A 72089-nucleotide genomic window follows, 5' to 3' on the forward strand; every position below is an offset into this window, starting at 1 on the left:
AAATTGTAATTGGGTTATCCAGAATATATTGATACTTCATTCAAAAACTTGACGCATGTAGAGAAATATTTATGAATGACATTGGGGACTTTGGGTAAGTTTAGAAGTCAATATTGTGTTAGAAATAAATAGGTAAAACCTTCATAATATTGGTTCTAGAATAAGCTGATATAAGGACTGTCCAAACATGATATATAGTAATAATAATATACCACATATGCCTGTCTTGCAGCTCCTCTAAGTCAGGATCTACAATGAAACCAATAAAAACCACCGAAACACTTAAACTCGGTGTGTGTAAGCAATAAACTGATTTGGAACCCGCAATCAAAGTAATCGATCAGTAATAATAATTATCAACAACCTTCACACAACGTCTACGCACCTCACCACATACTAAAACTATATCTGTTATGGTTACCCATGAGTCCTAAAGCACCCAGGTGATGGGTCCCAAAGCTGGGCTTAGGCCTCTTCCCATACAGGGAGGGTTTGAGTATTGATCGCCACGCTCGGTCATTCGCTAATTTCAGATACCTACCAATATTTAGAGTTAAGGTTTCCTCACGGTGTTATCCTTCAAAGTTTATCAATGTTGTCTTATAATAATTAATTAAAAAATAACTTTGAAAAAGTCATTAGTACTTTGCCTGATTTGGACGTCGAACCTGTACCTCGTACATACAAATCCATACTTAGCAAGGTAATAAAAAACTATTATTTTATTCCAGAAAAAAATTTAAACAGTCTATTTTAACAAGAATTCATGGTTTATTCATATTTTTAACCCAATATAGTACAATAAAATTACAAGGATTAAGTTTTAATGTGACATTCATTAACTTGCTTCTGTGTCTGGGTCACACGCGATGTGACATCACGTGAATTCAAAGGACACGAAAATTCTGTTGTAACATACATACTTACATTATAATTTAAATTTCTATATCAATTTTGTTTGTATGAAATTTCATTCATATTTATGTGAATGCTTGTTTTATGTCTCTGGGTGTGTGCATGTGACTTGAATATTTGTGAAACTGTGGAGGGCTTCAAGACACAAGATACAGGGATAACATTGGTTGTTGCGGAAGTCGTTGCAAAAAGTAGCATAAACCGACCGAATAGACCGCCTTCAGATCAGCGCTCAAACGCGAAATTAAACTGAATGGCAAATGATATTATCATCTTCAGCTAATTTTAAAGCCTTTTTTGAAACCATTTTCTTATAAGAATCGATTCGGTTACTCTTACAAGACACGTTGAAATTATATCATTCGTCCACTACCAAATGAAAAAAAAAGATATTTTTTCTGTCATTGGCTGTGCTGTGCAAACATACTTATGTCATGTCCTGCAAGGCGCAAGCGTATTCATATTATTAATTGATCTTATAATAAAGCTTTACGATTTATACAATATGTCTTCAAGGTTCAAATATAATTGAAACAATATACATGTTAAAACTAATCCCAAGATTCGCCATCACCCCGATTAGCCGCCGTCCGTTTCCTTAAAAACTTAAATACACACACACACACACATATACACACAGATCCACTAATTTAGCCACTCCGAGCCATACTTGAAAGCATTCAGCGCGCTAAGCTCTTATTAGCATTGGCCGGTAAGCGCCTGGAATACCAAAACGGTTCACGCCGCGGTCAGTTCGGCTAATACACGTAAATTATGACATTATTCACTTAACAATCATTGGTTGTGTAATAAGGTATTTGTTTGTAATTTGGATTTTTCTTTGAGATTTTAAAGATGTGTTCTTATTTGTAAAAACTTGTGTAAGATCCTAGTTAAGTTACGCACATCTTTTCTGAGATATTTTTTATGAGAAAAAGAAATTCAGGAAAATTGGCAAATCCAGCTAGATTTCCCGATTTTCCTATTGTTTTTGTTGAGTAAACAATAACGTAAACGAAAGTTAGGTAAGGTACTGTTTTTGGTTAAGATCTTAAAAACAATCTAGAAGCTTAAAGACTTTAAACATATAACTAATAAGAAGAATAAGCTAAAAATTACCTATAGTTAATTTATTTTTATTAGTTTTTCTTTTTGTTTATCGAATATAATATAATCAAATAAAAAAAAAAACAAATGAAATCAATTTCGAACGAAACTCATTTCTCAAAAATCATTCCTTTATCTCGACATATTTTAGACAATTATAATATTATCTCATCTCTTTCGCACCAGTTAACATAGCACCACGTGAGAACGGGAGGCAATTAAAAAATTCCGTCACGTAATGTACGAGAGCTAGCCAAAAGTGTGGATGCGCTTGCGCAGGGTCAACGACCTTACTGCAAACATCGATATTTAAAAAGTGGGGTGGGTTGAGGAAAATATCTACAGTACCTTACAGTACTTTATATTCAAGTTGGAAAGCTTTCAGATTTTCTAGGACATGGGACCAATTTATCCCGAAATCGGAGATAGTTTAAAGTGAGCTTTTTTTACTTAACATTCTCTGAATTATATGAAACTAGATACAACACGTCCACGTGGAATTTTCCAAAAAAATAGAGACTTTATTTTTGTAATCTATACTCTATACTACTATAAATATATAAAGCTGAAGAGTTTGTTTGTTTGTTTGAACGCGCTAATCTCAGGAACTAATGGTTCAAATTGAAAAAAAATATTGTGTTCAATAGACATCGAGGAAGGTTTTAGGCTATATAACATCACGCTGCAACTAATAGGAGCCAAGATACAATGGAAAATGTGGCAAAAACGGGGAAAAATATTAATCTTCGTTCAAAAATTCCTAACTTATATCTTCTAGCCACGCGGACGAAGTCGCAAACAACGCAAGCAACAGCTAGTACTAAATATTTTTTGAAACAACTGAAATATTTTAACCAACTTAAGCTAACAAAGCAAAACCGCAAGAAAGTTCATCACTGGTGGAATCGTAAATAGATGATTTAAAAAAGCATCCCTAAAGTCTTGGAAATCGAGTAGCTAGTAGTAGACATTGAGTTCATTCTTTTCTCAATATTCTAACATTTCCCTACATTTTTAAAATGTAAGGAAATTTTATAATATTATATTTAATATACTATTTTCCCGAAAATAGCTGGTTTATAACTAATAAATCTCTCCAAACTGTTAAAATCCTAAATATTGATCAATATCCGAATCGTGTAGCATTTGTTTGGACCGCCGCTGCGCCCGCGCCGGACGCGCGAATATCATGAATAGTAATGTTGGGAACGCGTCAATTCGAACATTTCAGGCAAATTAAAACGTATCTATTTTTGTTTTTCGATGAAAGGAAAATTACAGGTCAAAAATAAATGTGCATTCGAAGTCTTGGGTGACGGAATATTGCATCCATTGATGAAAATTGTTCAACTACCCTCTTTGTGAGACTTTGTCTTTTACGTTTTGCGTGTCAGCTGCTATCGGGTTTAGATCAGACCTGCCCATAGCCGAATTATCTATTTTATTGTTATTTAGTTTCTAGAAAAGAAGGGTATCTAGGCAGGCATTACTTGGTACGGTAGCCAAACGCCCAAGGGGTAGCCATTAGAAGGAGGTTCGTATCACCAGTTTCCGTAGAGTTTTCAACTGGAACAAATGGTTAATTGTTTATATCAGCGAAATATATTTAATTTACATAAAATGAATTCTTATCAGTGGTATTGGATTTCCTTGTGTCAATTTGGTATAGTTATAATCTCCATAAAAAACTAATTACAATGTCACGTGTTTAATGAACAATCATACCAAGTCACCTAATTATAAAGCAGTTTTTATTTATACAAGTGTCGATAGATATTGAATTTCCTGAAAAACTTGAAATTCTACTCCATAGTAACTTAACGGTTTAAAATAATGATGTTATTATAATCATGATTGTTTCCTTTGATTGCGCGGGTAGCCAAATAGTTTAGGTCGCTGGGTTCGATCCTTGCCTTTTGTTTTCGCAACGCTAATGTCTTCAGCCCACGTCGATGGCACTTCGTTTGGATATGTCAGACTTCCACCTACTAAAAACACCCCGGGCCCCTTCTACTGCTTTAGCCAGAGTCACGGGATCGCTCGCGCATACTCTGCGCGACGCTGGGTTCGATCCTTGTCTAAGAAAAGCGGTGTGTGATCGAGAAATGCTTGTTTGCAGTTTTTTGTGCATGTTCACCCTCGACAACCCAGTTATGGCAATGTTAGGCTAGTTTTATATAAGTCTAATTGTTTAAAAAAGCCAGTATCATGTTAGTCGTTTTCCTCTAAATATTCAGTCTCAATTTATAACAAGGCAAAATTTTAAAACAACTGTTCCTTTTTTTATATTTGAAGTAACATTCTAAACTATGTTCTTGTAAATACATGTGCCTTTCCATTATTTAATAAAGAGAACTCATTAATTAGTCGTTTAATTTAGAAATTCAGTCACATAACTTCGAATTCCAGATTACACATTAGTACACCAATTAGTAAAAAAACTTACATTATTTGTCCATCCTTAAAATAAAACTGAAGACATTACCCAATTAATTTCCAATCAAGGAGTGATGGGTATAAAATATTGTCTGTCAATAGTAAAACCAAATCGATAGATTGAAGATTCGTAGCCCGGCGTCATGATTCACGCAACTTCCGATACATACGGGGGTCATTACCACTAGAAGTCGTACGATTTGCCGCGGTGTCAGCAATCAAAAGTAAAATCACTAGGATCCTTCGCTATTAAGCGTGACTCCGCTTGTTTTCAGTCTAGCCGGCCGAGCCCCTAAAATGCTCTGGGAATATCGAAGACATTTATTGGACTATATTCAGCTGTGGAGGGCGTAGGTGTTGTAGAGTGGCGTTCCTCTTCTTTCTTTTAGCAGATTAGCGTTAAGGGTGGTCGGTATGATCTGGAAACATATAGCATTATAATTATTAAAGTGTAGGGTACGATTTGCGAGGACCTTTACTTATCAATATAATCTAACTACAGTTACTGCTTCTTGGATTTTAACAGTTTTCCTTATTTTGAAGTCGGTTTTTGGACTCCCTGTACTGCAAGCATGTGTCTCTTTAATGAACAAGATCGTTCAGGAAGGAAGCGGTGGCGCCGGGATGGTCTAAATGTGGTGCCGAATCGAGAATTGACGGAGGATTTGAGGGAGGCATTTGCCCAGCTGTGGGAAAAAGAGGGCAAAAAAAAACAAGATCGATTTTTCAATTTATTAATTCTATTTTTTATTCATTTAACAAATAATCTCCGTAAAACGTAAAACTGAAGATTTCAGGTGAACTATTCTTATATTAATACTTTTTACTGAAATAAAGAGTTCAATCATAAAACGAAAAGTTTTTCCCTTCCGCATAATAATATTGAATATTCTTTTAGTCTCTATCTGCAAAGCTCTTTATATTTTATTTCTCGACGCTTCGTATATAATCCGGCAGAAAATAGGAAGCGGTAGGTTGATAACCTACGTCTGCAGCTAAAGAGTCATATACCTTCGATATTCTGTGCCGAGTTCGTCAAGGTAGCAGTCATTTATTTATATTTGTGTTTAGACAATAGGTTTAGACAGGGTGATTCCTAATGTTGAATTGTTGTGATCAAATTGTGCTAAGTGATTAGTCGGGATGATTAAATTTTGGACGTCATTTTCTCTTCATTTGAGGTTATCAAAGAGTATTTTTTTGGTATTTTATTGTCAATATATATATATATATATTTACTTAATGGCGTAGACAGTTTCAATTTAGGTCTTTAAGTTAAAGTTTTTTAGACGAAACAAAATGCAATACTCAATTTCCTACGGCCATAAAAAATATGCGTTGCTTATCAATGCGTGTGATTATTGAGCATATCATGCGTTAAGGTCATTCACCCCTGATATTCCGCTGACCACTCGCGAACAGTCCATAGACAATGCAGAAACGTTAACCACTCGTATTGGCGGGGGTCGATGACCGGTGGTGGCAACCGAAAATGTGCATCTAACGAAATTTTGATGCAGACTGTTGCTAAGCAGTGCTGTTTACAGGAACATTAAATGAAGAATATTTTTTGTTTTATTTTTAATCGTGAGTATTTAATTATTGGTCAACCAGCCTGTTCTAATGTTGGATTCAGAAGCCATGAGATAGTTTAGGGGCTAAGAGACTTGTTTTCCGCAAGCTTCGGTAACGTGTTCCTATTATTACTTGATTTTTGGGGGATTTTCGTCTGGTCTCCGTAAAACGTAAGAGAGAAGACCTCGTAGAGGTTTTGGTGTTTAGGAGTGTGGCAAGTCGACTTTTCAATCTCTAGGTAAAGGGATTAAGAAAATAAAGTCGAAGAAACTAACTACGACGAATTTAATTGTTTAATGCAAAAAACAAAACATCTATGGTCAGTTCACATATTCGTGTTTATTGATATCACCCGACTAGTTCCGGACTGTTCCGGACTGTGACCCGACTGTTACCGTGAGTTGATGAGGTGACGAATACATCTGCCAATAAGTTGTCAATAGTCTGGTGTTCAATTCTCATACTAACATGACGGCCTTGATGGTTATCTGAGTCTACTGAAAGTCTGGTTAAAATTGAATTATTGTTATAATAAACTCGTTACAATAAAAGCAATAGGAAAGATCAATACTGCTTCGTACATGTATAATATAACTGATTGTCCCAGAAAACGTTATTTTGTCATCCGATGAGGTCTAGGGAATAAAAAATGAGGGTATATAAAATAGACAGGGTCCAAGTCCAGACTTATGCAATATTCACACAAAATTGTGAGTCGGTCAAGCCGTTTCGGAAGAGTTCAATTACCAAATCTCATCAACATATCTTGACTATAAAATTAGTACTAATTACAAGAGGGTAAAGCGCCAGGCATCGCTGAATGCATCCTTAAACCTTAAAAACACCTTCCGCCTTCCAAAAATACTTACAACCTTAAGCAACGTATATTATTCATACAAAAAAAATGTCAAACCTTCCAACAATAGAAATTTCAAGGCCTTTTTGTAGGTCAATCGTGTACTATAACGTCGATTCGTCAATGGAGTAGAATATTCGAGGAAACCCACTGACTCATACACAGCTTCCTCTCGTAACACTAACTTTCGCAATCCGTAACTTTCGCAAACACTAGCTGAAGTTAAAAATGAATCATATTTGACTTAGACGAACAGATCGTAACATATTTCTATCATCGAACACGGGTAAAAAAATAATAAAGTTATATAGAGTAGTTAATCTTTAAACCAATTTGTAAAAAATAAAAAGGTGTATCCTCGGTGCAAAAGTTGTATGGTGTAACCTTTGCAAGAAAATCGGTTCAATTCCATCAGAAAATATACGCAATTTTCCTTTAAGTTGGCTGTATGCAATCTTACAATTGCAAAAAAAAAAAACTAAAGCTCTTCTCTTAAGAGTACGTAAGCGGTCATTTATTTAAACTCTATTCTATATTAGTTCCATTTTCAAAATCAATCGAACGTTTATCAGTTTGCCGGTTACGGCTAACTTCATAGGCCGGCTTTCCCGCCGTTTACGATGCTAACACCGTCAAACACTGCATTTTATGGCTGCACCGAGCTTCTTTCGTCCACTTCTGCGTGTAATGTCATTAAATTATTCTTTTCATCTCAATACGGATTTCCTTTTTCCTTATGTGACATATACATAGATTTGGATTTCAAAAATTGAAATGGTAACACAGATTTTCTTTTGAAAACAGAAACAGCCTGAAATACTTTTTGCTCGAGCATTGACATTTACGCTATTAATCAAAATGACTGTTTTGATGTCACAAGCATTTACAAACCAATAAATTGTCAGTTTGGAGTTCCCTTTAGATGGGCCTACGTGATTTTCGCTCAATTGCGGTTTAGTTTGGTTAAATAATTTTAACTACGGCATTATATACTGCAAAAGGAAATAAATAATAATTAAAGAACTTCAATTAAATAAACATTGTTTGTGGTCACTACGTCACCTGTTACGTTTCAGAAATTACGTGAAAAAGTATAATAGGTGTTTTTATTTGCTGTGACGTGTGTGACCGACACCACAATAACCTATTTTCCTTATAATTTAAAACACAATAGCAAATAGGTTATGAAATGAGGACATAAATATAAATTGGAGTTAAATTATTCTACAATTTCATAGAATTATGATAAATCTATTGCTTTAAACGATACTGGGTGCTAGTGGACCTACCACTACTTCTAAAAGTAACATAATTGCACTTTTGAACTAAGCATCGGTCGGTCTACGTCCAAATGCGCTATTTCCACAGCTAGAGAATGATAAGTCATTTATTAGTACATTATAAGTCCTAGATAACACCACATTCACAGAACTACAAATGACCTCACAGTGCATAGCATAAAAAAACGTTCAAAGGAAAAAAACAAAATAGCACGGTTGAAAAAAGTTATCAAGTTTTTTTGGGCATGCTATGTTTAAGCCGGGCGATGTTACATTGTTATTATAAATTTAATCTTTAAGAAGAAAATAAAATTTGCTTGCAAATGCAACAGATATTAGGTCAAATTGTATATCTCAATAAAGAGTCCGCATAAGTGCATACATTATCAAAATTCGCGTACATTTTGAATCTTTGACTCAACGGCATTTATACAGCCAAGACCTACAAGTGCTTAAGCTTAATTTAAAAACCTTCGAGAAGTTTCCATGGCAGAACCAGCCCGCCATCGCCAATCTGGTCGTTGACCAGTCATATGACCCAGATTTGAACACAGTTTGAATTTCGAATCTTTCTACGTAGCGAGACAATGAATTTTGTTTATGGACTTAATAAGCCAGAGCTATCTTAATATGCCAGAGCTATGCTCTAAAATCCAAACCAAAAAACAGACCATAGACAAATATATTACTTTAAAAGTGTTCTTTCAGATGTTTTGCCATATTTTCAGATCATTTGAATGCGAATATGTAGCAGTTTCTACTACACATACATACAAGCATTTAAAATGATGTCAAAGATCAATACACTCGGTATGTTGACGACACAAATTATTTAGCTGTTGCCTTTTCTGCTGTGTATAAGAAAGTTTTATGCATGTGTGAACTTGTTAGCTTGACTACTTCCTTCTGTGAAATAGAAATGTTATAAGAAAACCCTGAAAAATCACTTAACTTCACAAGCTAGGTAAAAGTAAAATGTTAGGCGGCCATTTAACCAGACGAAAATGGACGCTAAATCTATGTACCAACGTCGGTGTACATCAAATACTCTGTGTAATTATGAAGTACATACATATTATGGAGTGAATTAGCACATAATTTGTACATCATCACGAAGACAAGCTTTCGCCGCGTCAAATAGTCGATTCCCTAACTTTCTACGAGTTCCGAAGTTTCGATGAAAGTAGTCTCACACTTGTCCGCCATTACTGGCCATCGCGGAAAAAGTAACGATTCCAAGTTTGAAATGTTGTTCTTATTTCAGTTTTCCGACCTTTTGGTGTTGGCGCGAAATAAGGTTACCTGATGCTGGCAGTTTTTATTTATCGTTTGTATTTAGAATGTTTTTCGTTTTTCGAAAGTTGATGTTTTAGGCCTACCTTTTTTAGATTTCACTTGTTTAGTATTGACACACTTTTCTGCTAGTGTATAAAATCAAGTTTTTCGCTCTTTAGCTCTGTATAATTTTACCATTTTTTAGATAAATTCAATGTTTATAGTTAACAGAATATATCCGATTGAATAGGAAGGAAAAAATAATTCCGACTCTTGCATAAAAAGTTTAATCGATGACGATTATCAACGTAACAAGGTATGAATCACGAATACCTTTGTAATATGAACGATTCTAGATATTACGTCAAAAATTATTACAACTGGTATGAAAACAAATGAATTATTTATTTGCACAATTTTATCCTTCTGTTGCGAGTTGCGGCGGCGACGCGACTACGTGGTCCTATAACATCAAGAAGAAAATCACTTATTTATCTTTTGTAATACATTTTTTTTTATTCTGTACTCTTTACTATTTTTAAAGTTACTAAGTTCTCTTACCGTAAAGAAATATAAAAATATATTTTTTATAAATAATCAATGTTAATCAATTTTACTTTTGGGCTATTCATACTTTCTTCCAAAGCCTTAATACACATATATTTTTTATATTTATAAATGGAACCACATTTCGAACGTTTAATTTTGAATGTCGAGCGCAAATTCGGCCAGTAATGATAGCGCTGTAATCGCACGGCGATGAGTCAACGCCCGGTGAAATGACTACCAAAGTTTATTAACCTTTCACCCAATTTGCGTAAATATATGCGACCGAGAAATGTTGGTACGATATCGCGACCAATATGATATACAAAAGTGTTTATTATAACTTGTCGGGTAATACCTGTAGTACGATACATACTTATCGGTTGTAGCACTTATATTTTTTTCGGAGGAAGAAATTTTCCATAGTTTTTTGTGCTTTATGTGTGTCAGAGTGACATAGAGGTGTTGTCTATGGTAACAAACGCTGAAAAGGTGTGACCTGACCTTTGTTGAATGGGTTCGTTATTATTGTATGGGTATTTTATTGTGAGAAGACATGTATAGTTTTAAGTGGGGTTCTGGTAATCAGGATAATAATATACCATTGTGATTGAACAAGAAGATAACAAAAATTTCTCAGAATATATTTTTCTAAAATAATGCGAAGAAAAATCCTTTTTTCTCACTTGTTTTTTTCGCTGTCACTGATCTTATTTTCTTTAACAATAACTGTCATCTCAGTACGTCTATAACGCCACGTGTGCCACGTACAGAAGATTGACGTGCCATTTTCCGCGAGCCGTAACGAGGGTATACCCCAAAGCATAGCGCATTATCTCCTTACGCCGTCACCGCAATGTTTTCGTCATATTGGGAAATATTACGTTTGTGAAGTATGAATGGACGCGCGCCACGCGATCGTACAGCCCGAAGCCCACGTCACGTCGCCACCGATCAATAAACGCCTTTATCGTAACGGCGATCTCATCTTGCACAGCATTTTAATGCCGCATAAAACCTAACTGTCCAAAATAAATACCAGCGAAATGTGAAGGTAGGTCAGAAAACGGTATCCGACAGTGAACTCTGAAACTGGGACAACGACCGACGAATTTGGCATTTGGACTCGTGGTGAAAAAAAAAATACCGCCAGTGACGGTACCAGGGGAAAATGAACTAGAGAAAGGTTGAATTTCGACTATTTGTCTGTGTGCGTGTGTGTCTACAGGGCGGTGCGCCTGTGTGCGGCATTGTAGTCGCGCCGGTAGAAAGCTCAGTGAATGTTTGTTTACGTTCGTTTAAAAAAGAGTGAAATAGTGAAACTGTAGCTATCTAATTACTGGTTGAATTTGGGCCAGTGGAAAGATTCATTCATAGTTTTATGACGAATGGAATCTGTGAATAAAACGAAAAGTAAACATATTACCGGTACTTAAGATGGCAATGATTTGAAAAAGTGCCAAGAATGTGTTAAATGTACACAGTCTGCGTATAATTTATGTGTTAAGCTTTAAATTACTTCAGACCATAAGAATAAGTCAATCCTTGTAAAATGTACCTTCAAACCAACCTAACTCTAAGTCTTATACGGTGTTATTTACACAAATGAAATAAAAATCCAAAATAATTTAATTTTTAAAATCCAAATTAACTCAATGAATGAAAATTTACAACGGTAACTAAATTGTTTCATATTAAATAGATAATTAAAACCATATGTGTCATACAATTCATATCATATCATACTTTATTTAGTAAAATCATATATAGGTGTTTAATTTATCCTGTTAGTAAAATTTTATACGAGTCCTATTGCCATTACATAGGTACTTGGTATATTATATTAAATAAAAATAATATTATTATAATAACTATCGTGAACTGTAGCCCATGGTCTAACCCACTACAAATTGAAAATAATCCCAAGAAAACAAAAATTCAGGATAAACCTGGTTATAAACTGTCTGAGTACCTAGTTTCGCCTAAATCCATTCAGTGGTGTTTGAGTGAAAGAGGAACAAACATCCATGCATACAAACTTTCGCGTTTATAATATTCGTATGACATTTTACTCACGCGTATTTATTAGGATAGCCCGACTTGTTTCAGACCCAACAGGAGTCCTTAATCAGGTCCGAAATGAGTCGGGATATTAGATCTAGATAAATACGCGTGGGTAACGTTATTAAATACTTAAATATTTTTTAAGCGAAATGCCACACATGCAGACTACGTCAAACGTTCAAAATATACCAATGCATTAAAACATCATAAAATTTAGCTTTAGATCCATTGGATATAATAAAGTTAAAGCTGGAAAGTTATTGAAAAAATCCTGAAAACCAAAATCGTAAAGGTCGCTGAATAATTACGTCAGTTTATCATTTGCGTATAGTTTGCCGTTCTTAGAAGAACCTTTTGACAGGTTAAATACGTTGGTGATTTGTATTTAGTTGGTGGCAATAATTTAGTCGTTTAATACATTATTTGTATAAGTTTTATAATATTGTGAGTTAAGAAACTGCTTATAAAATATTTCTTCGACAACGAAATTCGATCTTTCGCTTTTCGCGTGCGGAGAGCATTTAAACGAAACAAACAAGGAAGCCCTAACGCACTTTAGAATCTAGTATGCCCTTTAAGCTATACTGCATGCCTAAGAATACACACATAAACTTAAAAACATCACCTTAAGTTAACGTATAGGGGAAAAATACCCAACTTTCACAACACTAAGAAAATTTAAGGAAAATGTATTTTGCGTCATTTTAGATCCGTGAGGAAGTGACCGCGTAATCCTTAGATTGACGTAATAAGGAACTTATAATATCTGCATTTCGAAATTAGTATGAATGACGTACTTTTAATCACAAATCAAGATACATGCAAACATACCTACGAAGTTATAAAATATTGTAAGAATAATAGAAAGAAGTATCAAGAAGTTATTTGTAATGTTAGCAATGTAATACGGTACGGTACGAATACTTCTTCAACAGCCCATGCTTGGGCTCAGTACATAATATTCAAATACATAAAAACTAACACTCGTCAACGAAGTACTAGGTCCGCATAAACGCGAGGAGGTTAACCGAAATATACACATAGACACACACATACACACGCATTTTATTTGAATGCGTACCACGCGTCCACATGCGTACCAAATACTGCGTATGTAGAATGAAAGTCGCTGATGTGTCCACAATGGCCAGTGATGGCTAGTGATGGCTTATGATGGCCACGCTTTTTCATTGTGCCAAGCCATCCATCAATGTAGTAATGTTCCCGCCGTTGACGTGGAAAATGCGGACATTATTATTCTATACATACTTAAATTGCAGGACTTTATGTTAAGGTGGCATAGAGTCAAAACCTAAACCTTTTTTTTAAATAAGTTAAAAAGTGCGCCATTTTATAAAATCTTTTTAAATTCATTCTAACACTAAAGCAAGTCACATTCATGTAATGTTCAAAGTTTTTGTTAAATAATTCATATTTAATTTATTCATGGGGAAAAGAGAAAATCTTATATTAACGTGAGTACGCATAAAAGTAGTTTTATGAAGATTTAATTTCGTTTATTAGCAGTAAATTTCTCTTGGGAATAACTTAGTAACCGCAGGCCCAGAGCGCATGCGCGCAGGTGGGAGAAAAACTTGCTCGCTTAGGAAAACCAAGATGGCGGATGTTTTTACTTTGTAGTCTATGTAGGAACTAATAATGTGGAAAAAGCTGTTGACAATACTTTTGATAGTATTGCTTTACTGTTTAATGCAAATATATGTTTTTTTTTTAGGTTATCATTTAAATATTAAGAAAATGACACTTATTAATTTAAACATCAAAATTTGAGTATGTACTTCAAAAGGAAAAACCTGCTATCTTTTTCTCTTTTAGGTTATCAAAAATATATCATTAAGACCACTCAGGACCGCAATGGCGGACTGATTAAAATTTATACAGAAATAATACTTATCTAGATGAATAAAATTCAGGAACACTTTAGTTTTTATCACTTCCGTAAATAGTAATTAGGCGATAAATGTACATGATGGGAGGTTGAGAATATACATTTATCGAGCATCGAGCTAAAAACAAATACTTTGTAAACTGAAACCCTATTAACCCCAAAAGGGTACATATCAAAGTTACCTTCACAGGATTCACACCTGATCTGAGACACCAAAACAGTTTAATTTAACAACATCTTAAAACGTGACTGCTTGTAACTTTTCTTTTTACAGATTGATGACATGACTAGTAAACCTATAATTCAGAAATAAAGAATTTGACGTCACAAGATATAATGCTTATTTATATACTAATGAAAAGTTTGTGATTGTTGGTAATTATTTCAGGATCTATTGAACTGATTTTGGAAATTCTTTCACGAATGGAAAGCCACGATTTCATCATCGTCGGCCTAGCCTTTTCCCAACTATGTTGGGGTCGCCTTGCAGTCTAACCAGATTCAGGTAAGTGCCAGTGTTTTACAAGGACCGACTGCCTATCTGACCTCCTCAACCCAGTTACCTATGCAACACGATACCCCGTGGTTAGACTGGTTGTCAAAATTTTCATCCTTCTGACTACCTGTAACGACTGTCAAAGATGTAGTAATATCTGGCTAAACGTATCCTAACAATACTGCCCAGGAAAAAGTAAGCTAGATTTAAATGATGTCATGAAATACTTTACATACATCAGATCGCCAACTGGAATGGAAAGCATTCGTACATAGTTTTCTTGAGTGAAATACCCATAATAATAGCATGTATGTCTGTTCGTCTGTTTTTATGTTTGCTTTTGTTTTCTATGCTATTCAGATGATGCTTGCTGCGCATCGCTTGAGGACGATCGCGATGCATGCATTACTTGGGTAAGGAAAGCAGTCCATGCTAAGATGTGCTATGCTGTGCTGAGTAGTGATTTTGAGCCACGATGAATTACTATTGATTTTCCTGCCACGTATTTTGTAAAGTACAATTTCTGGAAGTTAAAGACGTCTGATAAACAATAATTAAATAATGTTAAAACTTGATAATGTTGACTTGCTATTGATTTAGACTTTTTTTAATTAAAGAAAATGACATCGACAACGCTATTCACGTGATTTTCACAAAAGCATGTTCATCGATTCTCATAACTGCAATTTTAGTTCGAAAAACCCAGTTATTAAATCAATACACACCGCCATTTTCGACTCTACCTTCATAAAATAGAATGACAATCATTAACACTCCGTTCACTCAAGTTCTACTCCAAACAGTCCGTACTTCACCAGCCTTATCAATTACTTACTGATAGCGATCGGCATATGATAATGACAGCTAGGAAAAACTGACCCATCTACTTACAAGCCGGAATGAATACCATCTAGTCATTAAACAAATTACTTGCTTTCTAGTTATGAAGGAGAATATTTAAATTTTGTACCCTTTTCTTGTTTAGATGACTTAGTATGATAAGTTGAGACGGACCTTGATTTTTTAATATTTCATGATATTTGTGTCAAATAGTTTTGCTAGCGAAGTTTCATATGTGTTAAAGACGGAATGTGTCTTTTACAATGTCATATTTAAAATTCAGATTATAGTACGATAGATTAGTGTTATGAGGCTTTTGTGCAGTTTGATGAAAAGTAGGTATGCTAAAAGAAAATGTTTGTACATTTTCAAATTGAATGTTTGAAAAGAGGCCGTGTGTCGTCTTTAAATTGAATAACGGCGACTAAGTGTGTGTCAATTATTCGATAAAATACTTAGAATTGCAGCTTTAGAATCAAATAAATATATTTGAAATGGAACTACTTTTACGAATTTTATCGCGGTTTAATTTTTGATTTTAGTTCCCGACGTTTCGACACCTTTGCGTGTGCCGTGTCTAACATTCGCGTTAACCTAAGAAACTACTAAATATATTTGAGTTGTAAATACCTACCCAATTTTATTAAAACTGAAAAATCATTTAAGATTTCTTTTTAGGTCTACACCTACATACATATATTGTAGATGAATTTTACGAAAATGAATTAATATCATGGCATGACGGCACTCGCTTCCCAATAATTTTCCCCTATATACTTCAGGTCAATCAAACACATTCTTACATTTATACCATCCTAGTATAACTATTTAGTTACTACACAATGTAATTAGTATCTAAACAAACATTATCTTATCGATACGAAACTAATCGACTTTCAAAAGTTATCAATAATTGATAACAATGTTTTGTATCTACGTCATTCTTCCAATAGTGTTAACCTCCTGAACTTTATGCGCTCCTGGTACAATAAATAAATTATGTAAATGTAATTAATTGTTTAATTAATATTTGTTGTTAATTATTTGTATCTATGCATCAATCAAGGCGAGGGAATCATAATTTAAATTTTTATTGTTAATATTGGTCAATTAAAAATTATATTAAGACTACAAGTCTGTTTGACAAGGATGGAGCTATGCAAACAACTATACCTATCCCATTCTAAAAATGCACTGTGAACAATTAATATTTAACATTTCAGCCTAAACTGCTCAATATTTACGATAAACATACTTAAAACAATTATCAAATTGATAAGAAAACAACAGCATTAGATCGTTTATGTTCCTCTAGTAATTTATTAATTATATATTAATCACGGTAATTAATTAGCTGACGTATTGATTTTGATAATTTTAAGTGCTTGATATTATCAAGATCAAGAACGCAATACGTACTTACATTTTGTAGTTCTATAAAATGGTTGTGATTTGAATTGAAGAAAGTTTAGTAGATAGCCGAATACTTTTCCAAAGATTTTGAATTGATCTCTGTAATGACATGACTCATTAATGACCTGCTGATTGAACAAGTTAGATACTCTATAATTATTCGTAAACAAATGCCTATTATGTTTTAAATGAAGGGAATGCTCCTTAGGTTAATTTTTGTTCAATGAAATTGAATATTTTCATTAATTATGTCTCAAAATTTACGGTACAATGTGACAGAGTAGTGTGTTGATATATTTAGTTAAACATTTTATGTAACCTTTTAATAAACAAAGTGGACTGAGTGTCCAAGTAGCTAGGCTTGGTACCGCCTTCAACGTAGCCCATTATTTAACCGGCAAGCACAACCCATGTCCCCCATTACTTTAATATTAAAACTCCTCCGTAATGCACTTTCTTGGTATAATATTATATAGTCCCACGAACCACGAAACACGTGTCTCTCACAGTTATATAACCTCATTCGAACAACCTTCTTAAGTAACATACCAGCCACCTTGACCTTAGCATTGCATACAGCACTCCCAACGCGACTTAGTACCAAGGGGTCAATTTAAAATGGGCGCTATACTAATGTAGTATGATCTTGGTAGTAACGGTACACCGTTGCGATGATATTAGCAAAGCCTTGTGACCCAGATAAATGTGTACCGTTAGTGGCCATCGAACCTGCACCCCGTGTCACACATACCGTAGGAATTAAGGCAGGTCGGTGTTCAGCAAAAACTAGTGGAAACCGTTACCTACGTAACAGACATGTTCGTTTGTTATGATGCGTTTTTGTTTGAATTGAGTATTTTTTTCCTTGGTGACTAAATAAAGGCTATTGAAGTCATTTTCAAAAGTGGGTCAACATTCATGTTGCTTGTACATCCTACAGTATTCTTCTTCATGATCAAAACTTAACAAGAAGTCCCTCAGATTTTGAACACAGAATCAGATGTCTGAAATCAATGAAAAAGGAACAAAATTTGAAAGGGTATCTCATGAAAGGGTCTCCTCATTCGAGCTGACCTACCGGATGGACGGGATGCCATAACCAAAATGATGCAACATGATCATATTCTGAATCGGCTGACAATTCAGTTTGACATAATAACAGCCGTCGGTAACCTGGTATAGTTGGAAAATAATCCTCCTCTCTGGAAATACACAGATTTAAGACAAAGATTTTTAATGAAATATAGTGGTGGTACAGGTGTGCTTAGATAATATTTTTGTCTTAAAATCAATCTTCGCATGATGTGTTTTTTACATTGTAGCCGCAACTTTCATTATCACAATGTAATTAGCACAAAAAGATTTCAATAACCCTATATAGCATTACATATCTCATAATATGTAATACACGAAAACATTGGAATATTCAATTCAAAACTAATTTGTAAACCACCAAAATCTGAATCATAAAGGAAATACCAAACATCCTTAGCCGTTATTCGACCCGAAATCAACATTATTAACTGCCAAAACAAAAAAAGGCTTTATGCAATTTTAAGTTTTATCAAATTCGGGTCAGCGAAACGGGATGCTTTAAATTGTTGTCCCGTTAAACGATTGACACACTGTCTTAATGATATAACTGTTCGTTCGTTTGTAATAAATTATATTATTTCGCACTAAGCCAACAGGAAATAAAAAGGTATTCAAATGTATTCTCGCTGCGTTTTTATTGTGTAATAAATTATTTGATGTGTGTCTGTGTGTGTGTACTTAACAAATGTCTTATTGATCCGTATGATTTAGGTCAGTTTTGAGTTGAATGCCCGCCTTTTGTTTTTCTGTTTTCGTGTCTAATGTTCTTTCAAGTCTAGCCTTTGGAATGGACACATCTAACCAACAGTCGGCACAAATAAGAAGTCATGCATGAATCATGCATCATATTAGATTCGTTTAGGTCGTGAAACAAGGTAAACAATCTATGTAAAATTAAATAGCGATTAAAAACAATGTAACAATAAAGATTACCCAATAAAATATACCACTAAAATGCATCTGTCACTTATTTATTTAATATGTACTGTACGAGAGGAAACACCGAGATTGTTTACCTTTTTTACCTAAACCAATTAAATATAATCTGTAGACAGACCAGACTTTTGGATTCTGTATAGAAAATGTGCGGAAATTCAAATGTAGAGTGTACGTGAAGTAAACACAAGGATACAGCGCCATCTTTGATTCGCTTCTCGCTTAATTGTCCAGAGAAGTAAAAATAGTATTAAATTTTTTAAAATACTATTTTACTTAAACAAGACTTACATAAGTTAAACTTTAGTCTCTCACGCTGCAATCAAGAAAATCAGACTAATGCAGTTTTATTGAAACTCCCCATACATGACCATAATAAAAATACTCTCAGGGAGTTATAGTTTCAATAATTACAGATAAAACTGACGGTCTACCGCATGTCTTCAAGTAATATTATGGCGAGTGTGGGAGAGAGATGGCGCTCTACAAAGTATAGTGCGCTGTCACGTTTCCACGATTGCAATAATATCCCTTTAAGAGGTAGTCCTTAGTTCCTCGTGCATTCTTCGCGCAAGCTCTGTTTGAGGCCTCATATAGTTGTGACGTATTAGGCGCCTTCACAATCGCTACGTAATGGCCGGCTATATAGAGTCCTCAGGACGAGAGTCCGTAATTAGCTTACAAATAAAGAAAATATATCGCCATGTTAGTGTAAGATCCGCAAACACTTCTAGTAAACCGATAATGTTGGGTTCCGCTTTTGTAGAGTTGCTGGATGTGGCAAGTAAGGTGAAGTAACAAAATAGTTGCATTTTTTTTTGTTTTGTTGTGAACGGAACTAATGGATTGAGTCACTGTAATGTAGGTTTTTCAAGAACATAACAATTATTTTTTATTTCAAAATGGGTGTTCTTGGTATGTGACACAAATATAACCGAGATTTGGAACAAAGATATGTGAATCACACAAACATTGGAATTTAAGCAGCAACTCGTATTTTTTTATACACGAATTGCACGCAGTCATTGTTTTAAACCATCTTATTACTAGCCTTTTATAAACTCGAATGGTAGTACAATACTCGTAGTACATAGTCTCTTCTAGTCCATTAATCTCTTGGACTCTACAAAAGAGCAGTTATTCGTCACCGATCGATGCCGCATCTAGCGCACCAGGATCTACATAATAAGCCTCGCAGTTACACCAGCATCCCATTTCTAAGTGCCTCCATATCAGGATGTAACTGTTAGTTCTCTCGTTAACCGGCTAACTGGGTCAACCGTTACAGAAGTTATGGCACTGCGGTTAGGGCGGGCCGGGTAATGTAAGCTCGAATTAATTGCAGCTGATAAAATGATCGCGTTGTAGCGGCCAAGTTATTTGTAATCTTATTTTGTTGTGCCTGGTTAAGTTTACTTTGTTTGTGATTTTTGGTGGGCTTTGTGATATTTATGATGTTTAAATTAGTTGATAATTATAGTTTGTTTTGCGTCAGCTCAACTACTGACATTTCATAACCAAATGGAGCAAAAAATCCCTTTTTTAATATACTATTATCAATCTTTATTTTAAATTTTTAATGCACTTGTGTATGTCACAAAACTTCTGCTAAACGGCTGGACCACACTGGATTCACCAATCCGGCCGGTAGAAAAAAAGATCACAAGTTCAATTAGGTTGTAATATAGTCCTCTTTCGTCTGACCACCTGAGAAAGGTTTTAATTTTATTTCCATCAACTTTTTATCAATGTAACCTATTCAAATCACCAATTTTAAATAACATATCCCAGGACCGACAACTTCCGTCTCATTTTCACCACTTCACGACAAAGCCTTCATACTATACTTTGAACTAAATACAAGTCACCGGCAGACAGACCTCGTATCTCGATACCTGATAGACAGTTACGTATAGTTGAGGATCAAAGGCCGCATGTGGGTCAACCGTTACCGATGTCTGTTATGGCGTTATGTTCCGTGGGAGGTACTTATAGTGCCGTGTTTTGTTTGCAAACGGAGGCTTCGGTAAAGAGCGAGGTTTTTAGGTAAAGGAATGTAGAGTTAGAGACATCTTATTCCGGGTTGCGTGGATATTGAAAAGAGGTAAACTCTAGATAGATTTTAATTTGAAGATATATGTCTTACGTACAACGTATGCATTTCATTATAGTATCTTGGTTTACGATGTTTTTTTTATAAATTGATAAATAAAGCAGCACTCTTATCTCTTCATTTTATATGAAGATTTAAATAATAAGAACACGTCAAACAAAACCAAAGGTTTGTAACATACGTTGTTTGGGTGGAAACAGTTTGTCTGTCCGCGAGTTTGAATGTAACAGATTAAGTTAAAGATAGCGATAAAAATAAGTTACTTAACCCTAAATAGTAGCTTGTAAGAGAATGGGATCAAATGGGTATTATCATAACCTTAATATCCTTCATTTTTTTTTTATAATCAGAACAAAGTGTCAAGATACTTTTTTGTGTTTGATTCATTTATTTTAATAATATATATACTATTCAATTCACCATGCAATTGTTTCTATGACGTAACAGTAAGATCAAATTATCCACAAGTACATACGTCACGAATACTACTTCCTTAAGACATCCTTGGACTAGTTTTTGCAGACATTTTGTCACTCATTGATACACACGGACTTGGTGACTCAGCTGTATTCAGTACTGCGGATCTAATGACGGTAACAACTTGCTTAGAGGTTGTGTAAGGTACTGCTGAGGTAAAATAGATTGGTAAACATTTTAAAATGGAATTACTTTTGCAGGGTTTTGCATATGGGTTGGTATACCAGCTGCGATAACATAAATTGGTAAATGTTTTAAAAGCAATTTCTTTTGGGAGGTTATTGCAGGCATAGTAGTCTTTAATTTTCAAGTTCCATAATAACCAATCAACCAAACCAATAGAAAAAGTATAATCTAACTTTGTCAATTTTTTAATTTCTAATAAACAATATTTTGTGTCATTTATAAATTAAATATTTATGTTAACAAGCCACAATTCTATGTTCTGATTCTTTTATGAAATTTAATTAAACAGCGGTGTGTTTTCTTAATCACTTTTCAATATATTGGTTGGGTCACGTCAAGTATGTAACATAAAATTCGAAGTAAACAAATATTACAACATCTTCATTATAAAACCCGAAGACTACTCAACTGCAAGCTACAATTAAAAAGCAACATCTAAATCGAGTATCAATACCTGAATAGTTAAGAATATGTTTAGTTGCAGTTACGTTAAGTATATGGTGTAAGATTGGCAATAAACTTGAGAGGTCGAACCGGCCGGTATGTAGGCCGACCGTTGGTGCGAGCGACGCTCATCGCTGCGCGGGCGCAGGGCGCCTATTCTGATGCGGATGTCGCATTTGTTTGTTTTGTTTTAGATTGTATTTTTATTTTTTTCTTACCTCTAATTATAGATAGTAGAAGTCAAAGGATATCCAGACAATAGGATAAGGTTTAATACATTTTAATTATTATTTCCTGATCAATTATTTTTTGCTAGCTTCAGCATCTTTTTACGTAATAAAAAAGGAGTATAGTTGAGATCACATAAGTCCTTGTTCATTTATTTCAATTCTTTCTGTATATAACGGGTCAAAATATTTAGATAGTCATTTCGTTTCGGTAATATTTAAAGTAATTAACATTTTCAAGGCTGTGTTAAAATTTGTCACGCTCCCTGGTCTGATATACTTAGCCGACAAGGCCATCTCATCATACTTTAAGAAGGTAAAATTCAAATATATGTTTGAATCTTTTTCAACAAGCTTAGTTGGTAGGCCATTTTACCTAAGGAACATTTTGAAAGGGTTACCGCAACTCCAGTACGCCATTAGGAAAATATGGAACATGGCTGAATTTAATTCAGCCAAAGTCTAACTCTCTCTTCTGCTCAACCCAAGGCAATGGAGTTAATTTCCAGTACATAAAATTAACTGGCATTTTAGAAAAAATATTTCTCAGTAAGGTTATAAAAAAAAGAAAAATAACTCAAGTTAAATACATTTTTTTAATCTAACAAATCTCTATCTCCATTAATTTAACAGAGTCTTCATATGTTCTTGGATAGCTTCCACAATTTCTCTGAAACTATTTACTATTAACGTTTCCTTTGAAAAATCGATCATGCATGGTTACGTAATGCCTGATCATCGCATATTTATTAGCTAGCTATAAAATAAGAAATGATGCTTATCTTGGGACACGGACATGCTGAATGCTTAAACCAAAAAGGTTTTAACGTTGGTGTTAAATTACTGAAGTCATATTGTTCTTTTTTCTTATTCTTCTTGAAGGAGATCTGTAACCAGCAAAGAATGGAAGTGGGTCAATGGATGAGAATGATGACTAATGAAGCTTACTTCATATTGGAAGACTCGTTGCCCAACAATGGGATACCTACAGGGAGGTGGTTAGGTGGCAGGGTGGTGTTATTATTATAATTTATTTAATAAGTGAACAAACATTTGGGCAACTAAAGTGACTCCAGTTACCTCTACTTTTATTATTTACTAACTGACCCAGCAAACGTTGTTTGCCGATTTTTTTTTTCTAGTTTTATGTATTTTTAGTGCCACATTATAAAAAAAAAACAAACAATTTCGTCCAAAAAATAAAATATTTTTTTTAGTGTGAGCAACCCTGTCACTTACGGGTATGAAAAATGGATGTTGGTCGATTCTCAGCCCTACTATACGCATATAAAATTTGGTAAAAATCGGTTAAGCCGTTTCGGAGGAGTACGGTAACTAACATCGTGACACGGGAATTTTATATATTAGATATCGAGATTAACAAAAACCGAATAATACATAATATAATACTTATGATCATAACTACGCGTGCATTAAGGTAGTACTTGTGAAGGTCCTTACGTCATATCAGCATGTTTACCAATAACTAAAGGACATGCCTAATACTGGCAAATAGAAAACAAATGACGTCAGAAAAACCCTAGACAAATGACGTCAAGAATTATCAATTGCAGGCAAACGTAAGCAAAACGTAGGGATTTATAAAATGAGAAATAATATGGCCAACGTCAATGAATTTAATTCCCATTCATAATTTACCTCTTTGGTATATTCGTATGGTGTTAGCTGTTTTCCTGTACAATTTAAATAATGTACATGTGATTGAAACGTGATTGCATTTATTGACATAAAATATTGTTATTTTTATATACTGTTCTTTATAAAATTCTGTCATAAATTGCGAATTGCGTAAATATCGAAAAAAAGGCTACGACTCAGAGGATAAAAATGGTCATCCATCACATTTATGAGCGTACCAACAGTAATAATTCATCTGATTAAATTAAATGAGATGCAGACTGGTGAGATGAGACAAAAGCCATTGGGACACGTAGACCCCTAAAAAGATGTTTGAAAAGTGTCCGATATAAGAATATACTTAAACGGCTTTCATGGTCATCAGAGAGATTTCTGGTAGTAAAATACAAATCTTTAAGTATTTAAGGCATATGTCTAGCGAAATGACTGTCATGGACTGATCGATTCAAGTGTGTATATTAGATATCAGTTACCGCGTATCAATATACATTTTCAATAAAACAGTGAAAAGTAAAAAAATACAACCAGTCGTGTCCAAATTCTGTCACAAATTCAAATATTATTTTGAATTACTTTATAACAAAAAAATATCTACATTACCAAGAAATAACCGATATTTTAACACATCTCTCAGAATACGGACGTCGGTCAAGTTTTACGCACGAAACGACATTTCGAGTGTTTGAATACAATTTAGTAGCTTTTCAAAGAATTTGAGTCTAGGAAAGAATACAAATACTCTGTTTGGAAGTAGGTTAAGCCTTTGTTAGTTCCTTGAACTTCAGTTCAAAATGTAGGTAAGTTTAACTGTATAGTGATGTGTACAATTTTCTATTGTTTTTTTTTTGACATGTAGAGAAAATATGAATGGAATAAAGAATTCTTAATTATTGTGTGAATAAAACCTTTTTTGCTTTTTTGTTTGAGACAATTGTGATAGTCTGTATTATAGTTGTACTACTTTAAAACTAGCTTTAACTTTAACGCGATGGCGAAGTCTCGATATATTTATATAAAACATTCAAGAATTTTAATATTGATATACGTCACTATAAGATGCTGTTAATTATTACATAACATGTTAATGCTTCGAGTACGGAGATTCCAGACACAATAAAATTGATTTTCAATTGTTATCGACCACGATCGTGGTCTTAGAGACTGGACGTATTAAGACAGAAAGTCACTTAAGTAGAAACTGAATAAATTAATAACTAACTTGATATTACATGGATCTCACAACTTTTTACCGCAGAACAACTGAGTTGCGAGACTTGTTTTTTTTGACAAGTATTGTTTTTGATGGGATTATCTAGTCTATGGCCAACAGAAAGTTACATTTCTTCGATTGCTAAATCTGATGGCATGGCTCAAATGTATTCAATTGACAAGTTAAAAACGTGCCTAGTCAATTAATAATGTCATTTCCATACATTCAGCGCTGTCACTTGTGAAGTAGTAATTTGTCTATGGATACTTGAATCACGGTTCATGGTAGAGCTATAGAGGTACCACAACAGGTGAGTAACACTTTAGTAAGTATAGGTATATAATATCCGGTATCTAATCAATACTTATACATATGTTTATAAAATTGGAATGTCTGTTCTTATTGCTGAAATAGAAAAAAAATACAACATGCATATAAACATACATATATATGCACGAAAATAACATTTAAAAAAAACAAATCTAATATGTGTGTCTATTTGCTCCGGCTAATCACTGAAATAGCTAGACCCGTTTTGAGTGATCAGTTCAGTGATCCACGAATGCTAGTCCTGAGTCAGGGTGTCTTTGTGCATGTGACTTAAATGTTCGTAAAACCCCCCGCGACCCAACGATTAAATTCCGTAATGTGGGACGATTATTAAAAAAGATTAGCTGCTAACATTAATTTCACTAGTCTCTTTTATCATTAGAAAGTGACTTCCTATAGTTTTACAAGTAATTTTAGACTCGCTACATTCTATTTATGCTAGTTAGTATTACTTTTGCACTAATTATTTAAATTTATTAAATGACCGATCCTAATAAGGAGGAGAAAATCTTAAGTAAGTGTTTAATAAATAATAACATAAATTGTAAAAAATTAAACCGACTTCTATAATATCCATCAGATTTTTATATATGCAATACGGTTTCCTCCAAAATGAATATATGTACACTCATATAATCATAATCAGTCAAGTGCTAGTGTCGTAGAAATAGTCTAAAAAAAAATAGGCTAGGTGAAAAAAAGGCAATTTCATCCGTCTAGCTTTCAAGGTTCATGAAATACAGCCTAAAACCATCACACACACACACACACAAACACTTTTGCCAACCAAAAATAAACGATTTAATAAAGAAAAGATCATTTTGATCGGACTTGTAGTTTCCGAGACATTTGTTGAACTAAACCATAACCAAGTTTAGTGAGGTAGGCGTACTTCAAAACAACATAGGCACAAATTCAAAATTTAAGGTAAAATAATCAAAAAAACACTATACCTAACATCAAATAACTCATTGCGTCACTGTGGTATAATGATAGAATAGTTCACAATACAAATTCATTTTTACTTCCACGCACTACTCGTGTTAAGATCTATGTAACAAGTACTAAGAATATAAAAAAAGAATTCGATAAATGCGTACGAGTCATTGAATATAGGACAATATCCGTACAAAAAAGAAACCTTGAACATAGTATTAAATCACCGCGCACTGCGCCCGCGCACCGCCACCAGCCAGCTCGTGACGTCACAGCCACCACGTCACGTGACGTCACTCCGGGTCAACACCAAGGGGTCAACGAACGACCGCCAGTTTATTTTGGCGCGCTTCGTACAAAAAAGCGGACGCCATCTTGTATACGAATTTCGCGAGTGTTTTGTTTGGTTGTTTTAATGTTTTGTTGGGTTATGGTTCGGTTTGTATTGAATAAACAAATAATTATTCATGTTTGAAATATAGAATAATTACTGTACCTTCGTATTCACCTAATTATAAAAATTAATAAGTCTTTAATTGACTTGAACAGTTCAACTAAACGCCAACCTGCTACGGTTGGCGCACCTGTTAAAAAAGTAATAATTTTCCATTACCCAACGTAGCACTAATTAAAAGAGAAACAAAAATAGAAACATTTTATGATCAAAACTAGCTATTCTCGGATTGTCATGCAAACGAAATTGATGAACGTGTAAAAACTAATTACGACCAAAAAAGTCCTTGCGAAACTTGTCGAGCAACTTCTTACGTCATAATAGAAGTTGCAGATTTTTTATAGTCACCGAAAATATTTGACCGGGCAACGAACTCGCGGTTGCTAGCGACCCTGACCACGGAGTCACTGGTGACGAAATGTGACGAAATGTTCCTATGAGTGACGTGTTACGAATTATAATAGCGGTCTACGTGATAAGGGACAAGGCGACGAAAATTGTTTTAAAAAAATCTGTCAAAAGGAATTCCTAAGTTGCCAGTATGTTTAATATAATGTTAGGTTATATTCTGCCATGATTTTGAGGTTATAATGGTAATACCCGGTCATTACTCTGTAATTATATTTTCACGTGATGTACATCTGATAGAGACAGATAAAGTCAAGATGTAGATCCTAACAGAATTATTGTTGCTAAGAGAAAAACGTGTGTTGTCAATGTCACAGACATTTTGAATTTGTCACAGATACACAATTATTCATTTTTAATGAATATTCTTTCTTTGAACTCAGCAAAAATGTTAGCTTTGAAAATGTGTTTGCTTTCTATTTGTCTGCAACCGAAATGTATTGAAAATTCAATTAATTAATTAATAATTAAATAAAGAAAACTACATACTTTATGCATTGTATTGTATTGCATTACTTTTTCTACATTATATTATGCATTTTATTGTTTTTTTTTTATGTATATCAATGTAATATCTTTTAAAAAAAAGATGGTTTGAATATTTTATAGTAGCCCTTCTTCGGTAGTATCCCTATTTTGAAACTGATTTTATCTCATAATTATACATGATATTGGTTCCTGATATTTCAACGCCATTGTAAGTGTCAATATCCACCATAAATTGAAGAATAAAAGAAATAAAGTGTATGTATCAATTGAATTTATTAATTAAATCAAAACATGTGTGTAGCGACAATCACTTTAAACAAATCCGTCGGTTTATGTTCGTTTTCTCGGAACCTAGATGTCATGTGAGAATAGGATATATTTGGAGGTAACGTGATTAATTCAAATCGGTGAATAGGTGTAAATCTTTTACGATTCGCAATGATTAATAACCTAGGTCGTGAATAATACTAACAAAAAAGATTTAAACTGGTATTTGTTAGAATAAGTTACATTGAATTATCCGTAAAGGTTTAACTTGTAATAAACCGTGACGTGTGCTTTTTTTCTGGCCTATATTATTGCACAACGAGTTTACTACGTAAGGCCAAAAAATAACATTCAGGAATCTTATGAGAGTAAAAAAACAGTAGTTTCCATATATTTTCAATTGAAATGTATCCACTGTTAAATGATTTTAAAACAAAAAACTTTGTAACAGTGTTAATTATGTCAAATCAGCAGCAAGTAGGTAGTAGACTTCATAAATATCCTGACAGAACGAATGGAATATTTTGAATATTACTTATTACACATCCATAGACAACTCTGGACTAAAGAGTTCAACGTATCATAAACTGATTTCACCTCGTGGTGTAACCTCCTTGATACCACGTGATGACGTGAACAATCATGATACAAATCATGATAGATCATGACTTTACATAATACTGTGTTAAGTAAAGAAAATTAAATAAATAAAACAATTAAAGCGCCGCCATTACGGGTCAATAAACCTAGGTATTACATGTACTAGTCGCTAAGTAGGTGCCTAATCAAACAGGTGGTCTACCTTTAGTTTTTAATTATACCACTTTTATAGAGTTCAATACCACCTACAAGTTATTTACGAATAACCACTAATGTACGAAAATATGTTTTATTTGCAGTTAAACAAACGATTGTAATTGATTTAGGCGTAATTAACGTATTTACATTGAAAATTTTCCCGCCATCTGATTGTAATAATGGCCACCAATATAAATTATAATTATGGAGTAATTGTTGCAATGATAACATCAAAAGATTTTTATTAACTGCACGCATTACAATTCTATTTTCAAACGTTGTGAAAATCAACTTCTTTCTTCTTATGAGGGAAAAAAAGCAGTCGCAACATTCCAAATTCAATTTTCAAATAATGATTCTTAAATGTCAAAGCAAACAATTATTTTTAATTACTCTTCAACTGGCATCCTGTATCCTATTATAAATTGCAAAAAGTATTAAAAACTTGTATAAAAATGATGCAGATTCAATAAAAAAACGTACACATCAGTGTTTACAAGCAGGAAGGCATCGGATAGAACATTTCTTCCTAGTTTCTTAGTTCCGTGGCCGCTCCAATTTATCGTTCATTCCCCCGGCCCGCGATTTCTCCGTCACTTGTGGCAAATGTATTAATTATATTCAGCCTTGTTTAGAACGACAATGTGATATGCGTTGCGTTGGCAAACCTGCTTTTGCTTTTAATTTTACTTCACTTAAATGGTCGTTTTAGAACTGAACGGAAAGTATTTTTTTTATGTTATAATAGTGAGTTCTGAATGTCTTTTTAATTTTTAATCAGTTTCTAAGTTCTTCTCTTAAAAAACTAACAATGTTTTGTTGACGTATTTTTTCTAACGAGTCTATATAGTTCAGTCAAATATAAATAGATTCTAATCTTTTTATACTTAATTGTTAAATGTTAAACGTTTTTGAACACCACAGCGTTTTAAAAACCTGCATTTTTGAAGTAAATTCATTTTTATTTCCAAAATATATGAAATATTTTAATTATACACTTTTTTTCTTAAAACCATGACATCGTAAAATCAAGATCTAACACCTAGTCCCCACGCTGGGCCAGCAGGTTGGTGACCTCAGCAAGTTCACGTATCACAGCAGTAACGCTACCCATCTAGCCAGATCCCCCATCATAGAACCTCATTAACACGCCAAAAAAACGCGGGATCTCTTTACAACTTGAGTAGCAAAACTCCACATTAAAAGTAATTATCGTCCATAAAACTCTAAAACGGGTTCCATCGCTCCTTTTAAACTTTTTTAAATTAATTTCACCAATCTAATCTGGGGGACAATTAATATCTGTCAAATTAATCATTGGTATATAACCTTTTTTGTATTGATAACATATCAATCTGTTTTTAGTTCTTTTTTGCACACTAACCTGTCATGCAGAATACCGTGAGTTTTAGAATAGAGATGTGTGGGAGCGAGATGCCGATATGCCGCTCTACGTGATGTAGTGTGCTGTCTCCCTTCCACAATGGTAACGAACTCACTTCAAGAAGCTATAGTAACTGTGTCGGTTATAAATATTCGCATTTATTGGGAATGACTGCTAATTATGTTTTAAAATAAATCCTGTCATGTTAGTTAATTAAAATATTTGTTTATTTAAAGGTTTTGAGTATTTTATCAACGCGTAATTATATTTTGATATATCTTAATATATTATGAAAAACGCTCAGTAAATCATATCTCAATATTAATTAGAAATCTACTAAAACATTTGTTCTACAACTTTAAATTAAAGCCTTAACATTTCTGACACATATGATTTCAAAAACTGGTATTCTAAATTATAATAATTAAGTTTATCATTCATTCATTAACCAAGACTAATTTACTTAAATGTTTAGGACACTGAACTCCTTCAGTCTAGCCGAGAAATACTTCGATTTCAAATATAAATGTTTCTAGTATTACCAAATATAGCTAACTTTATACTTTTATGGGAAAAAGCCATCTGCAGACAAAATTTTAATTGATTTGAAATTTTCTCTTTTAATGTTTAGTACTTTAGACAAATCTATATTAGTATATTTTCGGAAGGCGCAAGACTGGGTGCTTTGTATGTGAGGCCTATACCTGTGGACTAATAGAATGTTTTTAAAAGAGTTCATGACGTAGAAATAGCATAAAAAATAAAGTTAGAATCAAACTTATCCACGAACTACGATATTCGATATTCTCACTTTACACAAAACGCTAAACAATAGAAATCGTATGCAGTCACATGAGTCTTGAGGACCTTAGCGATAGTGCAATATACGCAATAGGGCGTCTCTTCTTCAATTGCAACAATATTGATTTCTAAAAACATGGTAGAGCCCCAGATTTGGTTTTTTAATGACTCCCTCACTATAGAGTTTCGCGGAGGATTTAACAAACATTCCAGTCACATTCGTATTTTACACAATTTCGTGGATCTTTGGCGTAGTGACAATACGACTCGGCTATGTTAACAATCGGATATACGCTAATGTGTTGCATGCTTAGATCACGTGACATCAATTTGTCTACATTTCAGCCTGGATTTTTACAAACAGGTACTACAAAATACTAAATATTTCTACGTATGTAGAGTTAACACTAACACTACCTCTTGTTACAATTTTATATCCATTTAACAAATACTCATCAATCATCACTGATAGAGTCTATCACACAGCTCTCTGCAATAACTTGCAAAATTGAACTTTAATACGACATGATAAAGGCGTTAATATCAATTTTAAGGTCGACTGTACGAATTCACACGATTGATTACGCATACAAACGATTGGTATCAGAATCTTGCTGCGATATCGTCATAGAGTAAGTACCTCAGAGACGAACGTGTTCGTCATAGTACCATGTACCATAATGACGAAATCTCGTTAAACCTGTATCTTCATATTTTCTTGACTAGTAGAGTAAATTAAGTCATCAATTTTTTTTTCATCATCTGTCATCACTCTCTGTCATCTGTCACTATCATCTGCGAAAATTCAATTCCAAATTCTTCAAAATTCAACTCTGTAGGAAATGTGATATTTCCAGAGGTACAGCCTGGTTGTTAAAAAGACACACAGACGAACGAACAGGCAACCTCATTATTATCTGCAATTTGTACCTACCAAAAAGTGTAATATTACGAGCAGTTGCCTAGTCGTGTGAAGCGTAGCCTCTGTGAGGCACTTACTCTATGCCACCGTCTCAATTACTTAGGTGAACGACCTCCACGGAAAAAGTGCGCGGCAGACCACGTGGCCACAATCGTTTGTTTATTTACGAACGCGGGAAAATGTAGCGCTTGTGATCAACAATATTTTGTATTCAAACTTGGCTAAGTTAGATATATGTATTCAAGTAACATTTGTATTGTCAGTCTGTCTGTCTATCATGATTTCACTTACATAGATTTTGTGAAAGTTTTCTAGGTTGGGTTTAATTTTTATTGCAAGAAGTTAGTATTTCTGTGGAAAACTTGTTTAAGTTGTCTCGAAATAAAAACAAATACAAATCAATTGATAAACTCTACATAATTTAATTCAATGGAAAATTAATGTATCTTTTGTATTTTCGCGGGTTCAAGGTCAATGAACTCGTAGCGCTCCCTCAAATTAAGTTGACTTAAAAATAACTTGAAATAAGCCTCATCTGAATAAAAAACCCATTTAGAATTTGAGTGTACTAGTTGACTTGGCAAATAAAGTTACGTAACATAGGCCTTTAAATTCTTTAGTAAACCATAAGTGTTGTTATTTCTTATCGCAATAGAATATAAAGTATAAAGATTTTAGTATAACCTTTTCAATGTGCCTATTTTTGTAAGCAACCTCAACTAATTCAGCCTTTTACAGCCCACAGTTGGACAAAGGCCTCTCCCAAAGTGGGCGACTACACTCTGGCCTTGGATTGCTCTCCATCTAGTTTACTAGTTTACTGGACTAGGTAAACTAGGCCTACACTTATATTCCTTTTTCCTTCGATTTGAGTTACCGAATCGAAGACATTTTTTTTTAAGTAACTACTCCCTCAGTAATTAATTAAGTCCCAACGCGGAGGGTTTTTCAAACATTCAAGTTAGGACAAGCATTCGTGGATCACACAAGTATTTGTCCTACGCGGGGATCGAACCTGCGACACGTCACGTACGTTGGGCTTGGTGTGGTGACCTCAAGCGGCTATCCGTGCAGTCAATCTCCTTGCATGATCCTACGACCAAAATTTCACGGCCATGAAATGACGTAGCTCAGACGATTTCCTTCAGCTGTCTCTACAAGCTATGTCGGTCACCCCAACTCTTCTCCGTACCAATATAACACAATATATTCCAATGTAAATATCTCAACCAGATAGAATGTTCATCAAGTGACGGAAAAACCGCATTTCTTTCGTTCCATTGCCCGTCAAATGACTCTTAATACAAAGCTGACGTGTCTTGATCCTTATTGGATGGTTTTCGTATAAAACAGCAATGGAATGTGCTCTTCCTACATTTGTAGGAAAGTACGAATTAATGTCTTAAAGGTATTCGGTAGTGGATTATTTTAATCAGTGATGTGAATTGTAGAGTCTCTGTGTACATTTTGTAGAGATTTTTACTGACTGGATAAGTTTAAACAGGCACTTTGTTATTTTTATATGCGATGTTTTTTTTTTAATATTGACATTCTACGATTGTACTTGTTCATAGAAAACGCTCGAATATGGAAAAAGTGACTTAAAGTAATAAAACGTCGATTTTACATGTAAGAATTTTGTATTACCGCTAGTAGCTGTAGAAATATAACTTGAAAAACTACCATTAAATGGGAAATTCATTTGGGGATACAATTTCCCCAAATAATTTCTGCACATATAACCCAAAAATAATAGAACCACTTCATTCCCACAATTTCCCCCAAGCGTGCAAGCGCAAAGTATTCCTTTAGGAGATGTATGTACCGGGTTCGACGCCCCGTACCACGTGGTGGCAACACCCCGACCACTCGCAAAAACACCACACTGAATCAATGCCTGACACTACCACAACACTAGGGCTGTCAAAAACAATCAACAACGCCAAAAACATTTGGAGAAACTTTGTAACGTTGTTGGTTATTTTGCATGGTCTATAATGGTAAATTATGGTGAGTGGTGACCATAGTGGGTTCAGTGGCCGGGAACCACATGGCTGTAACAATCCGGGCGCTGCAAAAACACAGGGAACACATCACTGAATCACTGCCATCCGACGGTGAGATTAGGGTTGGCACACACAAATTAAATATTACACATTTTCAATCTTCATAAGTATAGTTTTATTTTAATAAAAAAATACGATTTAGGATTCTATCCTTTTTACGTTCTGCTTTTCTTCATTATTTTGGCGAAATGTGTAGCATAACAAAAAAATATATAAATTTGAGCTGATCTGTCTTTTGTCTTGAACTGATAAAAAAATGATTTCAAATATACATAAAATTGCCTTCATCTCTTTAAATTGTTATTCTTACAAAATTGCAGCAATTAATAAACTGTCACGTTATCAAATCTTCCTACACCACCCTAAAAATAACGTCAACTACCAAAAATTAAGAGCAACCTTTGACAGTCCACATTTTAACATCGAGAAAACCCAATTAACAACTATTCTCCCAGCCCCAAGCTCTAACAATTTAATAGCTAGCAAGCTTGACAACCCTAGCGTGTAGCGTCGGCTAATGAATAGTATTTATGTAATGAGAATAGGAAACACATTGTCTATCTAACGCGGCTCTATTATAATTATAACCGTCATTATTACAAGATACCTGTAAAAAATAAATTCGATGTACGATGCACACGGAAGATGATGGCTGAGGATTTTGGGTACTAGCTCATGTTGTATTTTAATTAATGTTTGTGTACGTTTTGAAATATGAATTATGACAATGTTTTTACCAACAGAAAGTCAAGTTATTGGTCAGATTCATAAGCTATATTAAGTAAGTAAGTAGACGACTATATTCATTTTGATTAAGTTCACATTATCTTCGTCAACCTGTCTTCGACTATGGGCATGAATGGAAATGAATCCAAATTTAATTTTCGAATGTACCATTTCTCGGTCTAATCGATTTTCCTATAATTATAATGGCGTTAATTTACAACTGTGTGAGTTATTGGTGAAGTGCTATCTCGAAGATTTCTGATGTAACTTCAAATTTGAATTTTAGTCTACACTGAAGTTCTGTCGACAAAAGTGTTTTAAGCATAAAATACGCCACCCGAGGGCTTTCCACATCTTAAATAATTATAACAGTTGAGGAAGCGTGACAACGCTCTACAAAGAGTAGAGGGCGTCTCTTTTCCACAACAACAAAAATTCTACTTAAAGACTTGTGGCCCACAGATCATCTAACTTAACTAAACCGCTCGTATCGAAGAACTGTTCAAGTGTTCGCAAGTTTGCTTAAAAAGGTTTTAATCCAATCTAAGTGTTGCATGAAAAGAACCCAACGTCAGTGACTTGGTATGCGCCGGCGACGCTGCACGTTCTTCTGTTTTTATGCACCGCACATAGATCGATGTCTATGTTTGTTTATTTTGAATCTATGTCTGCGGGCACATAGGAAATACTAATGCGATAAGTTCCTAGTACATTTTTAAGCCATGAAACTGTCTCTATCTTCTAAACATGTGAACGAAAAGATATATACATTGATGTATATTGATGCACTACAGTCTATCCGTCTGTCAACAATCTAGACCCAGGAACCAAATAAGCTTGTACGTTGAAATTTGCACAGATGATATATTTCTGTCTATGCCAAAACAACAAATACTAAAATAAAGATAGGGATTACAATTACGGACCAAGTTCTACTTAATGCATATCTACACTTGGATGTATTTAGCCAGCCAGATACAACCCTAGGCAATGAATCAGTGGCAATAACCAAGTAGAAAAAATATAGTAAACCACGATATAAAGTGGTATAAAACATAGAAACACTTTGTTATAAATTCTATGTAATTATAAACCGCCATTAATCAAATTATGTTAATTAAATTGGCTAGCGATAAAAATCAGAAACATAATAATTATTGTTTGTCTAAAAACAAGACATAATAAATTCTACCTTGCTTTGGAAATGTATAGCTACTGATTTAATATAACTTTGTGAATTATAGAAACGATTTATTAAATTTTATTTATTTTATCGAATTTCTACTAATGTTACAAAAATGTGATTTTTTAGCTAGGAACTGGTTGATTGGTGGAATTGGTTTCGGCATTTCAACCCTACACCTTTTGTATGGCTAAATCGAACTTTATCAAAAATATCTTAGAACTGTCGCTCATAACTCACCTTTAATACAAAACATAATTGAAATCGCGCCATCCGTTCGGGAGTTGAGATGTCACAGACAGACACAAACATCAAACTTATAACACCACACTTTTTGCGTCATTTGGGGTCAGAACAGTAATATTTAAATAGGTAGGTTTAAACAGAATAGTCTTATTTTGAGAGGTGCCAATAGAATAATTGCACCAGTTAGACTGCAGTTTTTTCAGATGTCTCTATATCATTTCAATCACTTCAAGTACTATGTTTATGTCAATCACGTGGACAACATCGACCTTTGTACCTCAATATAACTTGACAATTAACACAATTGATATGACTGCTTGGACAAAATAATTGTAATCGTTCTGTAAATTGATTGACTGATGTTTGATCAATAAATCAGTAAGCATACACTCTGAAAAGGTATTATAAACTGAATCGACTTACAAAAAGTGCTTCTCGATCACTGTATTAGGTCTGGTCGTAACGTGTTGTTTGGGAATTCTTTTATCGAGAAAAAATTACCGGTTTCAAAACAGCCATCCGTCTAAATCGGACAGAGCATGCTCAGAGAGAGCATTGCAAGCATCTGAGTTAGCTTTGTACCCCAAGAAAGGGTTCCATTTCAACTCCTACTAAGAAATTTCATGCTCAGACTTAGGGCAAACATTCGTGGATCACACTTGACAAACGCTTCTCCTACCATTCAGATACCCATATTACAAGTACACGCAGACACAGAACTTCGGTACAAATCATAGTAAAACTATCTATTACGGCAACAGGAAAACATAAATACATTAACATCACAATAATAAGATTAGTCAACGAGTTAAAGCCGCAGAGTGTTGGATGCAAATGTTTTGAATTCGCGAAATAACTTTTAAATTGCTGTTACTTAACCGCAGTGATTGAGTTAGCGACACAACAAAGAGTGTTGTTGACATAATCATTGTTTGTTAGATAGTATTGCTTTTAGACAGTGTGGGGGAATAGTTTTAGTCTAAGCAGGTTTTATTGGTTCTCTACTGGATTAATATTCTCTTCAGTTGTGACGTCAAACATCTTTTCGTCCGACTTCTACATTGAATTCTAGACATATTAGAATTATTATAAAATGGAGAATAAAGTAAATAATTCGGTCCCTAATTGAAAAAGTTGTCATTCTTGACGTCTTTGATCTTATCAAAAACTAGCTGTTGCCCGCGACTTCGTCTGCGTGGTTAGAAGATATAAGTTATGACTTTTTCTTCGCTCCTATTGGTCGCAGCGTGATGATATACATATAGCCTAAAACCTCCCTCGATTAGTGGTATATTCAACACAAAAATATTTTTTCAATTTGAACCAGTAGTTTCTGAGAATAGCGCGTTCAAACAAACAATCAAACAAACAATTAGTATATACATAGTAATTAGTATATATATAGTACAATTAGTATATAGTTCCCAACGATATCTTCGCTACGTTTCATCGATTTTTAATTACTCGCGCGGAGATTTTCATATTACGATAACTCATTACCTATTAACATTTTTGGCGTAGTGTAAAAGGCAATTTTGTTCTACATTACATGCATAATATATCTAACTTATTTATTTGGATAAGGATTAATACTGTATTGTTAAAAAGAGGTTCGTAAATAACCCATAATTTTACTGTATTAAGAAAACACATAAAAATGGTTATTGTGGGTTATCCTTGGAAGATAGACATATACCACCGCGGACTTTTTTGTAGATCTATTAAAGAGGTACAAACCCGCCATACATTGTTTTGTTGTAACTCAAAAGGTTTTGGCAGCGTTCTCGATGAAAGCTCTCGAATGGCTTAATTTTTTCCGACATGTTTAACTAATATCGCTGTAATATCGTCAGTTTACACAAAACCTAAACTTATTATACACTAAAACCTTCCTCAAGAATTGCTCTATCTATCGTTGAAAACCGCATAAAAATCCGTTCAGTACTTTTCTAGTTTATCGCGAACAGACAGACAGACAGACAGACAGACGCGGCGGGGGACTTTGTTTTATAATATGTAATAATAATAATAAGGATAAGGATAAGTCGTGGTTCCGTACGTAACATTTTTATTTAGCTATTACCGGCCTAAGGTGGTCATGGTGTCTTACGGAAAGATAGCAGAACTTTAGTAACAATAAAAAAAAATGTTTCCAGTCAAATCGCAAATTGCATTAGCCTAGATTTGTGGATCACATAAGAAGGCATCTCATACAAAGATAGAACTTTACATCGCAATAATGATCAGGGGCACCTTTACCACTACTCAGCGCCTTATTGATGAGCTACACTAAAGGAAATGAGTGTTTATGAGAGTATTGTAGCATTCTCAAACACCTGAGGTGTAAAGTATTCAAGAAACACAACCGCGGAATAATTTGCCTTCATTAACAGTGATCGTGACTGCAGATGCCGCGATAAAAAATCTGTATTTAGTTGAAGGTATTTAGAATTAATACGTGTGTCGATATGTCGTGTTGGCTTTGCGGTTTTGTGTATGGATTTGTATGCTTGCGGTGCAAGTTCGATCCCAATGTAAGTAAAGTAAAAATGTGTATTTTTTAAGTTAGATGTACTTTCTTAATTATTCTTAGATAAAACTGACCAACAGAGAAGAAAAACTTGAAATCGCTAACCCTCAAACTTTCCCGGTGCGGAAAGAGGCTTGTGCCCAGCAATGGGACGTCTTATATAGGCATTTAATTTTTTTAACCGACAATTGTTTTGAAAGAAAAAACAATAGAATATAAATTTCCTCTTTATGTTGTAATGTCGTTAAAGCAAGGGAAAATTAATAAATGAGGAAACAAAATTTATATTTAATAAAACTTGAATTTTAACATATTACAATATACCTTTATAACCAAACAAAACATTTGAAAAATTAGTTCACCATGAACTAGAGGACTTTTCTTCTAAATTCCCACGTGTATGCCTTAAAAATTACAAATTCTTTGATTCTCAAGTCGAAACAGATAAACGAAATTAAGTAGGTATAACGTCATAGGTATCATTAAAATTGTAAATAAATGAAGTCCCCTACCAAAACTGAAATATGTCCCGAATTACATATTAATTTACACATTTATACATTACATTGGATACATTTCAAATTCAATTACTCAACTGATTACAATTTTAAAAATCTTTACGCTATTAGGTTTTCTATTATATAATCATTTGAATGTTAAAAACTGTTAAGTTTGAAACTAAATTTCTGTTTTGGAGTTCCGTAGTACGATTAAGCTATAATTTAAACAAAAATATAAAAAACATATCTGTTTTAACGTACGTGGTATAAATATTGAATAGTTATCTATACTAATCTATACTAATATATAAAGCTGAAGAGTTTGTTTGTTTGTTTGAACGCGCTAATCTCAGGAACTACTGGTCCAAATTGAAAAATTCTTTTTGTGTTGAATAGACCATTCATCGAGGAAGGCTTTAGGCTAAAAACCATCACGCTGCGACTAATAGGAGCGAAGTTACAATGGAACATGTGAAAAAAAAACAGGGCAGGTATAAATCATAACTTAGATATTCTACCCACGGGGACGAAGTCGCGGGCAACAGCTAGTTAAATATACAAATGCAATATCTATTTAATGTTTTCACTTTAACTCCAAAAGAAAATATAAATGACCGATTTTTTTTTGTGAATTGTGTCATCATATCAGTACAAAATTAAGCTCTTATGAGAACTTTCATTACGTTCACAGAAACTTGTAAATATACTCATTTTTTTTTAATCATTTTACGACAAAAATTTCGTCCTATAAAGTGAAAATGAATGAAAATCTGATTGACCACAGATCACTAAAGACAAGCTAATATAAAGCTTGAATTATTTATTATTCAATTCTGAAAATGGTCGTCGTTTGTTTTAGGAAACCTTTCCATAGTCTTTTTTGCAGTTATTACGTAGCAACCGTATAAAATAAATTGAATAATTTAAATAAGAAAACTGTTAATAAAAGCAGTTTGAATCAGTTTTACGTTTTCCATATCCATATAATTTTGTTTATCATGAATGTATTTTTTCCAAATATCTATATATTGGGAAAAAAGTATAGATATTGGGAAAAATTTCTTTATCTTATAAGTAACAACAAATGTCTCTTCTGAAAATAATAATAATGTATCCTTTTATTCTCTTTTCACAAAGTACAAGGCCAATCGGTACAATATTAAAATTAAACCAACTCGACAGTTAACAAATCAAATAGTTTAAATCAGTTTACCAAATTGTGTGTTAAGATGTATCGACACTCAATGATGTAATTGTATAGTTCACTAAAAAGACGTATAATGGAAAATTTTGTTTAAAAGCAAATATTCATCTATCTTTAGTATAAAGCTAAAATAAATATGATAACAACAAATCCATATAATCTAATCTACTTATATCCAAAAGTACCAGGGCGACATAAAACAAAGGAGTTCCAACGAAATAGTTTTGAAGCACTGTCAGCACAGTTCTAAAGTAGGCGGTGACTCCAGTTGGATAGCTCGATAAAGCAACGTGAATGACAATGCGGCCTCGAATGAAAGTACTTTTACTATGCACGTGCGTGCGCAGGATATCACATACGGTATAGAGTAGCCTAGGACAGAGATATTGGAGATGGAATGATAGTTTATGTCCTAATTGGACGCTAAATACTGCCAAATATTGGTATCTATGTTAAGGAAAAGGTTTTGATGTTTTTGTAATTTTGTATTGTTTTTTCATCGATTTGATCTTTGAAATTTTTACTTCGAGCGGAATCGTATTAAACTTAGAACTTTCAAACAGCTGCATGGTGCATACTTACCACTACAGCAAAGGCAGAACATTCTTGAGAAACATCAAGAAATGATAAACCATTTAAACACAGAAAAAACACGACAAGCGAGAAAAAGAACAAAATTTCAAATATTTCCACGAAATATCCAATTCTTCTTTTAAACAACCAAAATTCTCTACCAAACAAAACCATGTCCCAAAAAAACAAAACGCTCAAGAAAAACAAGCGAAAATCTGCGAATATTTTCCACAGCCCCTTTCTTTTCCCTCTGACAATCCTTATTACTCTGCACATGTGCATTAGCAGTTGGCGTGTTGCCGGCAGACGGACGCGACTTAGTCCACTGCACCATTGACCCGCACCGGCTAGGGTAGCTATGAAGCCTGCAACAATACCTGCTTGCAGATGACTTTATTAACCGATATTCTCATACAAACTTGTATCAATGTCTAGGTTATGGATGCCTTAAATGGGGAAGAAAATTCTAGGACGATTTTGTGGGTATGCATTTTCAGTAGACCTTAGCTGCAAATCAAATGACTAAACTTGGGGACAAGAATGGAGAAGAACTGGTATAAAACTCCACAAATAAGATTATCACAAATGCGCCAGAACCACAGACTAATTATTATTTGTTAAGGACCTAATAAATAATAATGTCTTACTTCATCCTTGGTGAAGAAAAGAGAAAAAATCTAGAGGGCTTAACCTTACAGCTTTGTCAACGCCCTGTGGCTTTGCCAGTCAAAGAAAATTCGTGATTTTAGATAGATAAAGACAGAAAGTAAAAAAAAAAGTTCTGATAGTTGTAGACTGTGTATTTTATCCCTATATATACTGTTTTCTTTAGATAGCCACTTCTTTTTTATATCCTAATTTTATTTGCTTTAGTAAAAAAGTATTCGTCTAACTGAATTTAAGTGAATATGGAATAGATCTTATGATAAATGGATCGATTCCATACTGAAAATTAGTGTCTGGTTTCACGTATTTACATAAGTAAATATACATTTAAAATTAAATTGTAAATTAGGAGAAAACGTGTTTTTGAAACAAACGAGAACGAATGATAAATAATCTTTCGAGTGCTAAAGTCCCAACGTTGTGTGTTTATGTTTTAATCAGTTAAATCTGTGGTTTTGATTTTTAGATTAAGACATTTTAATTTTATATTTTCGATAGAAACAACAGGCTTTATGCTAATCTAGACAAGGCTAAGACGATTCTTAGAATTTTGATATCCACCCGTGGTTCGAATAAAAGTCAAATGTTTTAAACTTGTCACACATTAATACAGTAACATAAACACCTAAATCTATAATTAAACAGTTATTTTTCTTAAAATTTCCAAAAAAGTCCAATATCACGTAATTCAAAACAAAAATCATCACAAAATCACACCAAAGACTGCAATTCACCAAAAAACTAATTGCCTAACCAAAAAAAAATCAAAACTAATACAATAGGACAAACATAGTGCACCTACATGGTCTGTAAGTATGCGCTCGCGCACAGGGAACGCGCAGCATAGCCAATGACGTAGGAACGTGCGTCGCTTGCTAAGCGCTCATTGGTGGACGGCGATCGCGCATGCGCAATGGTGACCTCGAGTGAAATGCGATTATTCAAGTTCTAGTAATCCCATGACATAATCTAGATTATGGTATTATTATATAGTTTTCCTTGAGAATGAGGCTTGTGACGTAATGTGGGAGACGGATGCTAACTTGTGTGTTACCATGGTTGCGTATGCGCATACTTGAAGTTAAGTAAGCTTGTAGGATTGAATATAATTGTACAAGTATTTCTGATTGCTGTAGTTCTTTTTTCGTAGGTGTCAGGAATTTATAAGTCGATATTTGAACTACTTAAGAAATGGAAGAGATAATGAATTGGACTGTGTTTAGTCTATGCGTATCACGTCCCTGCTTTTTACACAGATTATTGTTTTGATAATTATTTTTAAATGCGTGCTTGTCGTGTGGTCTATATCACTTTGGTCTATAATTTGATAGAGGTCTGATTCTGAACTTTTTCTAAATTATGCGTTTATGATTAACCGGTAGAGGGAACTTTGATGTCGGATTTCATAGAATTAATTATTAACAGTTATATAAGTATGGAATGTGCCAATATAGTGTGACATTTACTGTACAAGATTAATTCTACAGACAAGCAAACTAATGATGGATATTTTCTTCAGTGAAGCATGAACTTGTCGGATTTTTACAGTTAATAAATTATTTCAATAGCCACCAAACTTATTTCAATAAATATAGCAGAAGTAAAGCAATAAATATATTAATTAAACGAAGCATAAATAAAAAAGATTTAAGTAGCACGATTTTTTAAGTATTTAAAAAGCACTAAATCAAGTTTTGCTGATATTATATCTTTTTAGATGACTTGGGCCATGCACCTGAATATTATAGATACGAAAATACACAATTTTGCCACTAGCACGAAGCAAGGAGGTTAGAAAACCTATTAAAGTGTCATTTACTGGAACTATAAAATAACATTTGGGTATAACGGCTCGCCGTAAAGAGGATTTAGTGATAAAAAAATAATTTATTTTTTTAATTCAGATTTGATGTGCTTACTTTTTCGATATTTATTGCGTTTTGTATTTTTTTATAATTTGTAAATAATATATTGTAATCGGAAGGATTTTCAAAGCTTTTCAATCACGTATTAAGTTTAGAAATCCATCTCCTATATAATGAAGAAAATTATATATCTAAAAAACATAATTACTTCAATTCTTTTGCGAATTAAAAGGACAACCATAGTTTCACAATACAATATTTCAAAATACACTGAAAAAAATAAAAAATAAAATCTTCAGAACATAATTGACTGCATAATAAACAGCTTAACAAGGAAAATACTCTTTAGATGAAAAACGATAATTCCATCTTATTTTAAAAACCACTGAATATGTAGCTGCATTAAAATTCAAGCCAAAATCCTGCCACACTAAACCTATACTAATATATAAAGCTGAAGAGTTTGTTTGTTTGTTTTAGGCTATATACCATCACGCTGTGACTAAGAGAAGCGAAGATACAATGGAAAATGTGGAAAAAACAGGGCAGGTATACGAATATAATACGCGGACGAAGTCGCGGGCAACAGCTAGGGTAGGTAAAAAAAAAAATTGTTCGAGATACAAACTTTTTTTTCTTTTCTCCTATAACACGATTTACAATTAGGTACCTAAGTCTTGTATATACCAAAGCTCACAAGTTCATTAGCTATCATGTCTTCATTATTACTTTCTACGATTTCTGGCTAACGTTATGCGCTGGGTATTTCCCTTCCACACATCTATAAGCGCTTGTGACTTGCAAATAGTTTTAAATAGTTACAACACAACTCAGTCAGCCATCTTTTATGAATAAAGCAGACTGTCCTAGGCCTAACACTCACGAATCATCTTCATTTGACAAGCTAACTAACTTTTCAAAGAGGAATGTTTTCATTATTTAATTTTTATTACATAAAAGTGTGACTTTCAGTATAAAATGTACTAATTTTTGTAATATAATTTAGTATATTTCATTTATGAAATATTTTTTTAACAATAGAGTGGTAAGACGAATAACAATCTTTTTTACATTGAGGGTGCGAACTTTGTCAGTGGTTTAAACTTTAAGGTCAAAGTTGCACGAATGTTGCAAATCTTGTAAGTTTATGTACGTATGTTACGTCTTCACATTCAAATGGGTAAATTTTAATATAGTTTAGCGTGGAGGAAGCCGAAACTCTTGATTGACACATAGGCTAAATTCAACAACTGTATTTGAAATCTTCGCTTTGACGCAGTCGGAAAAATAACTAAAACTAATCAACATCACATCATGCAGTAATTTATCAAAACTAAGTAACTATGTAATAAATTAATATTGATTTTGCTTTCATCGATCATTTTCTGAATAGGTACGATTATAAAATAACTTATTATTTAAAACTACACTCAGAAATAACATGACTTCCAGGTAGAAAAAATATTTTCACGACACGTCGTCTTCGTATCACATCACAAACCTATAAAAGACCTAAGTTTAGATAAGAAAAATTCTTTAAACCTATGAAATCACGTTCAAAGTTCTGTACATACATACGTCTTACGGGTAAAGCTTGCCAAGTTCTGCATCATGACGTCATGAGAGGAGCGGAGATCCCAACCTTGGCCTAAAGCCACCGAGCACCATCCGTTAAGCTTTCACAAGTAGTTTCTAGTCTAAACATTTGTTGTTTAAAACATCCTTATTAAGTATATTAAAAAAAATGCTGGTTTTTAATTAGGATCTAATCTTAATTGTCTACTTAATCTGACTCCATTTTATTAGAAAACCTTTGCTTCTTATCGCAAATGACTTTTTTTTAAGAGGTTGATACACTATTTATATTTATTAAGTTTTTATATTATAGTTGTAATCGTGTGTACTATAGTTTTAAAGAAACTAACTGCAATGTCTGCAATTTACATTGTTTAAATAAAGACATTAATTTATTTCGGTAATCACGTCAAGATATATTATGTAAACGTAATATAGTATCAACGCACTTTTCAATCAGATTTAGCGTAAAATATAGGCCTGACTATAGACTTTAACGATATCCGCCCTAAGAAATTGAATCCTTAAGCCGCGAGATGTTTCACAAACATTCAAGTCACCTGCACAAAGACACCCAAACTCAAAACAACCACACGTTTATAACACTCCAAGTAGTCTATATACTAACATTATTGAACGCGAAACACATAACCCATGGGATTTGGCGTGGTGAATTCAGCGTAATGATCAACCACTCGTCAATCCGCTTAGTCCATGTACCAGGACATCATAACTTTACAGCGTAACAACAAAAGCAACAGCTGTACCTCAAACACCTAGGTCTTCATAAATCCTACAATCCCTCGAAATGAAGTACACCCGATAGCAAACGGATGTCCCACGTCTGGGCGACGTGTGCGGAATACTCCGCCATTGTATAACGCGTGAGAATGATGCTCGATACTAATTCACCTATATTTATTACAAGGCCTTCCTAATTACTTGGAAGTCATCAGAGTTTAGACAATGTAACTTAGTATTAGAATAGGAAAAGGAAACTTTAAATTTGTGCGAATAAGATACATTTTTGTTTACATCTGACTGATTTGTCTAAAAAATATTATATTCAAAGTAATATTATTAAGGGTTTGGAAACAGTATGCCGCTCTAATATAACTAAAGTAAATAGTATATATATAGTTAAAAGATGTAATGACCCTCAGTGCCTGTAGCTGTAGATAAGTTATTTTCTCCAAGCACTGACGCTGATTGAATCACATGTTTTTAATGCTTGGTTACTAACCAGATCTGAACATTAATTAAGGCTTGATTATTATTGAAAGGCATGCCAATATGGCTTATTGTAGAAAGGAAATATTTTGGACTCACGTCGCTGAGAGGTAAAATAGGCAAAAAAATATCACGGTTCATAAGAAACAGCCTAATTACAATCAAGCGAACAGAACGCGGAGCTTCAATAACAGGGAATTTCCCTCTTTACCCTTCGGGTACAAAACCCTAAAATAATAAATAACAAGAAAATTAATCACACAAGTAAAGTTCTTCAGCAAAACTAATAACAAAAGCTACCAAAGAAAGTGCATAATAAACATATTCATATTATTCATATAAGTTGTCCTTGTAAAACAGTAGGACATTAGTCATAGCAACTAGATACTCTATGGAATAGCTAATCGTGACATTGCAATGTGCAAACAACATTCACATATCCTGTCCTACTTTCTACGTATAGGGACTCTAGACATAACTATAGTTAGGAAATAGTGTTTTTAGCTCCTAAAATGATGGGCCGATTTTGATGTGGTTTTTAATGTGTTTGTTTTAGTTTTATGTCCGGTTATATCTGCTTTGCGAAATGCATCTGTAAAATAGGTCTTTGCCCAGCTGTGGGATGACTTGCACTGGCCGTAATATTATTCTTACCAGTGAGTTAAAGTATAAAATTATTACGTGAACGTAAATCATTATTAAATAACTTTACTCATCGCTATAGATAGCTATCTACATATATCACATTCATAAATAGATCCAATCAATATAAACTACAGGTTTAGCTCGCAACTATTCCCGGCATCTAGCATTAACGATCCCGGACCGGAAGTGGCGCAGCACTACCTGCTTTCACTTCCGGTCTAGAGAAAAGTGCGCGCTTCCCGGATAACGGCCATTTTCTTACGAATCATAACTTCTTTAATCAAATATCGTGTATTAGGAATTATGTGATATTGCCTTTGCATGTAATAGGTTACTTTCGATTATTTCTGAGATTGCAGTTTCCCTCAGAATCTTATGGTATGTCTGAGGTATTATTCCCTATAGAAGTAACATCTAGGAAATGCATGTGCAATTTGTTCTTTTGTTACTACTATTGCCTACCGACTGCTATATGTCGCAATGCATTTAGTGTTTTGTGTTTGTAGTTGGCAAACAACGTGTCTACAGTTTAAACGTTGTGGCAGCCCAATTATAATTGAAATATTCAATTAATAATTGAACTTCTGTACATACTTATTTAGGAACAATCAATTTTTTTTTTTCAAGAAAATTATCTATCAAACACAGCGTATACCACAAGACTAACTCGTAACAATTTTGAATGGTAAATCCATTATATAATTTAGACGATTCACGGAATAGTTGCGAACATGTAATAAAAAAAAGACTTATTTTTTTTTCTGTCTGTTTGAGCATGGAAGACCACGCTAGTTCACTGCAGATTGGCAAGTTCAGATACCATTATTCCTAAACCAGGATACCTCACAATGACACGTTTTCCTTAATCATTTATCAGTGGTGTCTCAGAATGAAAAGTCACATTGGACTTTGCCTGCATTCGGATCGAACCTGCACAGTCTTATAATTCTGTTTGTTTTTTCTAACATTAATTAATGTAGTTTATCAAGCTGCATACAAAATACTCATAAAACATCTTATTTACTTGGTAATCCCTTAATTACCGGCAATTAAATACTAATTACCGTATAATGTATGAGACAATTTCATTATTGACAGTATAATTACATTTATTCATTGATGGAATTAACGTTGGTATAAAATATGACCACTCACCATTCTTATTCATCATCATCATCATCATCAGCCCGTATTCGTCAATTGCTGGACAAAGATTCATTCTAATTATTAAATTTAGATAACGTTCTTTTTAACGGAGCTCGTGGCTAAGCTATAACCGCATAAGTGATTCGATCACAGGTTTAGCTATGCTTGACGCGGTTGGTCCGTAGATGGGTGACCATCTTTGTCATAACGAGTTCCTCCGTGTTTCGGAAGGCACGTAAAATTGTGGGTCCCGGCTGTTATTCCTAAATCTTTGACAGTCGTTACAGGTAGTCAGAAGCTTGAAAAAGTCTGACAGCCAGTCTAACCAACGGGTATCGTGTTGCCCAGGTAACTGGGTTGAGGAGGTCAGATAGGCAGTCGCTCCTTGTAAAACACTGGTACTTAGCTGAAACTGGTTGGACTAGTAGCCGATCCCAAGATAGTTGGGAAAAGGCTAGGCCAATGATGTTCTTTTTAACGTAAGCTTCATTTTAACTATTCTGGGACTGCCAATATTACAATCCCAGTTTTAAGAACGAAACTAATAATGTCACTAAATAAATATTTTATTTCACATGAATGAGAAATTCATTTAACCAAAAAGTTTTATTACAAGTGCTCGTTTTTCAACCACTCTCTAAATAACTAATTAAACCGAATTAAAATTTATCTCATTTCACATTTTCTCGTTTAAAACCAGTAACAGTATAATAGTATATTCAAATCCAATCGCAAACTATTTTACCATCTTCTAATATATAAAATTCTCGTGTCACGATGTTTTTTACCGTACTTACTTCTCCGAAACGGCTTAACCGATTTTTACCAAATTTTATATGCGTATTCAGTAGGTCTGAGAATCGAATAACATTTATTTTTCATACCCCTAAATTAAGGGTTGCCCACATTAAAAAAATATATTTTATTTTTGGACGAAATTTTTTGTTTTTATTTTTTTTATAATGTTGCTTTAAAAATACATACAAATAGAAATAATTTATTAGGCAAAACAACGTTTGCTGGGTCAGCTAGTATCCTATAAAATCATAAAGATACTAATACATCTGGCAACTTTCATATATAGTGCAGTGACATCAAACTCAAGTATGATTACAGGAAGTATATATTATAAGTCGGAACAAGGAAACTGGTCGGCTTGGGCGTCGAACCCGGCGCGTTTCCCCTTTCACTCGGTAGTGGGACTGAGCTGTAGTGACTCAAATGACTGGTTAGGTGGGCTATAAATATCGTGGATTAGATAGGTATATGTATTGTAGGTATATATGTATAGATGTGGTTAATATGAAAGTTTGTTGTATGTATTGAATACTGAAACTTCAATTAGTTTTTCCCACGTTTTTTTTTACACTCAATTTCTTATTGGTTTATTTGTCGTGCCGGTTGGGTTTTGTAACTCAATTTTGAGGCATTTCCCGATAAGATAGCTAGGCTAAAATTTTCAGGGTAGCCTCAAACCTAATGACAATGCAATTTACAACTATAAAAACAGCTGGACCGATTTTGATAATATTTGAACGGAGTGACATTTAAAAACATGGGTGTTTAGATTTTTTAAATGTCACAAACATCGTAAGTCGTTAGCTCTTTGTTTTGTTTGTTGCCTTTGGAATAATTTGACGTTAGAAGCCTACGGATTTCTTAAACTTTGACACCAACTCCCCTAGCTAAGTTTTCGCGACTCGAATGTGACTAATTATCAAACAAAATGTCCATACATACTGTTTTCTATTGACGTTGACGTTTGATGAAATGTCACTTGGCCGTACGAAACGTTGTACACCAAGATTTCTAAAAGAAAAAATCTTATGCACGTATAGATGAGGTAAGTATTATTTCTTTTAATTCACGGGTTAACTTCATGGGAAGAGACCCGGTCCTTTTTAAAGGCGTACACGGGGACACAGGTCCAACGCGCAGAGGCCTTCTTGAGGACTTTAATCTACAATGTGATGGGGCATCTACTAGGGATCATTCACCTCCACTCTATGGGAGAACAGACATGAAAAATCCAAAGTAGATGCAAAACTATTGCAAGTATGTATGTAAAAATAATTAGGCTATTATAAAATGAGGCTCGTTGTGTGGACCAGTTCCTTAGATAATTCGGAGAACTATGGCACCTGCCTTTTTACACATGGTAATGCAAAACAAATTGGCAGGCGGTGACTCGCCGCTCACTAGATGGGCCCCCTATGATACCGTCACGATTGACAGCAGATGGGCAACGCCAGTGCGAGCGGCTAGGGGTGTAGAGAGATGCGACACCGATTTCACCATCGCGGGTCACGGACCCGGAGCGGGTTTCCTCGTTATTACGCCATTAGACACTTCCACCCCCAAGCATATAGCTCTAGCGACCCCTCTCTAGCCAGCCAGTTAAGGCAAGAAAGACCTGGGAGTCCCCGTAAAGAGTGACCCCCTGGGGCATTCAGGTTCCGTTGTGTCGCTACTCACAAACAGCTCGCCACAAGCTGCCCTGCGGATGTATGCTCCTACATAGACCTTCAGATAATTTTTTTATTTATATCTCAAGGTTTGAAAAAGCATACTAATATGCCTATATCAATATCTGGTCTTGCGTTATTCCCATGATGAGATAACGACTCGCCCCGAGGGGTTAAGTATTATTATTATTGTATCTCTTTATAGTCACGGGATCACTTCATGTGAAGAGACCCGGTCCTTTTTAAAGGCTTGCACGGGGACACAGGTCCAACATGTAGAGGCCTTGTTGAGAATTTTAATCTAATATGTGATGGGGTATCTACTAGGGATCATTCATCTCCGCTCTATGGGAGAACGAACATGAAGAATCCAAAGTAAATACAAAACTATTGCAAGAATGTGTGTATGAACAATTAGGCTATTATATTATGATAAGTTATGTTATGTTATGTTAGTTATTATTATTATCTTTATTTAAATTAAAAAACATATAAATTACATTTTTAAATATAGGCATATAAAAAAAACAACATATATTTAAAAATATAAAAAATAGTGTCCAACCGGCAACGGGAACAGGGCCCAAGCTGCCGGTGGTCAGGGCTCCAGAGAGAGGAACCTCCTCACGATGCGCGCCGTGTCCAGAAGTACCGCTTTCTGAATCAAACCCTTGACCCAGACGCCCAACGAGAGCCTCCGAAGATGTTGATCGAGGCTCTTGGCTATTAAGCCATTGGCACTTACGACTATCGGGACAATGATTGCCGAGTCCACCTCCCACAAGTCGACAACCTCGTGAGCTAAATCCAAATATTTCAATTGTTTTTCTTTTTCTGCTTTCACGAGGTTCTCGTCATGGGGGATGGTGATATCAACAATCATTGTCCGACGCTCTGATCGGTCGATCACCACTATATCAGGCTTATTGGCAACAATAGTCCTGTCAGTGATGATAGACCGATCCCAGTACAGTGTGATATGACCACTTTCGAGAACTGGGTCGGGCACATACTTATAGTACGGCACCTCAGATTCCACAAGTTTGTACTTCAGAGCAAGCTGCTGATGGATAATCCTGGCCACTTGGTTATGTCTGTGCAAGCATTCACCGTTAGCAAGACGAGAACATCCCGAAACTATATGTCTCAAGGATTCACCGGAGGAGTGACATGCCCGACAGATGTCAACTGTACCATCCTTAATTATATATTTTCGGTAGTTATTCGTCATGATAACTTCATCCATAATTGCACATACAAACCCTTCGGTTTCTCCAAAGAGATCTCCGAAGCGTAGCCAGGCCACGGACGCTAAGAAATCTACATCGGCCCCGTGAAGGGTCCGATAATAGCGTCCGTGTAGCTCCTTGCTTTGCCATACATCTTTGCGGTCTTTGACGCTTAGTACGACAGGTTTGTGCCAGTTCTCTTTACCTAGAGAGAGCGGAGTGAAGGCCTTATCCACTGCCACCACATCTCGGTGCATCCCCACGTCCACTCGGAGGAAATACTCCCTGAGGTTACATACCTCGCGATTATGGAGGGTCTTGGCATTTAGGAAGCCACGACCCCCACACTTTCGCGGGATATATAACCTCATTACCGATGATCGCGGGTGGTGCATTCGATTTGCGGTGAGCAGTGTGCGGACTCTTCTATCCAAGGCGTCCAGTTCGGTCTGTGTCCACTTGAGTATGCCAAAGGAGTACATTATCACTGGCATGACCCAACCATTAAAGGCACGCACCTTGTTACCGCCCGACAAGGAACTTTTTAGTACCTTATTCAGGCGGCCAAAGAAACGTGTCTGTAACGATTGTTTCATGTCAGCGACATTAATGCCTAACGCCTCTGACATACCCAAGTATTTGTAGGTTTCCGTTGAGGAGAGGGACCTCAGGTTTATAGAATCCGAGAGCTGTATGCCCTGGGATTCTACAATCCCACCTCGTTTTACATGCATGACTGCACATTTGTCAACACCAAATTCCATTCTGATGGAATTACTGAAGCTTTCAGTAATCTTCAGTAACTTCATCAGTTGCAACTTGTTGGAAGCAAACAATTTCAGGTCATCCATGTACAACAAGTGGGAGATTACCTGGCTTCCTCTCCGCAACGAGTAGCCCAGCCTTGAATTCTCAAGCAGAGTGCTAAGAGGATTCAAGGCTAAACAGAACCACAGGGGACTCAAACTGTCACCCTGAAATATTCCCCGCTCAATCCTAATAAGTTGACCGCTCTTTTGGATATCCCGACATCCTGGATAGTGAAGCACCGTAGTCCATTGCCCCATACATGACTTCAAAAAAGTGCGTAGAGTTGTATTGATTTTATACAACTCTAGCACCCTCATGAGCCATGCATGTGGCACCGAATCATAGGCCTTCTTATAATCTATCCAACATTTCGACACACCCTTTTTGGAGCGGCGAACTTGTTGGCAAATAGTCATATCAATAAGGAGTAGCTCCTTAGTACCACGTGACCCATTCCTACATCCATTCTGAGAGGCAGACATGATAGAAAACCGTTCAATATGGTCATTAATCTTTTCTCTCAGAATGGATGTAAGCAGTTTGTAGATGGTGGGTAAACATGTAATGGGTCTATAATTTTTGGGGTCCGTGGTACTACCTGTTTTGTGGAGCAGATGGGTGGAACCAGTAGTGAAGAACTGTGGGAGCACGCCCGAGTCTACGGCAGATTGGAATTGGGATGCTAAGCAACCATGTGAACTTGGTAGCCATTTCAACCAGAAGTTATGCAGTCCATCCGGGCCCGGGGCTTTCCAATTGGCCAACGGGCGGACTGCATTGGCTACGTCTTGGGGACTAATATCAATAGCCCCCATTTCTTCTATTCGTTCACACGATTGCTCAACATCACGTATCCAATCCCCCTCAGAGTGGGTTACAGGCGCCGACCAGATGCTGCGCCAAAACAAATTTGTAGCGACATCATCCGGCAGGCGTCCGGCACCCTCCTCCGACGCAGGTTGCTCCCAAGATCTGTACACCCATCTTTGGTCTCTTTGGAACATACGGTTCTGGTGAAATCGGTCCACCCGAGTCTTGTACCGTCGAATACGGCTTGCCCAGGCACACACCTTTTGCTTAAAAAAGTCAATGCGTTCTGTAACTCGGGCGGTGTATTCGCTGGGGCTAATATTAGTCCCAGCAAACGCCCGCTTTACAAAACGCATGACCCTAGGGCGAGTGTTTCCGCCCCGAAACGCAACAAGTTTGGCTATGAGTGTCCTGGCCTCAGCAACACGCCTCTCAATCCTGCACTGCCAGGCTGGTGCCGCTTGCTTAGGCCGTGCAGCTGTGTTATCTCGAAAGGTAACACCAGCTACACGACACGTCGCAACAGCCGCACAGTACAGAAGCGAGTGCGTGTCACCGAGGTCTTCGCTGTTCCCAAAATAACTGGATAGCAGCGAATCCAGGACACCCATTAGCGCCTTGTTTCGGTTGTGCATGGGCAAGCGAGGTAGTCGTGGTCTCTGGTCCCGGGGTGTTGACCGATACTCCAGAACCGCCTGTTCCAATGTACTCCTTATATGATCACTGCACTGGGTACTTACAGTTATAGCACCGTCATCATCTCCCCCGTCAGCAGGGTTGGCAGGCAGCGCGCTTGCAGCTGGCGCTTCCGCTATTGACGGGGTAACGACGACAGGGCTAGTCTGCACTTCAGAGCGCAATCGATCAAGCGTCGCGTCATCCAACCTGTGATTACGTTGGATAACTCGCACTTGATCCGACAAACGTTGTGCCGATACGTCGACGTCCGGTTCAAGGGTCCGAAACAGAGAGAGCATTCTGGCACGGTACGCAGTGAGGTTAGTTCCTCCCCCTATCGCCCCATAGTAGGCGCGCATGACATTCTCGTTCATGGGACGAGTCCACTTCATGCGCTGCACTACACCACCGGGAGCGGGAGCCCTGTTCGAGGCCGGTTGGCCTGAGGGCGCCAAGCTGCTCGGCGGCCGGCGCCTCCCCGGCCGACGTACAGGTGTTGGCGACGTCGGCGGGGAGTAGTACTCGTCGCTGGAGCTCGACGCGACTGCAATTGCCGGCGCTGGACCTCGGCCCGGCGGCAGCTGCGAGGCGGAGCTCGGCGACGAGCCCGGGGATGGAAGGCGTGCTGCTCTTCTTCGTGTCAACATTTATCTATTCTTGTTTTCTGAGTCGTAAATTACATATTTTATAGTGATGACATATGTCATCGTACATCGGATTTTCATTTTTATTTACTTTTTTATTTTAATATGGTGTCTTGAGTTTTATATGTGCACTTTTACTATATACTATTATAAAAATATTGTTTATTGTATAATTATCGTAAAGAAGTTATAATTTATTATTATTATTATTATTACTTTAACTTTGAAATAATTGTAGCATTTTTCGATCTGAAAACAATGACTGATTTTTTTATGATATCAGGAAATGATCAACTCAAAACGGTCCAAAAGTGATGAATACTCTGGTTATTTGTGTATTTAAGAGCCAATAACCCTACAGTGGGTCAAATACAAAGAAGCGTAATTATGGTTTATGAGTAACACATGAAATGATGGTTTAACACTTCCTTAGTCATGTATGCCTAAAGCTTTGATGTTTAATGTAAATTAATATTTCAAGACATCTCGGAAATACTTTACTTTCAAAAATGTAAGGATGTGGGATGTTATTACTGGTCTAAAAAAGCAGGAATGTGGGGTCGCTGCTATTCCCCACGGCAATTATCACTGTGCAATGTGCTAGTCGGAATATCTGCATCAGACAAAAATTTCAAGACCCTGCTTAATAATTGAATAGACAAAGTCAAAAACGAAAACCATTTAGGGTGCTAAGTTTAAGTGAGTTATATATATGCAAGTTTGAATGTCAAATTATAATGGACAGCACCCAGATTTGTCAACCCTTCACCCTCTGGACGTAGCTCCAGGGCACGACCCAAACGCATACAAAAAAGAAGTAGAATTATAGAAAAAAATGCTATTTCATGGTTTCTTTAACTTATTAATCATTTATATTTTAACTAACGAACAAGTACAGATATTTTATTGTCAATCTTTGCAGCCTATCATTTTTAATATTTATTCAATATGTAACTATCACTAGCATACCCAACCTTCTTAGGCTGTCAATCTATAAATCAATATATAAAACAGTTCTAAAACTTTTTACTATATTGTTATCAAATCTTCATATTAAAGGCCTACTACATTCCGAGTACAAATAAAGAAACCAAAGAACTCATCAACTTTAAATTATTCAAAAACAAAAAAAACAGTAAACAAAATATACCACAAGTATGTCAGATATTTATATCCAAACATCATCTCAATAAATCATTTTCAACAACACAAAAGCATTTTCTTAGCCGGCAATGATTGAAAAACGGCTGAAACTAATTACAGACATCTTTGTCAAAAATGTTTTGCGAGACAATGACCCACACAACTCATGACCTACTTTGGACATAACAATTTACTTAGAATCGTTATTCAATTGTTTGCCGAACTCATGTTCCACAGAGTAAGTAATCCACAGAGGCAAAGATTAACCAACTGTTTACTGTACCTGTGCCACAATGAATTAATCAACAACCCACCTTTTTCCCAACTATGTTGGAATCGGCTGGAGCAACTGCCTATCTGAATCCAGTTACCCCCTCCTCCTCCTCCTCAACCCAGTTACCTGGGTAACACAATACCCCCTAGTCAGTCTGGTTGTCAGGCTTTCCAAGCTACAATTACATAATGTATTATTATGTTAGAGACAGGCATTATGTGCTGCAATTGTCTTAAAGGCTTTTGGACAGCCAATCAACTTTAAATTCGACAATAGATTAAATTGATTTCGGAGAGAGAGGAATCAGGAGTTATGGGTATTAACCAATCGTAAATAGTCATGTAATATAAAGACCGAATGTCATATTGGAGAGTGTTTAAATATGGTGAAACACTTAACTTACTCTGAAATTGTGACCTAGACAAGGTATTCTCAACAATCGTCATGCATATAAATTATTCGGAAAGATTTGTCCTTTTTTGTATGAGAGTTAAACTCTGTAAGCTACTTACTCTGTGTCACAAGTATAGCCCGCTAATTTGCATCAAAAGAGATGCGAATTAGCTTCAATGAATCACTGGAGAGAAAAAAACTCAAAGTGTGCCAACGACCGGCCACAATTGTTCGAATATTTGCCCATACATGAGTGTTTTGACGTACCAATGCTATGTTTTGATGCGCAAATGTTTTGGAATAAATTACATGCTAATGTCATGCTTGTGTTAGCTTATGGGGTAATAATCCTACTATGATATCTACTTAGATATGCTTCGCTGAATTTGGAACAGATTTCATATTTTATTCGAGAATTTCATTTTAATTTTAGTAGAGAAAATAATAGATAACGATTTGATTTAGTTGAATCGATTACTGTTTGCGGATTTTTTTAACCTACTTCCAAAGGGCGGTCTCGTTACGTTTTTACCTCAAAATTTAGATTTGGTTGAACTGGTTTTGTTAATTATTTTTCATTTAACGTGAGACAGCTGTCATTTGTTCCCAATTTCATCAACTTTGGATAAGTAGTTTTTGTTTGAAGTCTGTAGTTGTTAAAAAACGAAGAGTTTTAGACATTTTCATTTATTCCATTTTCATGTTAACCATATTCTGACACCTAAACTTGAGCCAACCAACTTCCTAAATTATTACACAAACTTCGAGAATACATTAGGGACAACTAATCTTTTAAAAATATACGCTAATATTGTTAATAGGGACCCTTCATCCCTTTCTCAAGTCTCTTAAGATTGCAACAATTGTGTGACGAAAAAAAACTCAAAGACACGGCGCTAAGTTCCAAAAATGTTAATCTCTTAGGAATCGCAACCCTGGCCGTCTGTCCGTCTTCCTTTGTCAGATAACTCATGAATGGAGAGTATTGTGTTAACGTAATGTACAGGAAGTTATTGAGCACAATTATCTGCGCTTGAACGGTCAATGCATATTAATGTGGAAAAGTAGTTAAATGAACGAGAAATCTCGAAATCGGTCTTTAGGGACTTTATAGCACATTTGTTTACTATCCTATTCCGTTAATTTAACAAAAGGATCGCTATTTTTTAAATAAAAGCTATTGCTTAAATTAAAGTAGCCTATCTTAGCTACCGGCCGGCCGTCAAAATCAATCCAGCCATTTCAGAGACTAGCACAAACAGAAAGATAAAAAAATGAAAATGTTATTTTGGTGCAGACACCGTATATTTATTAGCATGTAGGAAAAACGGTTATTTCTATATTTAAAAAGGAAATAATACAGTGTTTTACATTTGCTTTGTTCTATTATTTTTATTGAATGTTATGATAATTGTTTATGGTAATATGTAGGATTATTCGTTTGTTCTTGTAATTTTGAAATTGTAACAGGAAAATGCTTGAATATGATTATCTCTGACTGTCTGACTCATAACGTGTGGATGTTGACATCATACGAGATTTCGTATAGGAAAATATGTAAAAAATGGACACGTAGATATAAATGATGCGTTCGTTATAGCCAAGATTTTGATAGTTTACACCGTAGCTTAAATGATTGACAACACGAAAAGTCTCGTTGTTTTGTAAATCTGGTCAAGTGTGAGTCATATCTAGTCGCTAGGACTAAGTAAATAAAAATAAATAAAGTCAGGAACAAATATCACCACCTAACTAAAAACTGAATTTGATTTTAAAACAGAGGTCTGGTTTTTAGCGCATAATATAGACAAATTTTAATTTAGGGTTGAGAAATATTTTAGTCAAAAAGCCAGATTGAATCGCCGGAGATGAAGTAAACAATAACAAGACTAAAAACTATTTAATACTAGTTATTTATTGATTCATACATCATCTCCTTAACAAGACAAAAAATATGTAAATTTTAACTTATGTAGGTACCTAGTAGACATAGACAAGATGTCAAATATTTGGCCCTTCATATCGAAAGTAAATAAAAATCAAGAGGAAGCCTTAACAAAACATGCCCAACAAAGCCCAACAGTGGCCGTAATGTGCGTAATCCTTTAAATAAATACTTTGAAAGGCCACTTGAGGGCTTATTCCTTACCTTCCTTACCACCCAAGGAAGAATGTTAATTCTAAACCTCTTAATACACTCACCCAATTTTGCACTACTTAATAAGACTTTTTTTAACCGACACGACAATTGTGAAGGGTAATGCTCCGTAAATAATATATTTTGGGTGGCATTTTATTGTAATTTTGGTTTTTGAGTGTGCGGTGTTTGAAATGCAATAGTAAAATGGATGTCTGTCGGTTAATTAGCATTATAATCGTCACAATACACGCAAATTTGTTATATCGGCGAAAATGAAAGCGAACGGTTTGTAATATGAAAAGAGTTGTATTTGTATTATGTTGAATACTCTACGTAATTATGTGACTCATACTTATACATAAGAATGAGTTCCATTGATATTGGAGTGTCATAAAATATTAGTGTCAATAATTTTAAAGATATACACCGTGATTTTTTAGTCGTCTTACAAAAGCAGCCCAGTTCATGTATCCAATGACTAGAACACGTTTATGATAAAAAAAATAGGTATTTATGACATTTGAATAAATTTAAAATGCAATTTTAATTCAACATTATGATGCAATTCGTAGTTTTTTAGAAACACAGGTCTGTTTAAGCGCGGTCCGAGCCTTGCAACAATGGTGAGGGGCGCGAGCGGCGGCGTTTTTATCATTTTTAAGAGTATTTTCAGATTTCTCTTGTTCAATTTTTCTTAATACTTATTATCTTAGTTGATGATAAAAAAATAATAATCGCGCCTAGGGGTATTTTACGTCGGGTACATGAACTGGGCTACTTTTGTAAGACGACTAAAAAATCACCGTGTATACATATTTTCAAATAGAATTGCGTTAGGTTAGTTTTTGAGAGTTAAAGAAAGATTTATTCCATGTAGTTTACACAAAATTTTAAACTTAAAAGAACCGCACAGCCTTTTAATGATTTTTATCAAACAGTTCTGCGAGTAAGAACACTCGCACATAATACAATACAGAATTGAATTTAAATCTCTCAATCCGTTCGGAAGCTATGATGCCATAAAGAGATGGACACGTTAATCTTATATCACATCTCTTTTTGCTTCGGGGGTTTAATTATGAACCTAGGATTATTTAAACTCTTAAAAAAATAAAATGCATGATTTAGGTTTTAAACGCGCTGTGCGGTCAAGACTTTTTTAACACACACGCAAAACAAGAAAGTACCTAATTACAAGCACAAAAGAAATACCAACAAATCGCCCCGATACTCAGTAACTTCATTTACATAACATTCAACAAGAAAAACTGCTTTGTAACAAAAAAATAAAACAATCGAGATTCAATCGATAATAAACGATCCGCCGAATCGAGATGGACATTTCAAATGCTCGATAAACAATCGAGTCATGGACACGTGCGGAAAACGATTATAACTACAATACGAGCATTTAACAAAGTAACGAAATCATTCAAAATTGAACCTTGATGTCTTGTTATAAGGTCTATTTATGTAGGATAGGGTGTTTTAATCGGCAAGCACGCGCGATTTCTGGCCAATCTGATACTGGCTGGTTTGGTGTGGAAAAGGTTTTTGTTCTAAAAAAACATGGCGTGCATTTTGAAATTCGAATTCGTTTCTGGTCTCTTTGAATTAACTTATGTGTTATTAATTTAATTAAATATGAAAAAGTAAGGAGTTAATTAAATTATAATAATATATTATGTAGGTACTAGCTTTTAAAATCTAATCAACTTCAAATGTATTTTTGACAAAAGGTTTTATATTTCCATAAACGTCTAGGGAATCACATTATTATTAAAATCATCTTATGTGTTTATCCTGATTATAAACTATGTGTGTACCAAGTTTCGTCTAAATCCGTTCAGTGGTTTATACGTAAAAGAGGAACAAACATTCATGCATCCATACATACAAACCTTCGCCTTAATACTATTAAATAATATAATTAAAATCATATAAATGTAATTTTAATATCGAGAATCCCTAAATAAATTCCTTTCACATCCAAATAACGTTATGATCTAATTCGGGAATACACAATTGAACATTCAAAATTAATTTTCACCAGTACTAGGCATATATCAGCTAAGTATTAACATTGACGTGGTAATGTTACGTCATATTATGGTAATATGACCAATATGACCGTGAACCACTGGATTTCTCCTTGAGCATATACTTAACCGTTTTTATTGTCTTCCACAATTTGCATACATAGAACTGAACTTGGTTTAATCATGTGATAACCTGAAACAAAATAGTTGACTAATAAATTACAATTTATTTCTACAGTTTACTCACGCGTATTTATTAGGATAGCCCGTTATGAATCCGCCTCACGAAGTCATTATAATGATGATGTTTTTTTTTATGTTTTTATAGATTCAATGTAGAGGAAATTAGTTTATGTTCAATTGAGCTTTCTTATTTAATTATGAATCCGTAAAAGAAAATTTTATAACAATTAAACAATATTGATGTTTTATTCGACAATTCTAAAACTTTCTTTGAAATAACACTCATTACTTTAGTTTCCACATCCAAGATGAAAATGGCAGAAAATAAAGAAAAAAAATCTAGTTCAGACACTTGCTGTCAAATTCAATAAAACTAAAAAAAAATGTAAAATTAATTATTAATTATTTAATTTGATCCTTTCCTTACTAGCCCTGCAATGCTCACGCCGCCGTGGACATTCGCGGACAGCAGGGCGATCCATCAGCGCATGCAATTGTGTATATTTTTGTTCGCTGCGCTTTTTTTTCTCTTAAACTCTTACTGCGTTACCACCGGTGGTCAGCCAGCACCTTGCTTTCCGATATTTTGCGACATATCCGCAGTTTTTCTTATCTAGAGATGTGATTTATCGATATCAATACACTAGTTTATCGATAACTTGTTATTTTGTTAATTAAATTGTCATTAAATATGTATTGTAAATTACAAGACATTTTTAAGGTTATGAGATATTTTATTCTTCATTAAATTGTAAATATCGTATAATCTTATAATCAGACAAGCAGCTTGAAGTTTTATTTGGTTTGCAGAATAAAATTAAAAAAACTATACTTTATTTTATACCTTCTTTATTTTTATTAAAATTAAAAACCATTTACTTAACAATTTACCGTAAATACATCGTAAGTAGTTTACATAATTATAATAATTAAAGATCTTATCGATATATTTAACTACCCTTAACCCTTTACAAATAATTCAAGCCCACTTATTCATAATTTTCATAGAAAAAAACTATGTTCGCGTATCCAAATGGTCTATAGAGAATGTATTACAAGATTATAATCCTTATTTTTTGTGAAGTGGACAATGTGGTCGACTTGACCACAATGCGCTGTTGAGGGTTGACGGATCAATGAGGTAGGTGGGGTACGGGTGCACGAAAGTGTTGGCTGGTGACATGGTGATATGCATTTCTTATGTTGATATTGTGATTTTCTAATCTAAGATTGCCTAGATAAATTTTGTTTAGACCTACTTATATAAAATATCTTAGATTAGAATACTATTTAATAACTAACAAATGAAATGTATTCATTCATTTTTATATCATTGATTACGCATAAGTCAATAGTTAGAATAATACTTTTAAACATATCGAATACCCTTACACCAAAATAATAATGCAGAATTTCTTATATTCTATTCCCTACCCTATATTAACTCTTATCCAAAATTCCCAACCTTTTTAAAAGTAACTCCTTACCAAAATTCTGTCATACTTGGAACTTTCCAACATCCATGCTGGTCGCCTCGTGCGGGCTAGTGCAGACGTGCGAACGAGCCACCTCCGTTGTCCACAGCTTTGGTGACCAGCCTTACACCGCCCGCTGCCGCGACGTATTACATACAGGGTGATATTTTAATGCAGCATGAACGTCGTATAATATGCCGTTGAGAGACACTTAGTGTAAAAAGAAAAGAAAAAAATGAAAAATTCGCTTGAAATCTTCATATTCAGCTCATTTTCAAAAAATAATTTATTTAATAACTGTTTACTTATTTTGGCTCGCCAGTCTAGATTGCATCCTATCGGAATCCTCAATCATGAGCTGCGCGGAATCGCGAATTGAACTCGCATATAAAACGCGAGAGTAAACCGTCTTTGATTAGAGGCATGAGTAATATGAGTATTGAATATTGTGAGTTTTCCGGTCGATATCAACAATTTTTTTCAATAATCTCTATTCCGATTGAAAATTAGATATATTACAATAAAATAAAAACAGCAGAGGTAAATTGCTACCTTGTTCCTTTACAACCACCCTGTATACAAATACATCGGTCATTCATGTCCGAACATATTTTTTTGCAGCTTGTCTTGCGACAATCGCAAAACGCAGGCCTCTACAAAATCCACACTTTATTAACTACCCACAAAAGGATTACACCAACAATAGGCCAAAAGAGGCCAAAATAGGCCACAATAGGCGAAATGTGTATTACATGACCACAAATCGTTTTAAATAATATTAATGATACTTCAGAAGTTTATTTTTGTGTACGTTGTCAATGCTTGTAAATGTATGAAAAATTGTTATTTTAGTACTATTGGTTATTGCGATTTATTGAATGGAATGTTGCGACAAAAACTACCTTTTTAAAATACCTAAGCTAAGGTACGTATTAAAAATATTTTCTAATTTTAGGACTTCTTTAGAAAGCGTAATTACTAAATCTCGTACAATGTTTATAAATAATGTGAATTCAGGCCGCAGTTTGTACTGTAGTTTCATGTTTAGAATAATATGTAATATATAAAAACTAGCACTATTGTATTATTTTAAACCTGTGATGATGTAGCTGTGTTTGTGTTTAAGTAAATAAACAAATATCTAACACTGTCTCACTCTATACATCAATTATAACCCCCAGTCTCACTGAATTTCCTCTGCGAAACACAGTATTCCCATTAACACTTATTACCAAACATCTTAAATTTTTAACAGTCACTTAAAACTATTGACAGCTGTTAATCTTTGGCAGTGAACTTGACCGGAAAACGCCGCCATATTGTAAAAGAATTAGAATTTTTAAAACACACAATTACCATACAGCTCCCCCTTGAAAGACGCATGCATAAGCCATACAAAATTAACATACATACGTACGTAGGTTGTGTAAGATTATAATTACATAACCTTAGTTGTTATTACGTGTTTACGTATTTGCCAAAACTAAGAATCAGCCAAATTTGTGCCATTAGTCCTGTTTAATTGACAGTCGAACACTCCAAATCTGACGCAAATATAATATTATGACAATTATATAATTTTACTTTCAATCGCTATTGCTTTGCTTTTGCAAGATCTAGAATACCGATAGCTATTTAGAAATTTAAAAATGTTTAGCGAAATTTTGAATTTAAAAATATTATGCTTTTTTTTCTTCTTTCTAGTTTTTGTAACTGTCGTTTTTATATGTTACATGAATTGTAAGTTTTCACAGGATTTAAATGTATAATACAACGTTTTTCTTTAAAACAGTAATCTTCTAAACATTTCTATCATTAATTATTAAAGATAACAATTTAAGATAAATCCTGTACTTAATTAAAATAAACTAATTTTGTTGTGTGAATCAATCTAATTTTGTCTTACATAAACAAATTAATTAAATTAATGACTGTAAACTTCCAAATTTAAAATCATAATCTATTGAGCAATCTCCATTTCTTAACCGTACTTAAACGTACCGGATTCTCCATTCTCTATTATTCTCAAATATCTATAATTATTCGTTACCATATAAATGTCGCTTCTTTCACGCGTGGCTTTCTAAAAACAACCCAAAAAGTCATGTTACATTATTAATTGAAATCCAATGAGCTTCACTTCCCCTCCTAGTTTGAAAGTCAATTCAGACAAACACCAACGTTTTAATGTTACGTTTTTATTTAAGAAATATGAATAACACATGGCAGCATGGTGTTGTTGACAACTGTTTTGTTATTGAAAAATATTCTTAGCATTAATTATTTCGCTGAAAAAAGAACAATAAACTTTATGTTTGTGATCCCTGAGTACAGGGATTGTAAACATTTTGGGATTATGGTAAGTGGTTTTAAGTTTGGTATGAAAATTTTGTGGAATATTTTATATGTATTAATTAATACTTTTTAATGATGCTGCAATCGGGCTACACGGTTTTTTATAGATTATAAATCATGGTCTTCGTACCACTGTTTTCCTCAGTCGTTTTTACAAACTATGGCAGTCATACTACCTGCAGCTGAATACAATTTTACACAAAACAATCGCCTATGATCTACACAATCCATTTTAATTAGCAGTGTCTTATAGCAACTCTAATTACAAAAAGTCTAGGTCTCCTAATACCTGGACAATTGTACACGATTCACCTTGCAAGACAACCTACTGATTCAAAAACAGTCAGAAAGCAAAAATGCAAGTGTATCCACAGCCACAGATCTCCCAAGTAAACAACCCCACCGTCTTGGCCCCATTAGCTCCTAGTACATTGACATCAGGGAACTGAATAAATATGACTCCACGAAGGTTTATTTCGCAACTTATATATCTATTCAAATTTGTTTTTGACCTCTTTTGAGGCATATCAGTGCATGGTCCTACATTATGCATATTGTCTACATACACCTTTTGCACGTGACGCCGCCCGCTAAAGTAGGTTGGTATTGGAATGTTTCCTCACTTCCTTTGCGTACTGTCGAAATTCTGTACAAGGAAATTGATTTTTAAGTAGGTTAAACCTTTGTGTATAGGAACTTCAGGGCTTGAGCACTGAGTGTGGACACTTGATATGTAAGTATGTTATAAATAAAGGTTTTGTAAAGTATTAATGTACCTACATACTTTGCCTTTATTTTCATGAAACGCATAAATACGCCTTAAATGAAATATAAAAGGCGATATAGTAACGAAATTCATGAGACTGAGTTTTTTTTAATAAAAATAGGTTACCCTCACTTTTAATGGCACCCAACGTGAGACCTTCTATTCATCAGCCAGTTCAGACTCGATAGAACAAGAAATATACATATTTTATAACATTTACTTGTAAATATTTTTTCTTTTAGACATCTTTACTTAAAATAACACTTACCTCTAAATAAATAACATACAACCAGCCTTCTTTATAAATATAATTATAAGACATTTATAAGATTCCCACTGCATTATGTAGGTACATTACCTGCCTAATGTATAGATGAGTGCAAATTATTCTCATGTATCAGTAAGAAGGCTGAATATCAATAGTTCCTTGCGAAAGATTCTAATATGATCGAATTAAAGCCCTTGGTAATCGTATTTTATTTAAGTTATATTTGGAGTATTGTATTAAAATACTGTGGAAACTTTTTTGGATGATGTATCTACGTTTCTTGTCAATGTTACCTACACTGTATCTAATGACGCTCAAATAAAAATAAAGAAAAAAAATTTTGTTAACCTGAACTCCTTGCAGAGCTGTATGTTTAGGCCACCACGCTCATGCCACTGCGTTTTACGCTGCTCGTTCAATCCCTGCATAGTAACAGCATCCACGAATGCTTGGTCTAAGTCTGGGTGTAGTATGTACAAGTCATTTTTACTGTCCCACTAATGTCAGGATCGAGTTTCCGGCAAGCTTTCAAATAAAGTATCTAAGTGAAGGGCTCTTTTCAACATCTTGTCCTTAACCCAATAGTGTTCGGCGAATTCTCGTTTCCTCTCCATAAAAAGTCCGTTTCTTGTATTTTTGTTCCGTATGACATAAATATGGTGATGAGGTCAATAAATTCGAAAAAAATTATATTATGAGCTAGGAATAACTAAATAATATTTCCTCTTTATAAATCTGTCTTGTTCGAAATAATATAGTTCCAGTTTTATAAACAGCTGACGTCCGAAAACGATTTAAATAATCCGACTCAAACACTTAAAAATGAGCAAAAACGCGTCTATATTGAGTACTTATACATTCATGTATTATAATTTATTTGCTTCGAACAAGCTTTGTATCGGTTATGCATATTTTTTCACCCAAATCTCCGATATCCAGACGCAAAAAAAAGATTTATATGGTCATAAGCAAAGCGTCTCGTGCCTAAAACTTTTAGGGTTGACTGAAAGAAAAACCAACGTAAAGTTTACTAAGTAAAACCTGGAAAAAAAATCTGGAATATTTTTATAGATTTTGAATTTATCTATAGGAATCAAAATGGCATAGAATGGAATATTCTTCAGTACACACCACATAAGTACAGGATTGGAAACAAATAAATAGTTACATGGCGCCACAATGGAAGGTCTTGTCGCTAAAATCGATCTTTTACAGACAACCTTTGGATGGACTAGATTTCTGCAATAATAACATTTGTGCAGGTAGCCCGCGGTGCACAGTTTAAAAATAATAAATGTAGCGAAATAATACCGGATAAAAGTAACAACAAATATTAAAAGTTATAACACTTAAACTTAATAGTTACCTACATAATCATGTTAAAACGGAATCAATGAAAAACGCCACAGCAGTAAACAGCATTCACATTCACAACATGAGTTCAGAGTTTAAGTACGGCCTAGAAGTTAGCCTAACACAACGCTGAAAAACTCCAGTTTTTCAAAATTTTCTTCAATAATTTCTATATAATGCACACATGACTTGGAAAAGACCTTGGTGGATTCAATTCTACCACAAGCTAAGTCTCAAAAAAGTACTAATTTTTATACTGGCCTGAATACTGGTCTAGTAGTTAGTGGCGGAGATTGTGGGTTCGATTCCCACCCAGGACTAATGTTTGCGTGATGAGCACGATCATGTTCTACGTCCGGTTGTAATTTATTTACAATTATGTATGTATTTAGAAATATTTAAGTCTGTTTATCAGTTGTCCAGTGCTTGTATCATGACAAGCGTTTCTTACTTTGAGACTAGATGGCGTTATGTGAAAGTTGTGGAATATATTGCGGAATATACTTACTTGTGTTGAATTATTATCAAAGAAATTTCAAAAAGTTCCAATATGTAACACATATATCAGAAGAACATTGATAACTTAGGTATCCCTTTAGTTCCTTTTAGTTTCTGAGTCCACGCAAATAAATCTTAATAGACGCAGAATCTATTAATCATACGAATCTAGTTAGAATACATAACTCAAACTAAGTAGATCATGAATTAAGTAACTTAATCTTGTTAGAATCGTAGCCTTGACTTATATTTTTAGACACAAATAGGAACTTTTTAAATCTTGTTCCGCCACTTTAAATAATATTAAAAATTAAAAGAAATAAATAACCCATTTTTTTTTATTTTGGCTTATTGTTCGACAAGTCAATCCTAAACATACATAAAACTATTAAGAAAAAAAACGCTTTAGGACTTTGGACAGCTGCCATCCCTAATAGCACAGAAATTGCCAGTATTCAAAGCCAACTGCTAAATAAAATATAAAATGAGTCAACAACCTGAGAAGATATTCTTGAGCGTCATAGACCAAGACTGTATGTATCCTAGGAACTGAATTATGTAACAGTGCGATAACACTTACGGGTTTAATTTAAGCTGTTATTTAGTTAACCTCGAATGTTCACTGGTTCACTAGGCGAAAGAAAACGGTATTTTTTAAAATATTTATATCATTTTTATCTTGTATAGCCGGGTGGTAGGGGTTTCTGAGGTCACTAAACCAATGTGCGCGACGTGTCACGGGTTCGATCCCCGCGTAGGACACGCATTTCAGTGATTTCTGATTTTCATCTTTTGGATACAGAACCCTAAAAACGAATTAATAGTGGATACGTTCTATAATATATGAACAGAAATTGTACATGAGAATCGATGCACGAAATTGTAGAGACGTGGAAAAGACAACGCTTAAAGCAAATAATAATAATAAAAAACGTAACCTTCAGTTTTAGACTGCTTCGATGACAAGTAGAGATATAAAAACAGAAAAATAGTAAACTGTTTTCAATAATTGTTAAACTGCTATGATTAAAATAATATTAATTTCTCTTTATTCAATAGAGTGCAGAATTTCACCTTAATATGAACCACAAAGAATTCTAGTGCTCCTCTATATTTTTCTGAAAAAACAATAGGTCACCGTAATCAATGTAGAGTTTGCTTTTCTTTAAGCTTTTTATTCTAGCTGAGTCTGTATCACTGCAAGTCGTTTAATTGCCAGGCATTAATTAATTATTGCGCGGCAGGAAATCGTTCTAACATAAAAATGTGAAATTTTAATTGCTTCTGTAGATCGAAATGGGCATGAAACTCATTTTTATTGTGATAATTAAGAGTAATTAGCAGTCTACTCGTTATTCATATGAAATCCGAACTACCCCACGCTGCGCCTCTAAGGCCAGTCATATCGAAAAACTTCTTAAAGTTGTTTTTATAAATCTCCTTAGCGATTATGAGAGCCTGGTAGTTTTCCACTGATCCAAGAAAATTTATCACACAATAATGTAGTTTTTAGCAATTTTTCTCGATTAAGATCGAAGAATTACGAAGCTAAATATGAAAAAAAGAATATTACGTTAAAATATATAAAATACATAGTAAACGTAATATGATTACCAATATTAACATCGGTAATAAATCGCTTTCGGTCGCTTTAAGCACCAATATTCTGCGTATAGCCACTATTATAAATAAAAAAATAGTATGAAAATTCACTTTATTATTTTGCCTCCTTTTATTCGTTTTCTTATTTTACAATTAAAAACACAATGTTTTGTCTGTCAACTTTATGAACAAAAAAGGTAGTTTCATTGGTTTTCACCATAGGACCATAATGAAATGGGATTTCCACCTATAAAGCCTCTCAGTTCCGTATAATCCGGTTTTGCTTGTGAAAAAGATCCGCATTCCAGAAAACAGAATAATGAAAGTAAAAAGTTTTTAATTGGCCGCCATGTTTGATTTTGGGCCCGATATGATTTATAACGAACGAGATACAGTCGCCTAGTAGGTACTTAATTTTGAAACAAGAACAGCTTATTTAAAATTGGACTACGGAGAAACGATTTTCGTTTTTCTTGTTTTATTTTAAGTCAATCCCGGATTTGAAGGGCAATACATTACGGATACAGAAATATCTTGTTGTTTTAGAAATGTGGTAGAAATATTTTGATCAAGCAGACGAGGTATCATTTATTAAGATCAATTGAATGTGCCATTATTTTCGTCTATCTAATGAATTAACATTCTGTAATAAAGTATCTACTGTTAATTAATAAATATTTCAAGTAAAACCTAAAGACGTTTTGTTTACAAACCTTTTGCTTGCCTTTTGTACTCGAAATCCATGTCCATGTAGATATATTAGTTTAGTTTATGTAGTAATTACTAGAAGTTCCTAAACCAAAATATTGCAACAGATACTCATTTATGTAACCGACTAGTTAAATGGGCAATTTCCAAATATTTTGAACTTCATATCTAAAATAACATATTTCTAATCAAAATTATTTTACACCACTAGAAAGCCCAAAAATTACAATTCAATTTCGAATTTACTTTCCTACCAGACCCTTTACCTAGACAATGCAAGTTTCCTATACTAAAATACTTGATTAAGTCTTAATCCGTACCTATGAAACTCGTAACCTATATATTCCTTATTTATTATTGAAGAATTGCGTTGAAAGGAGAACAAATCTTAAAAACGTTGCTCCAAAAAACCTTAAGTACAGAAAAACGCTGAAGATAACACTTCGGACTGTAACTTGGCCACAATTATATTGCACAATGTTTGAATACATTGCTGTATGCACTCATACACCTAATACATCGTAATGTCCACTCATTGAGCACATCGTAAGAAACGTGACAGGTCGGTGAACTCACCGCTCAGAATTATGTTCACCCGTCAATGAAGGAGATTGGGGTGTCAGGCATTTGATTGTATTGCCTACTATGCTGGAGTTCGCGTTATAGTATCTGTTTTTATTTTCACTTGGATTAGTTCTAAGTATATACACTTTATTGAAGTAAAGGGGTTGGTGAATGGGTGTGAACGTTACAAAAATATCCGTTAGTTAATTTAATAAAAACATATTTTGAAAGACTTGTCTAAATATGTAAACAATATAAAAAGCAACATGGAAAACTTGGAGTAGGTGTTTTGAACCCCAAAACTAAAGCATTAGAATACAATACATGTACGGATAGCCGAGTGGTTGCGGTCACCACACCAAACCTACAGTGCGCCACGTGTCGGGGTTCGATCCCCGCGTGGGTCAAGCATTTGTATGATCCACGAATGCTTGTTCTGAGTCTGGGTGTCTTTGTACACAAGGATTAAATTCCTTAATGCCGGAGTAGGATAATAAAAAAAATGTTTACTTGCACATTTACTGTAATTTGGTGTTTAATTAAGAAAATATGAAATATAACATGTCGAATATTATTTTGAATAATGTGCTTCAAGTATTTTCACATAATGCATAGGAATTTCCCATGCAACAAAATAAAGATAAACCAAATATTTTTAAATAAAAGCAAGTTTAATTTAATTTCACCTTGAATCGTAATCTGGGTTTACCTATAACCCTGACATATAGTGCTGCGTCGATTTTACAAAGAGGAAAATGTATTCAACCTCCATATTAAGTGGATTTAATTGTAAATTCAACGTGAATTTATTAATGGTTGCCTTTTCAGTGATACGTTTCCGTTTTCAAGTTAAAAGCGAGACTTTATTACTTTGTTATTTCTTTATCTTAAGGGTTTTTTTCTGATAAAAAGCCAGAAATAAACCCAAATAGATAAAGTCTTGGTTGGGTTTAGCCATTGACATTACAGGCTTTGTAATTCTTTGGTTAAACCTCTCATGTATTTTTGCTTGCGCTTTTCAGTAACAGAAATAAATGAGGAAAATTTAATAATCACTAATAAAAAACATAAAATATCTAAGTGGCTTCCATCCATCATTTTTTTTATCTAGCCTCCTGTGTCCCGCTGCTGAGCAAAGGACTCCCCCAAATCCTTCCACGATTCGCTGTTCTGAGGCTCATGGAACCAGCCCGCGCGGTAATCGTTAAGATCGTCTTGCCACCGCTTCCTAGGCCTCCCACATATAATTTACTACATCGTAAATTAGAACAACTTAACTCTATCTAAAAATGGTCTCTGAGTGAACAAACAAGCCCCAACAAATAGGTCACTACCCACACCTAATTCAAATAACACCAATTTTAATATCAAAGAGGATTTAAAACGTCAAAAACCGTATCGAAATCGGAATCGCGAAAACAATAAATATTAATGTTTTGTTTTTCCAGATCATCCTGTGTATGCATTATTCTTATGCATCGGTTGACAGGCGCCACTGCGCATGCGTCGAGAAAGTACAACGACCCATATACAGCCGAATAAGATCTGAATAACATTTATGCTGATTGATGGTAGTTAGTTGGTTTTATGTACAATCATCACACATATTGGGTCCAAATGACGTTGTGCGATGTCTGAAGACTACTGGCAAAAACTTCTTACAATTACATTAATAATGATTAATAGTCC

At 34.5% G+C, this 72089-nt stretch overlaps 1 protein-coding gene across 1 annotated transcript; it reads right to left on the minus strand.

Moving 5' to 3' along the window:
• Positions 1–4793: 4793 nt before the first annotated feature.
• On the minus strand, positions 4794–54642 carry LOC113495080. The gene is made up of 2 exons (XM_026873675.1): positions 53578–54642; positions 4794–4877 (listed from the first exon to the last, which is right to left on the minus strand). The coding sequence occupies exons 1-2, from the start codon at positions 54640–54642 to the stop codon at positions 4794–4796; spliced, it is 1149 nt and encodes a 382-aa protein (XP_026729476.1).
• Between the last annotated feature and the right edge of the window lie 17447 nt (positions 54643–72089).

This window comes from Trichoplusia ni, chromosome 6 (assembly GCF_003590095.1).
Source record: "Trichoplusia ni isolate ovarian cell line Hi5 chromosome 6, tn1, whole genome shotgun sequence".
In the NCBI taxonomy this organism is placed as follows: Eukaryota; Metazoa; Arthropoda; class Insecta; order Lepidoptera; family Noctuidae; genus Trichoplusia; species Trichoplusia ni.

Bases quoted from the DNA above. Each gene is read 5' to 3' on its own strand.
- LOC113495080 (XM_026873675.1), bottom strand. From the start codon at position 54,642: ATGTTGACACGAAGAAGAGCAGCACGCCTTCCATCCCCGGGCTCGTCG. The intron at 4,878-53,577 runs GTGTGTGCCTGG...ATATGTTTCCAG, and splicing joins TTGACTTTTTTAAGCAAAAG to ATCATACCGACCACCCTTAA.